The sequence below is a fragment of the Micropterus salmoides genome, unplaced genomic scaffold (genome assembly GCF_014851395.1).
Source record: "Micropterus salmoides isolate LMB-PRFRI ecotype aquatic unplaced genomic scaffold, ASM1485139v1 Ms_hic_scaffold_1, whole genome shotgun sequence".
Taxonomy (NCBI): domain Eukaryota; kingdom Metazoa; phylum Chordata; class Actinopteri; order Centrarchiformes; family Centrarchidae; genus Micropterus; species Micropterus salmoides.
This window is the reverse complement of record NW_024040040.1, coordinates 1,839,443-1,907,083: the sequence shown is the minus strand read 5'-3', so window position 1 is coordinate 1,907,083 and position 67,641 is coordinate 1,839,443. Positions and strand designations below refer to the sequence as shown.

Here is a 67,641-nt window from a genome sequence, read left to right as displayed (position 1 = left end):
GTCACTCTTGAAGGACACACAGCTGGGCTCAGGTTCAGGAGAATTGTGTCTCTGATGGATCCTGATAGAAAACCGAATGAATATCTTCAGTATATGGGCCGGTATGAGACTTCCACAGTATGATAATCTTAAGCAAATATATTAAGGTTTCACGGTATCACTTGCTGCAATTTCAGCTCCAAAATGTAATATTTTTTAAATGTCTGGATAAAAAAAAAAAAAAAAATTCATTAAACACAATACATTTTCTTTTTAAGCAACGACATTACTTATTCTGGAGAAACTGAATATGATCTTATTACATCAGACAAAGGAATTGTCTCTGTACAGATCTTAGTTCATATCCTATTACAGAGACTGGAACACACTTAATTGGCTGGTTTAAAGGTTCTGTGTGTAATATTTCTGAGGATCTCTTGACAGAAATACAAGATCCATAACTATGTTTTCATAGGTGTGTAAAGACCTTATACAATGAACCGTTATGTTTTTTTACCTTAGATCGAGACATTTCTATCTACATACAAAGCAGGTCCTCTGACATTGAAGTCACCATGTCGCACCTCCTTGTTTCTACAGTAGCCTGGGCTACTGTAGAAACATGTCGTAAGCTCAAGTTCAGTGAACGTTTTTGATATGATTGAAGATGCTTGAATATAATCACTTAAACATTTGATCTAACTCTGTATATCTCATTCTCTTTTTAAAAGATCATGTTCTGACCATGTTCTCATCTGTGACACCACGATGGTGGAACGAGCTACCGCACGCCATCAGAGCAGGGGCGTCCCTCTCTGACTTCAAGAAGCTCTTGAAAACTCATCTCTTCTGAGAAACTTCCTCTTATAACCCTCTAACTCCTAACCTCTAACATGCACTTCCTGTGCTCTTCTTCTTCTATCCCCTACAATGATCTTGTATTGATTGCACTTTTTGTTAACCTAGGTATTTACCCCATTGATGTGATATGTGCCGTTAGCGCTTACTAGAATGTATTAGTGCTCTTACTAGTGTGTATTGCTGCTTTTATAATATGTATTGTCAGTCATAGATCTCATGCTGTATTTTATGCTCTGTTAATGATTGTATGTTGTTCCTCAATGTAAGTCGCTTTAGTTAAAAGCGTCTGCCAAATGAGTAAATGTAATGTAATGTAATATAAAAGGCAATTTTTTGTGACTAGCCTAGCCTATGATTGGTGTAGGCTATTTCTTGGGAGTTTCTGAGGGTGCACTCACAGCCATGTTCAAAACTCAGTGTTAATGGTCAGTCCCAAATGCTTGTATTTTGTAATGTGGATAAAATCTATACCTAGTTTGGTACCGTTTCATCAACAATAAGGTTAGTCTACAAGATGAACGGTCCGGTGGTTTGCATGAACAGGTTGTCCTGGGATTGAGTCAAATTTCTGGCCTGAATTACTGGGCCAGTCCGCCCCTGACTGAGAGAGTGTACATGGCTTAGATTTAGCAAAAACCCAAACACCATGGACTGTATCTGCTGCTCTATATGTGGTCCACAACATGCAGGGACAACCAAATTTGCTGAGGCAACGTTCACCTTAATGAAGCACCACAGCAGCTTTAGATACTCAAATGAAACAGCACTGCCACTTCCAGCATTTACATTTGTTTAAGCAACCTTCAGTAAAAATGTGACTATAAACTAAAATAAAACAGCACATTGTAGTTTCTGTGTTTATTATGAAAGCATTTACCAGTAATCCAGTTCAAATGAGGAAAATGTGAAAATTGCGTTGCAGGTGGATTTAAGGTGTGCGCCCCTACATTTTCTGCCTGTGACCCTATGTTCAGTTAGGCGCCACAATGCTCCTAGTAAGAAAAGTTAGTCTGGAGCCCTGCAGGTGTTCCTGGCTCTGGAGTCTGGACCTGTGGGGGGGAACACCCTGGACAGGTCGGCAGTCCATCACAGGGCCACACATAGACAGACAACCACTCACACCTAAGGACAATTTAGGGTCACCAGTTAACTTAGGAGGAAGCCAGAGCACCCGGAGAGAACCCACGCAGACATGGGGAGAACATGCAAACTCCACACAGAAAGCCTGGGACAAACGGGGACACATAAATCAGTCAGAGTTTAATGGGATTAACAGCTGACCTCTCTGCAGCAGACGGTCGGCTCCTTTAAAATCAATGAGGCTTTGCTTTGACTGGTCACTCTTGAAGGACACAGCTGGGCTCAGGTCCAGGTCCATCAGAGGCTGGTCTCCCATAGATCCTGTTAGACAGAGAGGAAGACCACCAGGGATGAAAATGTCATTTTTAGCCTTCAGCCACAGAAGCTTCTGGAGAAACTGGCAGCTCTCAACAAGAAAAGGATCAAAGTTCACTAAAAGCTGAAGCTGAATGATTTCAGTCTGTGTATCATCGTTCATTTCCAGCAAATATTGGACCAAACCAGGACTAAATGTTCTGATCTCTGAGCAGATCTTACTGTTCCTGACAGATACCAAACTTAACTGTGGCTCCATCAGCAGCAGCTCTGTTGGCCTGTATTCTAACGTTTGCATTACTAGACTCACCACAAATATCCTGACTGCTATTTACAGACTTTGGTAGGTGAAGCATTTTAGGACAAAATCCAAAGAGGAACTTTCAGACTAAAGTTGTTGTGTTGTTTAGGGACAGACTGGAAAACATGTGGACCTGTCCTTTAATCCTAATCTGGCTCTGACCTTCATCATCATTCTAGGAGAACATGGACATTAGAAGGACAACTGGTCAGACTGGATTTAATGAGGACAAACATCAGCAGTGAGCAACATGAGGAGGGAGACATGAACATTTAGCTCTGATTGGCCAACGCTGTTTAATACTGACACATACTCACTGTCTGTCAGACACATGTCCTCGCTTAAAATAAATGGGTTGACCCATTGACCGGTCACTCTTGAAGGAGACACAGCTGGGCTCAGGTCCAGGTCCAGGTCCAGGTCCAGGTCCAGCAGAGTCTGGTCCCTGCTGCTGCTCTGGGCTTCAACACAACACACACAGAGCTTTGAGAGTGAATAATGATGGTGGAGTGATTTGAGTCCTGGACAGTTAGAGATCCTCATCTCACCTCTGAGCTTTGGTCTGGCTGTCATGTTCCCCACACAGAGTGCTTTTAGAGGGAGGGACTCCCTCCTCTCTGTCCTCACACTGACTCATGCTGCTCAACTCACATCCACTTTCACCTGGAGAGGAAACACAAATCATTCATCTGCACATCAACTCAAATCCTCCTTTCCATCATTTCTCCTGGAAAAAGATCAGCTGCTCCTCCACTGATTGGCTGCTAGTTTCTGTTTCATATCAGTGGCAGCTGAATGCAGTCAGACAGCAGCGTGAGGCAGAGGAAGCTGCCATCAGCTGCTGGACTTCTACTATCAGTCCACTAGATGGAGGCATGAAGCTGCAGCCCAGCACACACACCTGCATGGAGGAGCGGACACATTCATTGTGAATTTTAATTTTTTTAGTAAGATATTGTGTTAGAGATGCTAAATCTTAACTATTTCTATGTCTGTTTGTTTTTTAATTTGTCCTTAAAATGCCATGTCCATAATTATTCATACCCCCTAACAAAAGTCTCAGTAATCAATCAAGGCTTTCTTTGCCATCACAACGGTTCATATGATTGCAAGGCTTTTTGCATGTCTCCACTGGGATTTTGGACCTCTCCTGTAGTGCGATGATCTTCATGTCTCTGAGGTTGGAAGGCCTCCTCTCCATCACTCGGATCTGTAGATTCGGGATGGGATTCAGGTCTGGACTCTGGCTGGGCCCCTTCAACAGGTTCTTATTGTTGTCTGTTAAACATTTCTTGACCACTCTGGCTGCATGTTTCGAAACATTGTCTTGTTGGAAGATCCAAAGCTGCCCAAGGCCAAGATCTTCTGCAGACTGACGTTTTCCTCCAGAATCTTAATGTAGTGCTCTGTTTTCATGATGCCATTTACTTCAATAAGTTTGTCTGGTACATTGGCTGAAAAACACCCCCAAAGTACTACTCCACCATGCTTGACTGTGGGGACGGTGTTCTTGGGGTTGAATGCTTCTCCTTTCTTTCACCAAACAAAAGCCACATCCCTCTGTCCAAACAACTCAACATTCGTCTCATCCGACCACAGAACTGATGACCAAAAGCTTTCTAATTTGTCCAGGCGAGCTGTTGTGTGCCTGTCTTGGAGAAGTGGAGTCCTCCGTGGTTGGCGTCAATACAGACCAGCCTTGTGCAGTGTACGCTGGGTTGTTTGCCTTTAGATGTTGGTACCAGAGTTGCTCAGATTCATCAGGATGGCCTTGGTGGGGATCCTTGGATTCTTCTTGGCCTCTCGCACTACAATTCTTGCCAGCGCAGACTTCCTACAAAACCCTTTACATTAGATTTATTATTGACACTTTTATACAAAGCGACCTGCACGCCTCTGGAAAAACTGTCTTGCTCAGGGACACAATCAAAGGCAGGCGTTTTATCCACTGAGCCATCACCACCCTCTGTAGGTGATTTATAGGTGATAAGAAACTCTCTCACAGTAGAACTTACAAGACCATTACAGATGGTATAGAAACTTGCATTTTCTCAAAACTTTGCAAAAATATCAAGGGGTATAATTTTGATTACAAATTTTGAAAACATAGAAATAGTTCAGATGTATCATTAACATCTCTAACACATTATCTTACGGTCTATGTCATTTCCAGCTATATGAAACTCATTAGTAAAATTAAAACTCACTATGAATCAAAATTTGGGAATGAATAATTGTTCTGGGTTTTATTTCTCCCTTTAAGTTTAATGCATCTGAATTTACAGGTGAATCTTTAAGTCAAAAATTTAAAAGTTCATACTGTAAAACTTCAATTAATAGCCGCCTACCCTGTTTCGTGGCCTGGTGTGGGAACACATTTTGACAAATAAACGCAGCTCTCCATTAAATGTCTGGTCTGGTTTTTATAGAAGTTCTTTGGATGTATGAAACCTCTAAACCCCGCGGGGTCGCCTGCTATAGCTGCTTCTCAGCTGCTTAGATTGTTAATATAAATATTAATGTTTAAACGTATGATCAATGTGTCAGTATGGACATGCTGCACAGCATTAAATCAGTTAGATTCTCCACAATTCAATCGTTCAGTTCTTTTAACAGAAACAACGAGCCCCTAATTCTTATAGATTTACCGGTGTAACCTACATTGTACAAGAAATAAAAAAAGAAAAGTGCCGACTCCCGTTACCTTTGAAGCGCTCGTTAAGTCCGAATGTGTCCGTTCTTTGATTATTTATCTTCCCTTAGTCTGTAAGGGTCAAAACAGCTTTTCATAAAAATGAATCCAAGTTGTGAATCCTACCAAAAACTATGAAAATCTTTCTCTCTAAACGATTGCATAACTTCTCTTAAGCCTCCCCTTATAGTTTTTCTCAATTGCTGTGACACATTTCTTGAAATTATGCCTCTTTTTCTCAAAACTCTAAAGAGAAATCCACAACTTTTCACCCACTTCCCCAGACATCCTGTTTTCAGGTCAGAATGAAGCTCTCCGGCCCTCAGACATGACACATAAGCCATCAAACACTCACACTACAACACAGCCTGACACACTTTCTGGTTGTATCCATGTGTATTCCAATGTTGAGAGCAGACAGTGGGAAAACATTTTGCTGTTTACATCCTACACTGTAACTAGGATGTTGTCTTCTAGCACCAGAGTTGTGAGGAAGGATGCTGCTGTAGGCCCAGTAGAGACAGAGAGGAGGAGGGGAGTAAGAAGAAAACAGCGACACAAATGTACTTTGGCTTTGTAAGTCTACAGCACACAGACTCTAACCTATAAGAAATTTAACATCGTACATCTACCATGGTATTTTAAATAGTACAATGGTACGTGTACCATGGTATATGTGTGTGTATATATATATATATACATAAATAGGCTGTTAGAGTCCGGCTGATTATTTCACCATCTGTATACAAGTAAGTAGTGATTGCGCCTGTCAGTGTCCACCCCTACACATGGGGAAGACTTCAGACTTAAAGAACTGGTAATGTTTAACAACATTAGGCTATATCATTGCCCCGTCACTCACAATAAGGTTTAGCCTTCAGAAAGCTGGGGGCCCCTCTGGCTCCAGCAGCTGTTCTGCAGCCGCAGTTAGTGGCTCAGACAGCGGGAGAGCAGCGGCTCGTCTGCGCCTCCTCCACACTTCAGGCAGGAAGAGAAAGGAGCTCTGCTGCTGCTCTTATTTCATATCTCCACAACACGGAGGACAAAGTAACGGCGGCTGTTTCTCCTCCTTCGGCCCGAGTTCACAGTAAAACTCAGAGAAAAGAAGCGGAGCTGATCTAAGCGCAGAAAACGATTCGAGCTGGTTACATTAGGCCTACCTTTAGATGGAGGTCAGGTGGAGAAAAGTATGTGCGACACAACTTTCAGAGAAAGTGAAAAACGTCCAGCAGGGAGGAGCCGCGGGGGGGGGGGGGGGTCCTGGAGCGGTGCCGTCTGGTTCACGGCTTCATTATTTCCATTAACGAATCAACAGCAGAAAGTCAGCGGAGGGAGAAAGTAGTCCTCAGTGAACTATCAGGAGGGAACAAGGTGATGTCAGGGGGTGTAGGCAACAACAGCTCTTACCGTCCAGCTGTTCTCCATCAAAAACAGCTGCTTTTTCTTACGACAATAAATATGTGGAAAACTCCCATCAGGGAGAGTCAGGGCCAAGTGAGACACAGGAATATCTCAGAGTGCTCACAAGTGCATGAGGACAACTAAACACACTTGGACTGGAAAAATGCATGAAATGTCTCCAGAATTCAGAAAATTACCCCCCCCCCCCCCCCTCATACTGTGAACAGGAAATGGGCGGGGGATCAAATATTTGTCCAGTTCTCGTGTATCGTCACCTAATCTGAGTCCTTATGTCCCCACCACTTCACCTCAAAGTGACGCCATTGGGTATAATTAACAAAATGAAATTTTCTCCTCTGCTTTCCCTTTTCACAGCAACCACTGCGAGTTGGTTCCAGAACTGAGCAACAATTACGGGCAGGACGCACTGCAAACCCCAAACTGAGGACACGCCTGGACAGCCTGCTGTAGTTTAAAGCCACGTCACTCCAACTCGACTGGGGACATCAAAGAATTCTTGAGTCCAGCCCTCACATTGTCGTAAATATGTGATTATCTCATTTCATGAGGGGCGGCAGGTGGTCCGGTGGATAGTGCCGTCTGACAGACAGACCGGCTCACAGCAAGCTCGTCCCGGCCTTTCTGCTGGAGTTTGCATGTTGTCCCCGGTCCCACCGTCCAAAGACATGCAGCTTAGGTTGACTGGTGACCCTAAATTCCTGCGTTTGAATCAAGTCTCTGTTGATGATGGTGGATCCTTTTATTGAAATCAACAGTCAAAGCTAGAGACAGATAAATGTTGAGATGGACTAACTGAATTAATTTGAGAGAATTCATTTACAGATAAAGAGCAAAGTCTTTATTATCAGTTTCTTTCCAGTGACAGAGCCACACACTTTTCTCTGATGGGTCCAGGTCTTTTTCCAGGATGAGGATTTTTTTTGACCCCCTGCTTGCTCAAAACTCAACAATGTCTATTTTCTGCAAAAACCGCTAAAGCTCAGTCACTATTGTCAATTTTTATATTTCATATGTCCATTTATGGCCAGAGGGAGGATTGTGATGTCAGAAAACAATCATTTTAGGCATGTTCTTCTATTATTACTATTACTGTTTACGTCCTCTCCTTGAATGTTCATTCAAGGCCTGGAAAGATTCTCTGTTCCCCAAAACATAGAAACCTGGACGGGGTAAATGATTATGCAGCCCTTTGCTCTGGGCCAGACGCCGAAGCAGATCTAGGCGGCATTCATTCATTAATTATCAATCCCTCAGCGGCAATATACAATTTCCACGACACAAATCATAAATCAACAAGGGCATCGTTCAACCTGGGGAGATCACTCAGCTGTTTCATCTTCGACTTCAATTGAAGCGTCTCAGGGTTGAAGTGGACACAGAGAGGAGTGTCAGTCGTGTCTGGGTCATCTGTACACTGCAAGTTTTATGATTTTAATAATATTATTATAGTTGGTTTTATAAAAGGTTTCTGGCCACGGGAGACTCCTTTACTTACCCGTTCTCATCTCAGGCGTCATATAAACACACTTTGACAAAGTTCTGGCTATTGTATGCAAAACGTCGATTTTGTGAGTGTATGATACGCCAAGGAGCTACGGGGCAGCTTAGCTCCCCTAAAGAGGACATCAGCTCCCCTAAAAGCATGATTTGTGATATATTGGGGGGTCTCTAAAATACTGACAGCATGCTTTATTGACATTGATCTCGATATTTCTCTGTCATCATGGATCAATGCGTAAATTCAGGAGCGTCAGACTTCATTCAGCCAGAGAGAAGGATCGCAGACCATCTGCAGCGCGCCGGTCTCTCCTGGCCACTCCGTCTCCGGTACTACGGGCTGTATTGCTAGTAGCCTACTGATCAGTTTGCGATCGTTCCCTCTGGCTGGATGAATATTACAGGTGATCCACGCACTACTGCAGCTGGGGGCTCCATGCAAATGTTCAAAACTTTTCCCTCTCACGGAGAAAAGAAAGAACAGGTCACAAACAGCTGTTGTGTGAAGGGAAACTGTAGCAAAATGGCTCCATATGAGAATATTAATTATTCTATTTGTATAATTATAATAATAAGACAAACATGCCTGATACTTTCACAGTCAGCACAGCCCTACATGCTTGCAGCTTTTAATGATTCAGCAGTAACAATCACAGTAAAAGTGAGCTCCCCCATAAACCATGGTATAGTTCACACACTGCCAAGGAGACCAAACCTACAGGCTGCCTTTATTACAATCTCCTACAGCTACAGAGTGGGAATCTCTACTGTCTCTGTCCTCCCTGACTTCATGCCTGTACCCACAAAAATGGCTCTCAATGGCCTCAAGGACTTTCAGAGAAGATGGAATTTTCCCAATTACATAGGAGCCCTGGATAAAAACCCATGTGGTTCTGCAGGCCCTGCCAAACTCCGTATCCACACACTACAATTACAAAGGCACTCACTCTATAGTGCTGATGGCTCTGGTGGATGCCAACTACATGAGAGACTGATGTAGGAGCCTTTGGCAGGAACAGTGACGCTGATACAGTCATCCTCCTGCACTGTTGCAAAATAAAAGAAAACTAACACAAAAAAATATTTCTTTCACAGCGCCTAAAATGATGTTAAGAGTTTTGCTCTGTTACTTCCTAATTCCTGTCGCTCGCCTCGGTAGCCTTCTTGAAGTCCAGCTCAGTACAGTGTTATCAGTCACCTGTTTCTGTCTCCAGCTCGTTCTGCTTTGGTTTCGACCCTGGCTGAACAGCTACACGTTCTCACTCCCGGCTCGGTCACATATTGATGCTCGGTCACATATTGATGCTCGGTCACATATTGATGCTCGGTCACATATTGATGCTCGGTCACATATTGATGCTCGGTCACATATTGATGCTCGGTCACATATTGATGCTCGGTCACATATTGATGCTCGGTCAAGGCCATTCGGCGCTATTTTTTGACGTTAAGGTTCCGTCAAGTTAGCAAATCTTAGCAACAAATATGCAACGTCCGGTACTTTCTCTAGCGTTTAGAAACATCGCCATTTTGAAATGGCACGTTATTAAAGTTTTGAAATGTTGCAGTTTGGTTAGGTTTAGGCACAAAATGTACTTGGTTAAGGTTCGGAAAAGATCATGGTTTGGGTTAAAATAACTACGTACATCAGCTGACTTGTGTCAATTTACGTAACTTAAAATCTAAAAATCTTTAATGTTGACTTTTTGTTTCACATGGACACAAACTCCGCTCTCCTGGTTCAAAGTCGGGGTTCTGTTAATATCATATACCTGCCTTTGACGTCACAAACTGCCGGCGTTGGCTCTTGACCACGTGTCCACGTGTGACGAGTCGGGGAGTGAGAGCGGGTTCACCGGCTCCAAACCTCTCAACACATCAACCCCTGCCTGCCGATGAAACTGTCAAGACTTACTGATCATCTCTCGTCTGCTTCTGGGTTCAGAACACAAACCCTGACATGCTGTCGTTTAATCACCACCGACACACACTTTCTGTCCCATGATCCTCTCAATGACTTCCTGTCTTCTGCTGCTGTTGGACGCAAATGAAAAGGCCTCTTTTGTTCCTGGTTGTTACAATACTGAAGCCTCTGCTCCAACGACACAGATGTCTTTTTATTGTAAGCAAAAAAACATTTTGAGAGCGTATTTCTCTCCCATGCGGTCGATCCAAACCCAGAAATGGAAACTCCTGCCTCAACAACACAGCTGTGCAACAAACTTGATTGCACACCCACCCACGCACACACACACGCACACACACACACGCACACACACACGCACACACGCACACACGCACACACACGCACACACGCACACACACACACGCACGCACGCACACGCACGCACACACACGCACGCACACACACGCGCGCGCGCGCGCACGCACGCACACACACACGCACACGCACACACACACACACACGCACACACACCCACGCACGCACACACACGCACACACACACACACACACACGCACGCACACGCACGCACGCGCACACACGCGCGCGCGCACGCACGCACGCACACACACACGCACGCACACACACACACACACGTCATTCTCAGTATTTGTTCAGTGTGAATGTTCCAACACTGGTGTTTGGGATGTTGGGTGTGTAGTCATGGTGAGATTAAAGTTAGTGATGCTATATTGGAGGGCAGAAGGAAATTGCTGTATTGTCAGAATGTGATCATTCTTCTGAAACAGTCTCTCTGAGGCTCCACGTTCTGCTGCACTTTGTGAAGTTCCTGAGCTGCAGAAACAAGAAGCTTATCTGCTCTATAATTAATGACTTCATTTTTGTTAGCTTTAGCTGTTTTTCAGCGATAGCGAGGCTCTGCAGGAGATAAGCTCTGATTGCTTTCCTTCCTCCTTTCCTGCAGGATGATTTGTTTAATGCACCAGTAAACGGTGTGATGACGGTCAGCCTGCAGGGAACGGACGGCAGCGGCGGGATGTGATGCTGTTTGTGGGCATTCAGCGTTACACTAAAAGTGTTTTAAACTCTTCGTACAGTCACATCAGAGCCTCGTCTCACCTTACAGTCGAGATGAAAACAGTTTTAGCTGCATCGCTGCAGCCATGCTAACTGAGCTAATGTCGCACAAATCATTTCCAGGAGCTCGGTCTTGTTCCAGATGTTGAGGCTGTTTGTCCACATTAACCGTAGTTCAGGTTTACTTTTAGGATCTGAGTAAGCTTCACCAAGAAAACGCCCACCCGACACATCTGCACGTTGCTGATTGGTGGGTCGTAAAATACTAATTTAACATGAGGAATAGTTCTTCAAGGCAAATCACCACCATTTTGTTCTTTTGGTGCATAAATTATTTCAGGTAATCCCCTCTGTGGAGACCTGAATATAAATTCATAGTTTCTTCTGATCAGTCTGAAGGTTTTTTTCTTAGGAGCATCATCTGTGAATAAAAACAGCTCAGTGATTTTCTTTAAGATGGGTTGACTCTTCCCAGCCTACACCAAGAGGAGAGGGAGTGGAAAAGACTCCTGCGTAAGTGAACTGGACTGAGGGGACTTGGTGTCCTGTTTGGACGGTCAGCCCGCGAAACCAACGCTGTCCCCAGAGTAGCAACATGTCCAGAAACAGTCCAGACCAGAAGGATCCTTCAAGGCTGAGTTTGATTGTCCGTCTGCCAGCTGGACATCTGAAGAACGCATCAAGGATGTTCCAGGGACCGTGGACGACAAGAGACGTCACACCAACTGTTCTCATGAACCAGGAGGGACCGCGTTCTGCATCCTGGCCTTGATCTCTGCAGACCCGGGGGTCCATCAGCGCTGGCAGGGCGAGCTGCGGTGGCAGCGTTTCCCTGTTTGGCCTCATGTCGAGAGCCGCTGTGAAACAATGTGAGGGTCAGGGGGGCACTTCCTGTCTGTGGACACACCGGGTTTCACTAAATCTCAGCTCTATTGTCCCAAAAAGGAAACGAGCCATTAAAGAGAAGCCGAGGGGCTGAGAGATACTGCAGCGCTGTCTCTGATGTGTGTTCAGGGAGTGTGTGTCGCTCCGTGTGTTTACGTATCGCTGTGAGGACCTCGGCTCTGCACGACCTGCAGAGACTTCAACCAGAAAACATGAAGCGCTTTCATCAGTGGTATTTACCAAGTCATCAAATGTTCCCTGACACTTCAGTTAGTGTCAGTTTAAATACTAATAAATAAAACTAATGTTTTCTATATTATTTGTTGCCAGCCAGGGTCAGAGCGGCGTCTCGGTGCGGAGGCCACGTGGTGCCGTGTGGACTGATGTGGATCCAGCTGCTGGCTGGAGGCAGACAGTCGGATCATAACGAGCGCATTGTGAAACAGAACAAAGGCAGCTCTCAGGCTGCAGAGCCTCCATTTATCCAGAGAGGAGCTGCAGCGGCCGTTCAGATCGCAGAGGAAACATGTATGACCTCTGTTGATGAAGTTGTCTAACACATTTGACTATATTCACAAATTAATTAATGCCCACCTGTCGCCTCAGTTCCCATCAAGACCTACGTGGCTATTGTGCTGTTTTCATGAGGCTTCCATTCGTAAGAAGAAGAAGTGACTGATCCCAGTAAACAGGACGTCTTTGTTGAGGTGAAGGTTTCCGACATTTAGACTAAATGTTTACAGGACTAAAATAATCACCTGCTTAATTAAAAAATATCCCAGAGACCCCAAAAACAGCCAGGGTTCAGTTTCATCTGACATTTATTTTTATACAGTAGCATCTTTATTTACACGCAGCTCGTCTTTAACACCTGCTGATAATATCCAGATCTGTAAGTTGATTCAAAGCATAATAATCATAATAATAATCATCCGACAACAGCTGATTGAACACAAAGTGATTTTAAACCAAACTCATCAGCAGCTTCTTTCCTCTCCAAATAAAATATATACACACATTTAGTCATTAACTGCAGTTTTCCTGATGACTAATTTTATTTTACTCTAAATTAACTCACAAATCATTTTCTAACCTGTTGATGACTGTGAGTTAAAATAACATCAATAACTGAGCCTTTTTTCTAATCAGTACTTTGAGCCTCACACTCGTGCTGAGCGTCAGGAATGTTGTGTTTTACAGAAAATGTTTGTTTCCAGAAAGTGATTAAACATGTTTGTTCATCAGATAGTTATTGCACAAACAGAACCACTGAAACAGGAAATAGCAGCACATTTAGTCTCTTTGGCCGTAATGATTGAAACTCGAGGGATTTAAATACATTTATGGGCTCAAATAAGATCGAAAGGTTTGTTAAACTTTTGAAGTAACTTCAACATTTGAGGTTTAAACTCTTTAAAATTATTTGAAGTATTCCCAAAGACTCGAGCTGTGCAGCCAAACTTTGTTCAAACACAAAAAACCTCCAAGTTAAACGTTTCTAAAGATACCAAACTGTGAATTTTCAAAAGTAACTAATCTAGAAGAGCTGCAATAAAAATGTGTATTTTCTCAAGGTAGTTCTTAATGACAAAGTTTCACTTTTTATATCAGGAAACTTGTGTCATTAAAAAACTGAGCTGTGCAGCCAAACCTTTCAAAAAACTCTATTTTTAATTGTTTTAAAGATCCCAAAGTTTCCAAACATACAATGTGTCACAAGGAAAGTTTTAATGTTTGACATGAAGAGCTGAAACTGAGGGAAGTAAACACGGAGACAAGATGTGAAGTCGATCTGCATCTTAAAATCATGAATGGAAAATGTATTTGGTTTAATTCTCGTGTGGCGTTTAACAAGATTTTGAGTTTAATATCTAAAATCCAGTTTTTTCCTGTTTGCAGAAGATTTTAAAATAAAAGACTTTGTTTTATTGCAGTTTTGTTCTAACTTTTGGACTTTGGAGCACCATGTTTTTTCCTGAAGAGTTTGTGATTTAAAGTTTGGCTGCAGAGCAAGAGGTTGTTGTCTCTGACCCAGACAGGACAGTTTCTCAGTGCAGTTCTTAATCACAAAGCTTGAGACGTCCGTCCTCCCGTCTGAAACATGTGGTCTGTCCAAACACCTGATTGAGAACTACTGAGAAAAGAAGCCGTTTAACTGCCGTTGGTTTCTCCTGTATTACTTTTGGACACTGACTCTTTACTTAGAAGAGAACAGACGTGTGGCGTCCCTGATGGAACGCAATCTCAGACATACTCGGTTTTGGTCTTGATGTGGGTCCAACTCGGCTGCACAGTCCCCACAGGGATGGGGACAGGTGTGATACAGTTGTCCCTCTGCAGACAAAAACAAGACGCCAGCAGCAGAGTTCCCGCAACCAGGTGAAGAAACCCGGCCGTCCAGCCGCAGAATAGAGCGTCCCCGAACTCCCAGCGCGGCACCATGTCCGGCATCGTTTCATCAAAGAACCGTAAGACCGTGATGTGGGCGATGTACGAGACCGGGACGAGCCCCAGGATGCCAGCCACCAGGCACAGCGTCCCCCCGGCCACCTTCATCCCCCTCTTGCACCTGAGGTCCTCCAGCTGGCCGCGGCAGCTGTTGATGACGTGCATGCCGGGGATTGCCAGCAGGAGTCCGAGCAGCCCGGAGGACAGCGCCAGGCACATGAAGACCCGGGCCAGTGTGATGTCCTGCGGCAGGCCCAGCAGGCCGTCGTAGGGCCGGCACTCCAGTATCCCGAGTTCCTGCACCACGCAGGTCTCCCACAGCCCCAGCTGGTAGCTCTCTGTGGAGAGCAGCTCGGTGGAGAGGGTCAGCCAGGTGGACATCAGGGTGGTGGCCAGCGAGCAGAGCCAGGCCGCCGCCGACAAGAAGACCCCCAACAGCTCCAGAGCGTGAATGCTCGGGTCCATGACGGTGGCGCTCAGAGTCTCAAGATCCCGGGCTCTCCTGTGTGTCCCACTCTTTACCTCCCTGCCTCCCTCGCTGTCAGGAAAGGGAGGGGGTCTCGCCCGGCCATCACTGCTTCCAGGGAATATCCTGAGCGGGCTGCCAGTTCCTGCGGCGACTCGGAGAAGCCCGGCGTACATTCATCACACTGAGAGGAGCTGTGTCCCTGCCTCGGCCCCGACCCCCCCCCTCCCTCCATCAGTCAGACGGGAGAAAGTGATTGGCTGGCGCTGGAAACAACAGCATCATTCAGCTGCCTGTGAGGCCGCATGCACGCAGGACTTGAGTCAAACGTAGACAGGATGTTATCGATGCCCACAGCTCTGACTGAAAGGCGTTTGAAGTTAATGGCATTGCTCGGCTGCTTCCGCCCCCCCAACCGAGAAAGAACAATGTCAGTAAGGCTTGAGTTAGTGAAATGATGTTTGGGAAAAAGTCTGCGGATTGTTTGTGTAGGACATTTGGATTTCGTTGAACATAAAATGTTTTGGTCATTTGTTTCCAGAAAGTGATTAAACATGTGACATTTAGTTTGTGATCAGATAGTTATTGCACAAACAGAACCACTGAAAGAGGAAACAGCAGAACATTTAGTCTCTTTGGCCGTAATGATTGAAACTCGAGGCGTTTAAGTGTATTTATGGGCTCAAGTAAGATCGAAAGGTTTGTTAAACTTGTGAAATAACTCAAACATTTGAGGTTTAAACTCTTTAAAACTGTTTAAACTGTTCCCAAAGACTCGAGCTGTGCAGCCAAACGTTGTTCAAACACAAAAATCTGACCACAGATACCAAACAACCAAACAAAAATGATGCTTCAACAGAAACAAATCCAGTTTTTGTGTTACTGTTGGTGCAAACTCCAAAAGTAATGTTAGAAGAGCTGCAATGAAATGCTTATTTTCTTTCTTATTAAGTTTTTCAGTTTAAATATTTTAAAGGTTTCACTTTTTAGATGTCAGATCAGTAAACTTGTGTCATTAGAAACCTGAGCTGGGCAGCAGAACTGTGTAGTTCTTAGAGCTTCAGATGCAGCATAAAACATTAACCCTAAAACTCAATTTCATTAATGTTTTGTTCAGTTTCAACTTTGAAAACCAAAAATAACCCTGGTGTGTTCAATTGTGTTCTAAATAATTTCAATCCTTTGAAATTATATTTACTGATCATTAAATATTGTTAAATCATAAGAATTGGTATTTTATTTACACGCCTCATACGAGTGAATCCTATCATAGCGCCCCCAACCGGTGGCTATCATAGCGCCCCCAACCGGTGGCTATCATAGCGCCCCCAACCGGTGGCTATCATAGCGCCCCCAACCGGTGGCTATCATAGAGCCCCGGCCGGTGGCTATCATAGAGCCCCGACCGGTGGCTATCATAGCGCCCCCAACCGGTGGCTATCATAGCGCCCCGGCCGGTGGCTATCATAGCGCCCCCAACCGGTGGCTATCATAGCGCCCCCAACCGGTGGCTATCATAGAGCCCCGGCCGGTGGCTATCATAGAGCCCCGACCGGTGGCTATCATAGCGCCCCCAACCGGTGGCTATCATAGAGCCCCGACCGGTGGCTATCATAGCGCCCCCAACCGGTGGCTATCATAGCGCCCCCAACCGGTGGCTATCATAGAGCCCCGACCGGTGGCTATCATAGAGCCCTGACCGGTGGCTATCATAGCGCCCCCAACCGGTGGCTATCATAGCGCCCCCAACCGGTGGCTATCATAGAGCCCCGGCCGGTGGCTATCATAGTGCCCCCGACCGGTGGCGTTTGTCCATGCCTCCCAAAATGGCCATTTTTTAAATCCTTCCTGACCGGACCTACGTTTCGGAGATCACGTGACCTACGTCGCATGACGTAAACACGTGGAGCCCTCGCGGCGGGTGTGTTCAGCTGTAGGGTTCACCGGGCGACATGCATCCAATCACTGACGGTGAGGGGCTGTCAACGCCTTTAAGCTAATATAGTTAGCTAGCTGCTAATGAAGCTAACGCTGAACTTACATAAGTTATGCAGCCTACGTAACTTAGTCCACCAAAGCCCAGCGTGTTTTTTCATTTCAAAACGGCAGCAGCGTGACGAGGCGCCGAATGTCTTTTCAGCGCTGAGCATTTTTCCTGGTCGCCGAGTTTCCAACTTGAAATGCAGTCACTTTTTACCCAGCTGTCTGATCCCAGCGGAGAGAGACCATCACCACGCCGAGCCATCTCAGCTCTTGAACCAAACGATGTTTCCTCGCCCACCACGTTCGTCCCCTCGCTCTTCATGCAGAGCAGCTTCTCTACTTTGTGGTTACATTTTCACATTCAGTACTTGCAACACATCACTTCCACAGATACAAGGTATCATAGCAACCAAAGCGTCTCAGCCAAAATAAACGCTGCGCGTCCAAAGCGTTTCCAGCTTGGCGTTTTCAGAAGTGGACACAGGCCCTTACATTAAAAACACAAGTTACAGAACTTTATTAAAAAACAAATCAGTCTTGATTCACACGGGAATCAAACGCCGGTCTCTTCCATCCAGCCAGGCCACCACCGGGGTTCGTAACACTGACCGTCTTTGTCCTGTGTTTGTGTTGTAAAGCCACCAGAGGTCGCTGCCACAACAGAAACACGGGTCGTAATTCTGTGGCGTCACTTTGTGTTGAAAGAACATTTGAGTCAAAGTCAATGCATTAAACTGGTAATTTCCTGCATTCTGGAGACATTTGTGCTCCAGTTTACAGTGGAAATGATTGATGAAATGAGGGAAATCTACGTTACATTGCACGTTTACTTATTGTGCTAATAAACCTTTTCTTGTTGCTTTTTCAGAACATTTTTAACAAATGCTTTCAAAAAGTGGTGGGGACACCAGCATCCGCAGTGTAAATGACACCTGTGGGCTGAAACAACCTTTGTGGTTCACTAATCATCGAGTTCTGATGTTAAAAACACTGATCTATTAAACTGATTGTTTAATAATAATTAACATCGTCTGTCTCGTCCTAAAACACAAAATGTCTGTATTTCTGAATGGAGTTCACACTGACGCCTCCTGGTGAGTTTCAGTTCATCACATCTGAATGTTTAATAATTCAATAATCAACTGATCGTGTTCTCACACTGAAGGACCTCCCACCAAAGTTCACTTTAAGCCCCGCCTTCAGTGGCACACAGTGATCAGTTAGACCACAACACCGATGCGCCTTCATCGGGTTTATTTTGTGAAACAGCAGCAGGTAAATGTAGAGAACAAACTGAAACGCACAGCTGAAACAAAGCTGTTCACTCAGAAAAAGCAGCTTTCTGCTGTGAGGGCGCCGCCTGCTGGCTTCAGCAGGAACTACACGCGGAGCTGCAGACAAACCATCAGCTATTCTTTTCATTTAAATGAATTATCTTATAACCTTGTATTTAAAGATTTCTTATTGTACTGTTTCTGCCAAATTTACTGATATTTAGTTTGAATAATCTATACGTGTTATTAATTATCCATCCAGCCAATCCCAGCTGACATCAGCTCCACCCTGGACAGGTTGCCAGGGTTATTAATCAGAATAAATAAAGATGTTTAAATCCCTTTACGTTATTAATGTTGCGTAAACACAGTCAATTTGAAAGATGTTTTCTGTGTTCTTTAATTTTGAATAAAAATTATCACTTTATTTAATTTAATACACACATAACATCTTTAGATGCTGTGTAATGTATTTTTTTTATTAGTATTATTTTCTATACATTTCTGATCTGATTACTTTTTATATTTATGGGACATAAACACGCCTGATGTATTAAAATATAATATTATATCTTAATGACTTTGTTTCATCCTCCGCACTTGAAATATTAAATCCTGCGCGTGCGCGACCTCAGCGGAGCTGCACGTCACTGTTCCTGTCGCCTCCGCTCTGACGTCATCACGCCGCGCCCCGCCGCACGCGCACCAGCGTGGAGCGACGGCCGATGAGTTTCCGAGAGTTTCAGCTGAAATGTCGGTTTTTCACGACGAGATCGAGATCGAGGACTTCGAGTACGACGAGGACGCGGAGACGTACTACTTCCCGTGTCCCTGCGGAGACCGGTTCGCCATCACCAAGGTGAGACCGGAAGGCTAACGGCTAACGGCTAACGGTCCCGGACTTCAGGGGGTCAGGAACCCGGTTTAATAAAACTCTTCATTGAAGGTTCTCACACCAAACTCCGTTCAAAATATCATAAATATTATAGAGACTCCTCTGCAGCGGCACGTTGACATGATCAGGACACATTTTAAAGTGTTGGACTAATCTTCAGGGTCTTCTGGTGGATTCGGCTCACGGACCAGACCTCCTTCATCCTCAGTGTTTTATACAAGTGTAATATTTAAAGTCGATGTGTCTGTCACGTGTTTAAGGTCTGTCACAAGAGAAAGACCTATAATCAGTAGTTTTTACACTGGAGTTTGGTTTGATGTTTGCTTTTCTTTTCTCTCTGTCTTCAGGTGAAAACTGTTGTTAGTTTACCTGCATGACGAACCTGCAGCCACGTGACGTTTCCCTGAGCTGGGAATAAATAAATGTGTGCTCGTCTTCTGCAGGACGACCTGGAGAACGGGGAGGAGGTGGCGACGTGTCCGAGCTGCTCGCTCATCGTTAAAGTCATCTACGATAAGGTCCGTGAACGCACCCCGAGCCCGGACAGAGGACAGGAAGTGAACGTGGCCGAGATTAAAATGTTGTTTTTGATTCCTGTTTCAGGAGCTGTTCATGTCCGGAGAGATCATCGAGGCTCCGACAGAAACCAAACTGCAGCTGGTTCCGTCCTGACCCCCTTCTGCCTGACCCGGACTCTTCACCTGCAGAGACGCTTTCTAACTTCTTCTGTGGTTTGTGGGCGTTTTAGCTCATCCCTTAGAAACAACAACAGAAACTCTGATGTTTCTGTGTCAAAGTTTAATTTCTGTTAAATTGGTGGTGATGGAGGGGAGGTGCGTTCAGGTGCTGCTGGGAAAACATCGGATCTGTAAATATGTCTCATATGAAAATATTTTATTGTGTAATCTGAATATTTGTGCAGAATAAAAACCTGTGAAAAAACTGTTCAGAGATTTTATTTAAAACATGAGTTTACTTTCAGCAGCTGATTTAATCCTCCAGCTGTTTCCTCTCTGAGGAGAAACACTTTAATTAAATAAATTCATTAATATAAACTGCAAAATAAGAATATAAATTATAGTTATTAAAATATGGTGCATTCTCATAAATACAAGAAAATAATTTACATGTAAAATAAATAAGGCTGAAACTGAATAATAGTGTGACGTGACGCAGGGAGCTGCTCTGGATGTCGGGTCCCGTTTCTCTACAGCTGAGTTAATCTGACGACACGAAGAAACTTCAGTCGTCTCAGTAACAGGAAGCTTCCTGTGGGACACTGAGGACCTTCATCCAGTCCAGCTGCCCCTGATTCAACTCCACCTGAGGAGAGATCACATGTTCAGGGAGAGAATCTGGGTGACATCAACACTTTAGTGCAGTTTCACATCCAAGAGGAAAACATGAAGTTCACAGTGTGGATCAGTAATCTCGTGTACATGTGGCGTCACGCTGCAACAACACTGTAACACGAGAGAGAGCAGCCTCCGTCTGTCATGTGGTTAAAGAGTTTCGGGAACTGAACGGACTGAGATTCTTTATGTATCTGGTCTAAAGTAGGTCACGTGGCTAGTAGTCTGTGGGGTCAAAACATCAGGGGCGTTCAGGTTTTCCACAGAATGAGATCGAGCCAAGACCAGGAGAGTCAAGACCAGGAGAGCTAAGACCAGGAGAGTCAAGACCAGGAGAGTCAAGACCAGGAGAGCCAAGACCAGGAGAGTCAAGACCAGGATCATTTAGAAATAACCTGTGTTGTTGGGACGGAAGTCATTTCATTTACAAATCACATTTCAAAAACACTAACCGGAGTCCAGGTGCTTAAATACTTTGACAATTTTAATTCCTTTTAAATCAATGAATACACGTAATGCCAAAAAGCACTCTAGCAGTATAAATATGAAATAAAAACGATCAGACGTCTTGCTTTGGTCACAGTTCTGAACTGATCAGCGTGGGTCTTGTCCTCAGTACTTCAGTCCTGCTGGAAGGAACGATCTGTTCTCAGCAGCACACTTTGCTTTTTGAACTCATCAGGTCGAGTGAATCTTTTACACAGACTGAACTTCTGAACGGTTCCTCTCCTGTTTTGGGTTCCACTGTGTTCCTGCAGACTGTGGCCAAAGCTTGTAGCTCTTTCAGAGGAGCTGCGTGATGCAGACCTACTTTTATTTCTTATAATAAGGGGAAAAGAATATCAGCACATCAGAATTTAAAATCCTCAAATATCTAAACTGTACAGGCTTCGTTCTTCCTCAGGCTAACAGAACGTGTGCTGCTGCTGATCAGGGGCAGCAGAGCTGATGGTGTCTGGTGGAGATGCCTGAGCTCGGCCTCCACTTACAGAGAGCTGCAGCTGACATCCTGGCCAAGTCACTCGGTGTCTCGAACAAATCCAGATCTCCCTGAGGACCACGTTCTCCAGGCAAGTGAGGAGGAGTGGGACCTGGTGGAAAATCAGATCAACGCAGACTCCGTGAGCTGGATCCTCGTTAAAACCACCGCCCCCCTCTGACATCACAACCAGGAAACCTGGCTGGAAAAAGAGGCAGAGAAACATCGAGCCGCTCGTCAGGACGGAGAGGGATGTTCAAAGAGCCGTAGGCTGGATGGAGAAGTCCCCAGAAGCAGAGTGGTTGACCCCTGTAAGAGGACACGTTGCAGAGCCAGCAAACAGGGACAGTCTGAGGGTCTGCATGACGAGCAGGACCTTCAGGAGCCCGTTCAAGATCGCAGGTTTCACTCAATGTTTTAAGTGAAATCAAATGAAGTTGGTCTTTTGTGTGTTAAGTTTCTAGAGCGCCGAGCCATCCTCATCATCCTCATCATCCTCATCATCAGGGGACCCCTGCAGTGGTGGAGGCAAAACTCTGGCTGCTTCCAGACTCTGGCTCCATTACCCAGGAGGTTTCTCTCTCCTGTCCCCTGTGAGAGGGTCCCCGGCCCTCTGGGGGCCGTCTGTCAGACAGGAGCGGCTCTGTCAGGTGATGTGCTTCCTGTCCAACAACCGGCCCCTTGTCACCTGGCAGTACTGAGGACCAGGGCCGTGCAGAGACCTCTGGAAGGGCAGGTGCTCAAAGGGGCCCGTGGAACAAGGATTTAAAAAGGTCTGTTCTGAATATATCGATATCTCGTTCTGCATTTCTTGCTGCGTATACTGATGCTTCTGGATCGATACATCAGCAAATGCTGTGACACAGTTTTGAAAAAGAAACATACGCAGCTCTCGCTTTAAAACACTGAGCTGACAGAACGGACAGGGAACAGTTGCTGCTGCTGAAACTCCTGGAGGTGATCTGTGTCTACAGATATTCTAACAAACATAGGAGACATATTAGCTGATGAAACGAACATGTGACCAAGATGTAAAGATTGCTGTCAGAGCGACTGACCTGCCGCAGCCGCTGCCAAGGCTGACCGCTCATGGTCACTTCCATGGTCAAGTAAAACCCTTTACCACATCCAGCCAACTGAAGAACACTCTCCAGGAAGGCATTTCCATATCTAGGTCTACCATAAAGAGAAGACTTCACCACAAAGTGTAAACTATTCATAAGCCTCAAGAATAGAACGGCCAGATTAGATGCCAAAAAACATCTAAAAACCGGCCCAGTTCTGTAACAGCGTCCTTTGGACAGATGAAACTAAGATCAGCCAGAATGATGGGAAGAAAAAAGTATGGAGAAGGCTTGAAACAGCTCATGAGCCAAAGCATCATCTGTAAAACATGGTGGAGGCAGTGTGATGGCTTCCAATGGCGCTGGGTCACTCGTTTATTAACGATGTGAGAGAAAACAGAAGCAGTGCGATGAATTCTGAAATGTATAGGAAGATATTATCTGCTCAGATTCAGACAAATTCAGCAAAGTTGATTAGACGACGCTTCACTTTACCCAAAACATACTGCGAACCCAAAACATACTGCGAAAGAAACCCAGGAGGTTTTTACGGCAAAAAAGTGGAATATTCTGCAATGGCCAAGTCAGTCACCTGATCTCAACCCCACAGAGCATTTATTTCACTTGCTGAAGGACAAAACTTAAGGGCAGAAAGAACCTCGACCCTCGAACATCCAGACGGCTGCAGTAAAGGCCTGGCAAAGCATCAGAAAAGAGGAAGCCCAGCGTTTGGTAATTTCCATGGGTTCCAGACTTCAAGCAGTCATTGCCTGCAAAGGATTCTCAACAAAGTATTAAAAATTAACATTTTATTTATGATTATGTTAATTTGTCCAGTTACATTTGAGCCCCTAAATGAGGGAACTGTGTATAAAAATTGCAATTCTTAAATGTTTCACATGATTTTTTTGTTCAACCCTTTGAATTAAAGCTGAAAGTCTGCACTTCAATTGCATCTCGATTGTTTAATTTCAAATCCATTGTGATGGAGCACAGAGCCAAAATTATGAAAATTGTGTCACTGTCCAAATATTTCTGGAACTAACTGTATATATTTATACATTTTACTTTTTAAATGTTTATTCTCAGTTCATTGACATGGTCTTGTATATGTATATCTATTAAAATTGTTAATATTTACTTTAACTTTAGTATTATTATTGACAGACTTTTCCACTTTGATATCAGCCCCAAAAATCATCAATCTAACTCTCACTTGTACTTTTTACTTAAGTACTTTATTTTCTGGTACATATACTTTAACTCCACTACATTTGACAGTTTTTTAAAGTGTGGCATTTCATATGGACGCTGAAGGGTTCCTTTAGTGTCCAATAATTACGCTGGGTCACGCTGTCTGAAAGCTTCTGACATGAGAACGTGTTGCCTGATGATAAACTGCAGGAGCAAGTGTTTCTTTATGAGCTACACATTAAAAGGTGTTTCTCAAACCAAGAATGGACTTGGAGAATATTCTTGCTCGCTGTTCCTGGATGAGTGATCTTGTAATGTCACAAGCACGCAGAATGCTGCTGACAGTTTGAGATGATGCGTTCTTGCCCTCCAGCACAGTCTGCAGAGCTGCAACATCCAGGCTTCATCACCCAAAACAAAGAGCTAGAAAAGTAGGTTTTAACTTACAAGGAATTTGCTTTGATATATTGGTGCATCAAATAAAAGCAAATAAAAAGTAAGTACTGTGTCAGTACCTGTTTATAATAAAAAGCAGTGACAGGTCCCTTTTATACCACTTGTGTTGTTTAGTTTCACAAGCCAAGAATTTTCAAAACATCACGAGGCAGATTTCTCTCGATACAAGTTCAAATGTTACTGAGAACGTAACAACTACTTGTTTCTTTTTTTTTTTAATCTGGAAAAATAAGACGCACGTTGTGTCACCACTACTGTCGTATCCTACTACATTTGCTGGTAACTTGAATTGGGGGAAAATATCTGGAGTACTGCAGATAAAATAAGGGACCTACACTTTCTTTACAAACTTAAGGGAGACACATGTGTTAGTTGCTCACTCTGTGAAATGTATCCAGAGACAGGCAATTTCTAAAGGAAACATTACATTAATAACATCTGACTCAAAAACTAAGAAAGCTGTCATAATGTTTGTGCCCTTTCTTTAATGTTTTGCTATGAAAACTGCTCTCTTCATGTCTTGTCTGTGTTTGTATTAATGAATATTCTTGTGCTCAACCTTAAACATCTGCAACAGTAAAATTAATCCAGAAACATCAGATATAACAAACTTTTACTGTCATACTGTAAGTACATGTTGCTGATAATACTCACATACTTTTACTGAAGGAAGGTTTGAATGCAGGACTTTTACTCGCAGTGGAGTATTTTCACAGAGTGGTATTAGTACTTTTACTGCAGTAAAGGCAGTTTACAGTGAGAATAAGCAGTAAAGTGTACAAACCTGCTTCAGGCTTGAAAACAGCGTCCAGTAGTTTGCGTTGTCCACAAAGTTCCTCCTCGTTCTCCAATTTAGACATTTTTACTGATTCACAGCAGCTTTTCCTCCTCAGACTACTTCTGATTTAATGACGGATCGCAGAGGTGCATACCGCCACCTACTGACCGGAGAGACACCAGCAGCACCCGGACACAAGTTAGATGTCGAACACAGGATCAGATTTATTGTAAATGGTGCAGGAAAGGGAGCGAAAGGTTTGGGATGAAGCGGGGACCTCCAGACAGTGCGGGGCCTTTAGTTCTGTACAGGGCGGCGAGGCTGGCAGGCTGAGCTCAGGTGATACTGAGGTGGACAAAGAAACTGGACATTAGGCAGAGCTAACAAACAACACTCAAACAACAGAGCTTCAAGGGCTTTTGGCCACATTGTACCGCGAGAGGTAAACTGATGAACTAGCGAAGAGTGGGAGGGGGTAAGGGTCAACCACACACACACACACACACACACACACACACACACACACACACACACACACACACACAGCACATGACAAACGAGACAGCAGGGGAGGGAACCACAGGAGAACAATAGGAAATAGGAGGAGGCCTAATCACAACACTATACAAGCCACAGCTAATGTAAAAATACAACTGAACTACAGTAAGTTTAGTAAAACAGAAGGAGGGGAACGTGTTGCTCTCAGGAGGATAGAAGGAGCTCATACTGGCTTCATCTTTCCACTGCAGAGGCTCCTTCGCACAGCGTGGAGGAGAAACTAGTTTTAATGTGTGTAATATTATAATAGTATAGATAAAAAGTTCAATTTCAATCTAATAGCATACTGTTAGTATGTTAATATATAAATGATTTATTTTTACTATATGTAGGCTATTGTCCTTTTTATGTAATAGTAAACTATACAGCTCACCACTGGTATAAAATTAATTCCTGTTGTAATGCAGGCCGTCTAAAGGTGACAACACGGTGGAATATTTTACTTAATAACCAAGATAGCAGAAAGGCAGATCACTACGTAATGGACAGGTTGTCACATTGAGAATGCTGCTCACCCTCCTGCCCACACACAGGCCTATTTATCACCATGAATCTCAATTGTATGTAAATACAGTGTTTCCCACAGAATGACAGCGTTACTGTGGTGAGAGAGAGAGAGAGAGAGAGAGAGAGAGAGATGCTGAGAGAATATATGCACTGCACGGAGCAATGGATCAATGGAAAATCACCGTTGATAATGTGGCAGGCAATTTGCTGAAGGCTGCAGTCCATAACGTGAGGCTACACGTTATAAGACCAGTAACAGCTCTCATGGGTCTCAGTTACTGTTGACAGTTTAAGATGAATGCATATTAGCAAGTTATGGCATAAGAGAGAAAAGGTTCAGTAGCCAGTGGTAACTTACATGGCGATCAGCCTCCTTTATCGTCTGTGATTTATTTATTTTTATTGTAGAAAACACTGAGACTGAAATACTTCCAGTTCACTTCACTCAGTCAGAACCTTCCTAAGCAAAAAAGACTTTTCGAATGCAGCCGAAGAGCTCTTTAAGATAAGATGGTGCCTGACCATTAAGAGCTTTGTAGGTGAGAAGAAGGATTTTAAATTCTATTCTGGATTTTACTGGAAGCCAATGCAGAGAAGCAAAAACAAGAGAAATGTGATCTCTTTTCCTGGTTCCAGGGGCAACAGGTACTGAAATTAGCATCCTCCTTTTGTAACTAGATAATGAATTTAGAGCTGATGGAATCGCATCCTTAAATTTAGCTACAGCACTATCAGACAGACATCTAGTATAGAAATTTTTGCCCAATGGCGAGTAGTTCAGCAATACAAACTCAAAAGTTATCAAACAGTGGTCGGATAAAGAGGGATTCTGTGGGAACACCACTAAATGTTCAATTTCAATACCATACACCAAAACAAGGTCGAGGGTGTGGTTAAAACAGTGAGTCGGTTCATGAACACTCTGAGAGAAGCCGATGGAATCTAACAGAGAGATAAACGCAGTACTAAAGCTGTCATTCTCAACGTCCACATGAATATTAAAATCTCCTACAATAATAACTTTGTCCGTTTTAAGGACTAAAGTTGACAAAAACTCTGCTTTCTCATCTTTAGTCTGATGAAGGTGAAGTTTCTGCAGGTTCCTCCCTCAGTCTAATCTTCTTACCTCTCTGGTTGATCATCTTCATCAGCGCTGAAGATGATCCAGTAGAGAAGGACGCAGACCGGTGACCAAACCTCGGCTCAGCTTGAGGTTGTAATGGGAATTCCAAACATACTGCATGTAACCCTGGACTCAGGGAGACTCATCTGTGCTGTGTAAACTTAACAGTCAAATATCTCTGTTCTCTGTGGTATCCAGACTTCAGGGACAATGTGTCTCTGTGGGATGATAAGATTGACCCTAAAACTGGATAAATAACAGGCTCACTCAGCTCTCCTCACTCAGTCGAGCACACATGTACACGGCGTATGTGTGTTGCTGTGAATAAAATTCACAGAAAGACAAGTGTTTGCCTGAGCTGTTTATTTAAACACGCAATTCCCACCACAAGGTACATGACAAATCTTCAACCTTCAAACAAAACTTCAAACAACCAATAAAATGAAACTTGTTGCGTTAATTTCTTGTCAGGCATTTCCAGCGTTGTTCATCTGCAGCAGAACCTCAACAGAACAGACAGCAGGTAAGTCCAGGTGGAAGGAGCCAGCTAGCTCAACAGTTTTTTTGTGTCTGGCTACGTGATTTTTATCTACACGAAAGAAGAAAAAAATAGAAATATGGTTTAAAATGATAGATAGAAGATGACTGTTGTTTTGACGGCACCAGAACATCAGACGGTCAATTTCCCACCTGTAGGCGGACTCAGAGATGAGTGTTATCTACACACTGGACACACTGTAAAAAGAAAGAACAGCGATACAGTGTATGAAAAGGAACCACGTGATAAGTCAGATTCTCTTTGACTCACTGCCCTCAGAACAACAAAACCTTCAGCAGTCAGAGAGACAACACAAGAAATATATGCACCACCCACTGAGCCTAAAGTAGAGCAGGACAGGTTGGCAGGTCCCTATAAGTGGTTACATGTCACAGCTTGCCAGACTCAAATAACATGTGACTTGTGCCTTCAGACCAGTCAGACTGCATCCTTTGATGAAGACGATATGATGGTGAGACAGCAGCTGCAGTCACCTGACTGATTATGGGAGGAGCCACCTTAAAATAAATCAGCAGTTCTCTTTTTTCACAGACGGACTTGGACGAGACGCCATCAGGCTGCTGATCTGACGGACATCCACAGGAACAAGCTGAGTGAGTCTGATGTTTTTACCTTTGATAATAGTGATAACGGCTCTTTGGAGGAGCCGGATCTGATGGATCTGTTCCTTTCTGAGAAACGCTCATAAGAACCAGGATCATTTCATTTAATATTTCATTTGTGTGGACTGGGTACCAGTTTCCTTGTATGTGTTCAGCCACCTTCACTGTACAAACAACAACTGAAGAAAAAACTGAAGTTGTGCCAACAAACGTCAGCTGTGGAACGAAGGAAAACAGGTTTTCAGGTCTTTGTTTGCTGCCAGCTGCTGTTAGAGGAGAGAAGGAGGGAAAGAGGGGAGGAGGAGAGAGAGAGTTGTGGGTCCGGTTTTACAGCAATGCTAAACATTTGAACAAATGTTTCTTGTTATTTCAGCTTAAAGTGGCTATATGAAGTTCATCAATGAAATTACTTATTAATAAATAATTTGTTTACGTCCTTTTTGTCAACGGGCTGTAACCTCACTTACAAGAGAACAACACGCCTATTTACTCTGGTGGAACAGCCAATATTCTGCTTCTTATGTGAAGGTATCGGGTGGGTTGTAGCTGCACCTCTCTCAGACTACAGAGACAACACTGCATCTAACGAAATGCAGTCCACTAACACCACAAAACAACCGGGTCCCAGAACAACACAGACTCTCAATACAAACTCCATGTAAGTATAAAAAACAACAAAAAGGTTTTATGTGCTGAAGCCCTTCAGGACTGACGAAAATCAAATCCATGTAGGGTGAAAAACAGTCAACATCAGAAAGGCTTGAGTTACGCTTTGTTTTGAAACTGGCAAAACCGACACAGAGTTGGCTTTCATTCTATTGGAAAGGTAAACTATCCACACTGCAAAGCATGTGAAACATAAAATGATTTAGTGCTTTAGTTGGTTCAAGTTAGATAATGTTAGCTAATTGCCGAGCAGTTGCTAACGCCAAGCAGTTATCCGGTAACGTTATCTGGTGCAAAATACTATAATTAAGTTGTATGGCTTTCCCCATTACTTCAGCAGCTGACATGACCCAAATTCCTCTCATGTGTACCACCAGTATTATGTCAAAGTGTTGATTTTAGCCTGTAAGAAACAGTAATCCCAGCCAGGAAAGCTCTCCGATTGAAGTAGACCTTCCGGGAAATATTATTCCAGAGCACTCCAGAGACAGTAGCAAGGGACTGACCGGCCCAAAGCGCTGCAGCCTCCGCTGTAAAAGAGGCAAAGCAGCAGGTGTGGAGAAGGACTTTTGGTTGGCACAAAGGTGCTTCTGAAAAACCGTCTGCAACCTCAAGAGGAGGAAACGGGAAACCATCCAAGCTGTATACAGTAAGGATAGGATGCTGTTGACCTTTACTCAGGAGGAATTTGGACGATGAAAGGAACACTTTGAGGAACTCCTGAATCCCACTAACATGCCCTCCAAGGCAGCAGCAGAGCGGGAAGCTGATGGGGGATCATCGTCAATTTGCCTGGTGGATTTCACTGAGGTAGTCAAACAGGCTACAGTGGCAAAGCCCCAGGGATTGATGAGAAATGCTAAAAGTTTTGGATGTGGAGTGGATGTCTTAGATGACATGCCTCTTCAACATTGCGTGGAAGTTGGGGACAGTACCTTAAGAGTGGCAAACCTGTGTAGTGGTTCTCTTGTTCAAAAAGGGGGGCCAGAGACTGTGTGCCAATTACAGAGGTATCAAACATCTCAGCTTCCCTGGTAAAATCTGATCCAAGGTGCTGGAGAGGAGGGTTGCCTTTAGTCGAACCTCGGATTCAAGAGAAACAATGCAGATTATTGCATTCCCTCTACCACATTGTTGTGAAGAAAAGAGATCTTAGCCGGAAGGCAAAGTTCTCGATCCACTAGTCAATTTCCGTTCCTACACTCACCATGGTTGCCATGGTTCTGAGCCTGTGAGCTATGGTTCTGCTCGAGGTTTCTACCTCTGAAAGGAAGTTTTTCTTTGCCTCTATCACTTACTGCTTGGATCAGAGTACGGTGTAGATAACTGTTGTTGTGATTTGCCGCTATATAAGTAAAATTGAATTGAACCTATTAACATGAAGGCTGGGTCAATGTAAATGCTCTGTATTTGTATAGCAACTTTCTAGTCTTTTTGACCACTCAAAGCGCTTTTACACTACATCTGCATTCACCAGTCACACACATTCACTGGCAGAAGCCGCCAGGGACCAAGGACACTTCGACACGCAACCAGGGGGAGCCAGGGATTGAACCGCCGACCTTCCGATTAACGGGCATGTCTCCAGACCTAAACCCTACTGAGCATCTGTGGGGCGTCCTCAAATGGAAGGTGGAGGAGTGCAAGGTCTCTAACATCCACCAGCTCCGTGATGTTGTCATGGAGGAGTGGAAGACGACTCCAGTGGCAACTGATAAAGCTCTGAAAATAATGGTGGCCACACAAAATATTGACACTTTAGGCCCAATTGGGACATTTTCACTTAGGGGTGTCCTCACTTTTGTTGCCAGCGGTTTGGACATTAATGGCTGTGTGATATGTTATTTTGAGGGGACAAAAATTTACACCGTTAAGCAAGCTCTACACTCACTACTTTACATTGTAGCAAAGTGTCATTTCTTCAGTGTTGTCACATGAAAAGATATAATTGAATATTTACAAAAATGTGAAGGGTGCACTCACTTTTGTGAGATATCACTGTGTCAGTGAATGTGTCCGCTCCTCCATGCAGGTGTGTGTGCTGGGCTGCAGCTTCATGCCTCCATCTAGTGGACTGATAGTAGAAGTCCAGCAGCTGATGGCAGCTTCCTCTGCCTCACGCTGCTGTCTGACTGCATTCAGCTGCAGCTGATATGAAACAGAAACTAGCAGCCAATCAGTGGAGGAGCAGCTGATCTTTTTCCAGGAGAAATGATGGAAAGGAGGATTTGAGTTGATGTGCAGATGAATGATTTGTGTTTCCTCTCCAGGTGAAAGTGGATGTGAGTTGAGCAGCATGAGTCAGTGTGAGGACAGAGAGGAGGGAGTCCCTCCCTCTAAAAGCACTCTGTGTGGGGAACATGACAGCCAGACCAAAGCTCAGAGGTGAGATGAGGATCTCTAACTGTCCAGGACTCAAATCACTCCACCATCATTATTCACTCTCAAAGCTCTGTGTGTGTTGTGTTGAAGCCCAGAGCAGCAGCAGGGACCAGACTCTGCTGGACCTGGACCTGGACCTGAGCCCAGCTGTGTGTCCTTCAAGAGTGACCACTCAAAGGGTTACCCCGTTAATTTTAAGCGAGGACATGTGTCTGACAGACAGTGAGTATGTGTCAGTATTAAACAGCGTTGGCCAATCAGAGCTAAATGTTCATGTCTCCCTCCTCATGTTGCTCCCTGCTGATGTTTGTCCTCATTAAATCCAGTCTGACCAGTTGTCCTTCTAATGTCCATGTTCTCCTAGAATGATGATGAAGGTCAGAGCCAGATTAGGATTAAAGGACAGGTCCACATGTTTTCCAGTCTGTCCCTAAACAACACTGACATGCCCATATGTCCACTGAAAGAGTTGTTGGTGGCTGGAATTGTTCCTCCTGTGCACACTGGCCCTGAAGAGATCTCTTCCTGATGGGGTTTCAATGGAAGTGATGGAGGACAGAGTCCACAGTCCTGCTTCTGTGGAAAAAGACATTGGAAAGTTGAGCTGAGGACAATATGAGCTTCAGCAGTCTGAGTTCCACAAATCAAGTTCAGCTCTTTTTAGTCTGAAACTTCCTCTTTGGATTTTGTCCTAAAATGCTTCACCTACCAAAGTCTGTAAATAGCAGTCAGGATATTTGTGGTGAGTCTAGTAATGCAAACGTTAGAATACAGGCCAACAGAGCTGCTGCTGATGGAGCCACAGTTAAGTTTGGTATCTGTCAGGAACAGTAAGATCTGCTCAGAGATCAGAACATTTAGTCCTGGTTTGGTCCAATATTTGCTGGAAATGAAGCGATGATACACAGACTGAAATCATTCAGCTTCAGCTTTTAGTGAACTTTGATCCTTTTCTTGTTGAGAGCTGCCAGTTTCTCCAGAAGCTTCTGTGGCTGAAGGCTAAAAATGACATTTTCATCCCTGGTGGTCTTCCTCTCTGTCTAACAGGATCTATGGGAGACCAGCCTCTGCTGGACCTGGACCTGAGCCCAGCTGTGTGTCCTTCAAGAGTGACCAGTCAGTGGGTCACCCCATGAATTTCAAAGGAGACCGGCCGTCTGCTGCAGAGAGGTCAGCTGTCATATTAAAACCAGACTGATTATCATGTTTAACTGTTTTCCAGAGAAGTTTTAATAAACCTGTGCTTTTATTTTCAGCATCGTTCTTCTTCACAGACATATACATTCTCACAACCAGTAGAAGCAGTAGAAGCAGTAGAACCAGTATAACCAGTAGATCAGTCTTCAGCTCTTGGCTTCAGTTGAACATTTTCTCCACACACACGTTCTGACTGTTGAGCAGCTCCAAAGCGACTGCCTTTACCTTGTGTCTGTCTCTGTGTGGACAGACATAATGTGAGCTAACTCTTCATGATTCCTCCACAGAGTCCACCAGGAGAGCTCAGAGGTTCCCAGTGGTCAGTCTGCCCAGCAGCATCAAACACACCTGGACTCCATATTTATGGTCTGTACATGTACAACAACTACTTTTCCATCTATTCTGTTCACAATAATCTCCACGCTGCACTTTTTAGACCAGTGGATTGTCAGTCTGTCCAACATGGATCTGATGTTTGGTTCCATGATTTGACTTTGTGTCCTTCATATAATATTCTGTTCCAGCTGCTGGAGGACAACATTGTCACTTTTGTGAAGAACGAGCTGAAGAAGATCCAGAAGGGTCTGAGTTCAGATTACCCAGAATGCTTAGAGAGTCAGAGGGAGGATGAGGAGGTGTTGGACGGTGAGGAGGAAGAGCAGAGGAGGAGCAGCAGAGAGGCATTTCTGAAGATCACACTGCACTTCCTGAGGAGAATGAAGCAGGAGGAGCTGGCTGAGCGTCTGCAGAGCGGTAAGAGGATTTCTCTAAAGATTTAAGCTGCTGGATAAACGGGACATTTACTGATGGCTCAACAGATGGAGGGAAGCATGGTTAGATATGTATTAAATTGTGATAATTTTTCATAAATAATTAATAATATATTAAATATTAATTAATCTAATGTGTTTTATGTTCTTTCAGAACCGCCTTTTGCAGTCTGTAAGCGTAAACTTAAATCTAAGCTGAAGGAGAAGTTCCAGTGTGTGTTTGAGGGGATTGCTAAAGCAGGAAACCCAACCCTTCTGAACCAGATCTACACAGAGCTCTACATCACAGAGGGAGGGACTGCAGAGGTCAATGATGAACATGAGGTCAGACAGATTGAAACAGCATCCAGGAAACCAGACAGACCAGAAACAACCATCAGACAAGAAGACATCTTTAAAGCCTCACCTGGAAGAGATGAACCAATCAGAACAGTGATGACAAAGGGAGTGGCTGGCATTGGGAAAACAGTCTTAACACAGAAGTTCACTCTGGACTGGGCTGAAGACAAAGCCAACCAGGACATACAGTTCACATTTCCATTCACTTTCAGAGAGCTGAATGTGCTGAAAGAGAAAAAGTACAGCTTGGTGGAACTTGTTCATCACTTCTTTACTGAAACCAAAGAAGCAGGAATCTGCAGGTTTGAAGAGTTCCAGGTTGTCTTCATCTTTGACGGTCTGGATGAGTGTCGACTTCCTCTGGACTTCCACAACAATGAGGTCCTGACTGATGTTACAGAGTCCACCTCAGTGGATGTGCTGCTGACAAACCTCATCAGGGGGAACCTGCTTCCCTCTGCTCGCCTCTGGATAACCACACGACCTGCAGCAGCCAATCAGATCCCTCCTGAATGTGTTGACATGGTGACAGAGGTCAGAGGGTTCACTGACCCACAGAAGGAGGAGTACTTCAGGAAGAGGTTCACAGAGAAGAAGCAGGCAAGTAGAATCATCTCCCACATCAAGACATCACGAAGCCTCCACATCATGTGCCACATCCCAGTCTTCTGCTGGATCACTGCTACAGTTCTGGAGGAGGTGTTGAAGACCAGAGAGGGAGGAGAGCTGCCCAAGACCCTGACTGAGATGTACATCCACTTCCTGGTGGTTCAGTCCAAACTGAAGAACATCAAGTATGATGGAGGAGCTGAGACAGATCCACACTGGACTCCAGAGAGCAGGAAGATGATTGAGTCTCTGGGAAAACTGGCTTTTGAGCAGCTGCAGAAAGGCAACCTGATCTTCTATGAATCAGACCTGACAGAGTGTGGCATCGATATCAGAGCAGCCTCAGTGTACTCAGGAGTGTTCACACAGATCTTTAAAGAGGAGAGAGGGCTGTACCAGGACAAGGTGTTCTGCTTCGTCCATCTGAGTGTTCAGGAGTTTCTGGCTGCTCTTCATGTCCATCTGACCTTCATCAGTTCTGGTGTCAACCTGCTGGCAAAAGAACAATCAACCTGCCAGAAGCCTGAAACAAGTGAAGATGAATCTGCATTGACACAGTTCTACCAGAGTGCTGTGGACAAGGCCTTACAGAGTCCAAATGGACACCTGGACTTGTTCCTCCGGTTCCTCCTGGGACTTTCACTGCAGACCAATCAGACTCTCCTACGAGGCCTGCTGACAGAGACAGGAATTGGCTCAGAAACCAATCAGGTAGCGGTTGAATACATCCAGAAGAAGATCGAAGAGACTCACTCTGCAGAGAAGAGCATCAATCTGTTCCACTGTCTGAATGAACTGAATGATCGTTCTCTAGTTGAGAAGATCCAACAGTCCCTGAGTTCAGGAAGTCTCTCCACAGATGAACTCTCTCCTGCTCAGTGGTCAGCTCTGGGCTTCATCTTACTGTCATCAGAAACAGATCTGGATGTGTTTGACCTGAAGAAATACTCTGCTTCAGAGGAGGCTCTTCTGAGGCTGCTGCCAGTGGTCAAAGCCTCCAGAAAGCTCTGTAAGTGGGATTAATTCATTAATAAATTCAACATTTTTGGCCTGTATTTTTTTCCAATTCCAATTCGCATGGTTTTCAGTATGAAATATTACCTTTAGCAGAGATGGAGAAACATAGTGATCTTTTGATAGTGATCATTTGCCTACTACTCTGGAAGAAAGGATCTCAAGAAAGTAAAAAAGTCTTGTTTCTGGGAATTTTGTCTTAATTCTGTCTAAAATGAACATTCAAGCAAGTAAAATAAAATCAATCTTGTTTTAAGAATATATAATCTAATGTTTTCTTAATAAGATATTACAGCTAATATTGAGTAACAAGTTACAGCAATTGTTTGCATGATGTCGCAGCACAGGAAAAGAATATTTTCCTTATTTTGAGAGTAACATTTCAAAAACAGCCCTCCTAGAAAAAAGGCCAAACATTCATACATTAATATTGTTAAATATTGTTACATTCAGTTAAGCCAAATTTGCTAGGACAGATTTCTTGAAACTAGCCACTGAAAGGCTGAAATGGACCTTAACACTGGAAAATGTGATACAATGAATGTGTATCTCAATATAAAACTATTAAGTAACAAAAGGGGATCAAATCCATGATCTTCCAATCAGCAGGAGATCAGATATATGGGCCAAAATGAAAGAAACAAAGTTAGGCCTTCACTGAAAGTAATGAAGTCATGCGGTTTCTGTTGAATGGATTCATCCCAGTGGCCATATATATGGGATAAGTCAGTAATTGTGTGTGTTGTTAAGCCTGATAATTTACCAGAATTTGGACTTGTGAGGAATAACTAATTCATAAATTCATCTTTGTATTGAGGTACACTTTATAGTTTGATCCTCTGTCTCACCAAGAAATTTGTTATTAGATGGGCTGTTTTTGTTTCAGTGTGGTTGTCTGTCTCTTTCAGTCATGATTAGGTTCCACACTTAAAAAATGTAGAAAATAAGCAAAAATGTATATACATTGTTGTGTATAACCAAAATATCAGTCTCAACATTTTCAAACAAATGTTATCTCTTTTCTTGTTAATTATTCCCTGTCCAGACTGAGTGGCTGTAACCTCTCAGAAAGAAGCTGTGAAGCTCTGTCCTCAGTTCTCAGCTCCCAGTCCTCTAGTCTGAGAGAGCTGGACCTGAGTAACAACAACCTGCAGGATTCAGGAGTGAAGCTGCTTTCTGCTGGACTGGAGAGTCCACACTGTGAACTGGAAACTCTTGGGTCAGGATCCTCAACACATTTAATGAATGACCACTTAAAATTACAATTACATCAGTAGATAAACAGCTAACCTGTATAGGATTATGTCTTATAACATGATTTGAATAAGACCATTAACTTGTTCTTGTTCTCAGGGGATTCCTGTGTGTGTTGGTTTGTGTGATTGCAGGCTATCAGGCTGTCTGATCACAGAGGAAGGCTGTGCTTCTTTGGCCTCAGCTCTGAGCTCCAACCCAACCCATCTGAAAGAGCTGGACCTGAGCTACAATCATCCAGGAGACTCAGGAGTGAAGCTGCTGTCTGCTGGACTGGAGGATCCACACTGGAGCCTGGACACTCTCAGGTATGAAGAGGCCTGCTGCAGCCACAGTCAGACTGTTTTTTGGTTAATGGTGGAAATTATGGAATGGTGCTAAGAACAGAAACACTGGTTGAACATAAAAAGGACATCTTTGTGTAGGAGGTCTACTAGCAGAACATTTCCAAGATCAAACATGATAATTGCCTATTGGTAATAATTGAATCAGTTTGGACAGATCTCTGCATGTTAAAGGAACTGTCTGTCAGTCTCAGAAATAACCTTCTTCCAAAGTTACTAGCCTAGGGTCATCAAAAGAAAAAAGATTTACAAAGAAAAGTCATGACGACGTCTCTCAGATATTTGGTCATTATTTACAATATTCACACTCATAACAAGCACACAGAGAGAATAAAATGTAATGGAAAGTCACAAATGCGATATGACGACGATACCTTGGTTAATAATAAATTATTAAAGGTACTTGGTTTGTTTAGTCAACATTCTGTCAGACTGATTGTCAGTAATCACAGGTGGTTCACTCCTGTTATGCAGCAATATTTTTGCCTTATTTAGAAACAAATGTTTTCAAGGAAATAATAATTATGATGAACCACTTTGAGTTTTTGGGAAGACTAATCATGTTGTTTTTGCTCTTCAAATAATAAATCAAATTTTTTTTATTGATGAGTAGAATGTGTCTTGTTTATAAGCTTTTTGAGGTTTTTTGCTTTTCTATGACTAAACAGGCATACAGCAGTAGTTTCCTGCACATGCTCGGATGGACAGGACGTTTTAACATTTGGGCAAGCCATGTATGGGGGAATTGGCTATGATCACCCGTCTGACTATCTTTGTGGTATCACTGGTTTTTGAATACTCTCTTGTTAGATTATTTTGGCATTAAGCTTCTTGTCTTTTCCCAAAACACAGTAAACATAAGAGACAACATAGTTTATGTGGAATTATGTGTTGTTCTACGTGGAACAATGCAATTTCCTGTCAGCTGTTATCCACATCTTATTCCTACTACACACTTGTCCTGACCTGGTTTCCAGTTCAGGAGGGGGTGTGGCTGTCCAGGCCCTTTTCTTTGACTTTCGCCACTTAGTAATAAAAACCGATACTAATGAAGAGCGACAGAGACACTCCTCAAATGGTGCATGTGGAGAGGGAGATACTCTGAGCAGCATGCAGGGGAATAAATTAGCTGACAATATAACTGACTTTTGTATATTTCTCACTTTTCCCCTGATGGTCTGAATAACTTACTAGAACTGACGAAATAAAGTCTCTGTGGTTCTAAAAAAGGTAGGTAGTGGACCAAACCACTGTGAGGCAGATAAGGGTCGATGCTCAAATTGTGTATATATATATATATATATATATATGAGAGAAATGTAATGTCCATGTTTGATGCTGACAGAGGATGTACTGGTCTAACCCCCCTCCTCCTTTCAGGGTGGAGCATGGTGGAGTCCGATGGTTGAGACCAGGTCTGAGGAAGTGTAAGTGTGCTTTTCACTTACTTCATGTAAACAAATTTTCCTTTATTTAGTAGCACAAAGACAAATAAAAATATTTAAAATTACATTGTATGAATTATGCAGGAGAGGCAAGAAACCTGCAGGGGCTTATAGTGAAACCTCCCCTCTGGATTTTCAGTTTATATTACAAAATTATTATAAAAAATAATGAGAATAATGATAAACCATTAAATAAAACATACAAAACAGCCATACTGAAATTTTTACCATGACATAAGTATTTTTACATGCTTGACTTAAATACTGACAATAATGGACTAGTTTTGATAGAAAGGGGAATAGTATTCCAAAATAATGGTCTTCTGAAATATTGTCGAAGAGTTGTATGATAATAAGGGAGATGAATATTCTTAGCTTGTCGGATTTGATATGAAGGGTCATCACAGTTAGTTGTGAAATACTTTTGGTTGGCTATGATTTTGAACCATACATTTATACATAAAGATACATGTTTGATAGATATTTACAGGAGGAGCTGATTTGTATTAATGCAGTTGCCAACCTTAAAAACCTTTTTCGGATTAAAATGATATTTTGAAGAGAAGAAGGGTTATTACTGGCTCAAACAATGTGACAGTATGATGTACAGATATAAACTATAGTAAAGACTTAAAAGGTAGAATTCATTTACCAATGAATAAACTTTTCTAATAATGCCAAGTCACTTCATGATTTTTAATCTACTAATACACCAAAAAATTTTGCTCACATAACTTGGTTGATTTTAATATTGTTAATAAACAATTTAGCATCTTCTTTTACATAACTTTTATTTTTATTACTGAAAATTATAAAATTAGATTTTTCTATATTTAATGAAAGGCTCACTAATTGTAAATGGCTCACTTCTTTTAAAAGCTTTGCTTTAATTTCATTATGACCTGCTTCAACGTCATTAAAGTTGACTATAATGTCAAACACTTCTCTGGATGTAGGGGGATCAAAATTACACAATGTGGGAAAGCAGCCAATAATGGAATCAATTGGACGATCATTGGCAAAGTAGTCATTAAATACATTGGCTTTATCAGAAGGGTTGGAAAGAGAAATACCATCATTAGTAAAATTAGATGGAATTTTAATAGTACCATTTTTTTGTTGAATAATTCATTGATGCGTTTCCATGTGGATTTTATATTGCTAAGAGACTCTTTAAATTTATATGAATAGTAATTTTTCTTTGTTATACAAAGTAGGTGTGCACCATCATTGTCTTCAGAGATATCAGAGTTATGTGGAGTTGGATTTTGCAGAAAGTTTCTATATAGTTTGTTTGTCTTTATTGAGGACTTCAATACTCCTGAAGAGAACCATGGTTTATTTTTGTCCGACTTGCCTTTATACTTAACTAGTGGAAAACACTCAAGAAAAATAGAATTAAATATTTGTTAAAGTGATTGACACTCTGATTCAGCATCATGTTGAATATAAATATTATCCCATGTGACATGCTCAATCATGGATTTAAAGTGGTCTATATTCTCTTCACTAAACCTACGATTGCTTGGTTTATTCGTAGACATTCTTGGAATACCACTAATTCCTGAATTCAAATTAAATATGGGGAACTCGTCTGAAAATATCTGTACACAGTATTCCTGAATTGGATACATAAAACTTTTTTTTTTAATATTATCGATTAGGGTGGTGGTTTTGTTTGTCACTCATGTTGGTTTGCATATAAGAGGATGAAAATAGGATGAATACAATGCATGTAAGAAATCAGCTCTTGGAGCATGTCTTTCACTTTGAAAAAGATTGATGTTAAAATCACCAAATAGAAAACACAGTTTACATTCCATACAGTTTTTCTCAATTGCTTGAACACTATAACGAGGCTATTGAGCAAAAATTTCTAATGGTTTCTAATACCCATTTCTCTAAACTCGACACACAAATCCCTTTTGTTTCTCATTGCCTACACCATGTGGTCATGGTGTAGACACTAACATTCAATATTTTTCACTCAATCAGCAGAGGTTGAGCTCAATGGACCCTTTGCTAAGCCCCGTCCCCCTTAGTTACTGTTGCTAAGTCCAACAAACTGTTTGCGCTGCCACTGTCTATTACTGCACTCCCCGGAGAAATATTGTCAAATTTGTAGGAAAAAGCGATCTCAGAAAGAAGCAGACAGATTTGCAGTTGCATTATACATTTGAAGGTTGTATTCAGGCTGTCAAACTGACTCAAATTGATTCAAACGGATGTGGAAAAAAAATTAAAAGATAGACGCTAAAGCCTACCACTCACACAGTAGAAGTGAACCACCGCATCCCCAGACAATTGAGACAAAAGTCAATGATAGGAACGACAACAACACTGTTCCTGTACAGCTGGGTAGGCCTCTATTCATTATTACATTCTTTATTACGTTACATTCAGTTGGAAGTTACCTAGCGTTAGCTAACTAACATTACATTAGGAACAATCCACAGCCAACATTTTTCTGGATTTATTTCAGGTTTTGGAAAGAGAATAAATCAACCTCTGTGGGTGGCGACTTTAATTATTACAAATGCCCTAGGAATGGCGTTTACTGTTTGCAAAGAGTCAATATTGCCAATGTACTTACATTCATTTAGCTGGTATGGATTGAAAACAGAATAATTAGATTCAACATCTGCATCACTTTCATATAAAACAAAACAAATCAGAACACATTCAACCATCCTCAGACTGTGACATCACTCATTCAAAGTGCCAATCAATGAACAGATGATAGATCAATAACTGCAGCTGGATTGTGTCTCGTTCTCTCATCAGATTCCTGTGAACTCACAATTGACACAAACACAGTACACAAATGGATCATACTATCTGACAACAACAGGAAGGCGTCACGTGAGGAGGAGGAGGATCAGCCATATCCTGATCATCCAGACAGGTTTGACCGCTGGAGGCAGCTGCTGTGTAGAGATGGTCTGACTGGTCGCTGTTACTGGGAGGTCGAGTGGAGAGGAAGAGTTGATATATCAGTGAGTTACAGAGGAATCAGAAGGAAAGGAGACAGAGAAGACTGTGGGTTTGGAAGGAATGATCAGTCCTGGAGTATTGACTGCTCTGATGGAGGTGGTTCTTCTGCCTGGCACAATAATAAAGGAATATCCATCTCCTCGACTTCCTCTGGTAGAGTAGCAGTGTATGTGGACTGTCCTGCTGGCTCTCTGTCCTTCTACAGAGTCTCCTCTGACACACTGATCCACCTCCACACCTTCAACACCACATTCACTGAACCTCTTTATCCTGGATTTAGGTTCTGGAAGGCTGGTTCCTCAGTGTCTATTTGTTCTCTGGATGAGGGAGTCTCCTCCTGTTAAAGAACAGATCAGTTGAGTCTGTACAGGATCACAGAAATCTTTCAGCTTCTTGTAATAAATCCATCAATGAACTTTGTACAAAGTGATTCAAAGTGATTGAACAGATTCCTCATTTCCATGTAAACTTCTTCCACTTCCAGTCCTTTAAAGATGGAAGCTCTGATCATTAAATGGTGGAAATGCCGTTGACTTGGACCTTCTGTCATGTGTTGCTTTGAATTCTGGCTCTTGTTCCAATAAAAGCAGAATGTTACTGGAGTGTGTTTGTTGTCTTTCTCAGCTCAGGACTACTGACACCATTCAGATGAAGATACATTATTTGGCCAAAAGTCTGTGGATGCCACAAGATCAGGAAGTGATTCCAACTTGGTTCAGGAAACAAATATTATTTATAGTACTTTAACGCACCACAAAACCAGCTACTGATCATTCAGCCAAAGGGATGGTGTGACATTGCAGGTTCCCCAAGTACCGTTTCTTTGTCAGCGTTGTAATGTCTTCTGGCGACAGGTGTGCAGGAAGCTGCAGTGATGTTAACAGTTACTCGTCCATAGTCCAAGTCTGAAAGGACGCTGTAAACTCCCCACTTGAAGCACCAAATTTTCACATATTTATTGTCAGTAAGTACAATAAAACGGCACAACTTCACCAGTACACCTGCTCAACAAGCGTAAATCTGTAGAAAGCAGAAATAGTATATATAGAGCATATTGTTCCTTGGTGCTCTAGAAACTTTTTGTTATATTTAAAGATGCTACTATGCTTTTTGGTTTTTCCCTCTCTTTATTGAGTTTTAAACCTTTTTTATGCATGTAATAGGTTTGCAAAGTGAAAAAGCCAAAAGTCCAGCCCAAATCGGTTTCGCATCTCCCACAGAAAACTCTGCTCTGAACTGCCTGAAAACAGCTTGTTTGTAGTTTAGCTTTTAATTCCGTTATCTGCCGATGTCACAAGACAACACGGGTCGTAATGTTCGCCTAGCAGCTAGTCCGACACGCCCTTAAAAAACAATGGTGGAAAAACAAAGTCTAATTTGATCTGGACTCTTGGATTGGAAAATGATATCTACTAAACAAGAAGTGCTTGAATGTGTTAAACATGTTTGTTTGTTTATTTGTTTGTTAGTTAGTGATTCAAAAGCCTGGGTATGTTTTGAATTCACTGTTATAGGCTGGAGTCACCATCCCCTGCGATGACTCGTATGCCCACTCCCACAACTTTCCATCAAAAGGAAAACTGGGGGTAAGGCCAACCAACAGAGCACAGAGTGGTAGAGAGTATTCTAGACCAACTAGCAGTAAATGGTGCGGTGCATCGTGAGCACTAGGTCTCACTTAGCAGCTGTTCAGGGACAGAGATGGAAGGTAAACTGTGTTATTGGACACGCTGTTATTCATCACTTTGAGCTCCAAGATGAATACCCATACAGAGAGGGTGAGACCGGTTTAGAACATGCTACTGTCTAGCCAGAGCTCTCTCAGAGAGATTGTGGAGCAAAACAACTGCGAACCAACTCAAAATCTCTTCTTTCCTACAGGTCCAGACAGGATCTTATGGTGGATTGTACCAACACCATGCGAAAAAATTAAATGCTGTCTTGTAATTGTTGGCAAAGTTTTCCATGAACAGGAGGCCTGAATGGTGGCCAAAGCCCTTAGAAGCCTAATAACTGAAATTCATCTCTGTTTTCCTTCCTGAGTGATGGCATCAGCAACAAAGTGCTGGTGCTGTAAAATGGTAACAGTATGACAAAATGTTTGGTGAAGCAATACTTTGTTTTTCCCATATGCGCAAGTGACATTGCCTTCACAGCTGCCCTTTGAAGCCATGGCTACTCTCCCTCATTTAGAGCCAGTGAGTTGTGTACTCATCAAGGGCCACAGGTTCTCCTTTAATTGGTTTTTGAGGTCCTTTCCAAGTGCCTTTAACCACTGAGACCGCTGTGAAAGTCATGGGATGGGATACCTGGGTCCACGCCAGCCACTGTAAGTCTATCCCAGAACCCTGCGACGATGTTGAGCCTCCATCCACATCCAACTCAATCGGCTCGAGCTCAGCAGACCAGAGGTGCTAAGGACAGCACTCCAGAAGTAACCAGAAGTCACTATATTCTTGGTATTTTGAATTGACCGAACATATAGCCATAGGTCATAACATTCACTGTGGACATGAGTGAGGGGGGGAAGAAGAAAGAAGCAGATAGCCAAACACTACACTACACGTATTTGAACTACAGAGTGACCAACGAGGAATTGATGATGGAATCCACCCTTTCCAGTTGCCAGGATGGGAGCGGTTCGGTCTCAGAGATGTTGTGTTTGACTGGTATTTCTGTGATTATGGTGTTTCCTATTCTGTACACATCTGACAAACATCCACCTACATCCAACTCGACCACACTAATACCGCATAGTCTCAATAGATCAAAGCGCGCAGTAGCACACTGAGCTTCCCACCGGATGGGAACGCTTAGTACAGAGTGCTGAATAGCGCACCACTGTAAATTCTAGTTGCTTCAGGTAGTTGCCTCTGCCTTACACAGCCTGCATGGAATGCTCACATATAGTTTCCAAATTTAAACCTTTCCCACTCTCCAACGCCAACTCCAGTGCTCACACGTGGCTACAAAGTCGACACGGCCCTGTTAGAAACTTATGTGAGATGTCCACTCCTTGCCCACGCAAGCACCGCCATCCCAACTCCTCAAAACAACACAGTAGCAACAGACATCATATTTTGATGTTTTCACCTAGGTGAGGCTCATTCCAAGGTTCAAACAGCTGGTCAGTCGGTGGGGCATTTCCCTGTTGTGTGCTCACACACCTGGCACTGCACAGTAGACAACAACGCAGACTGCCACACTGCATACAAGCCTAGCGCTGACATGCTATTACACCAAATCCGTGTAATCCCTGACCTGTACTGGTCCTGTGGGAGTGGCCGGCTGTACCAAACTCTGCCGGAAGGATGGAGAGGTACATGCGCGAGAGTAGTATTAGCATGGGTTGTCCTTATTATGCCATACGAAGCCTCACAGCCTCACAGCCTCAATGGCAGAAATGCTCCAGTCCAGATTTTCTCCATTGATACTAATGTTTTGATAGAGGTCATCGGGGTGCCCTGAGGGGTCCCAAATGAGTTTAAAGAAAGAAATCAAAACGCAACCGGGTTTGAATCAAGTCTCTGTTGATGTGGGTGTACAATTAAAAAAATGGAGAAAGGTGGATACTTTTATTACAATCAAGCGTTAAAGCTTGTGACTGTTGAACCAGGCAACAATTTTTCAAAACAAAGGTCTCAGACACAAAAGTAGTCCTGCAAAGAAACATTCACACTTGTAGCTTTTAATCTAGGAGACATTGCAGATACCACACTATAGGTCAGTTATGAATATGTGATACATGATATAGCCGAGCTTCTCATCCAGGATGAGTACAAATACAAATGTTTGATCCCCTGCTTGTTCATAACTTAACAATGTCTGTATTCTGCAAAATTGGCCAAGACTAATTTTCTATTGTCAATTTTCTGTTCTCTGATGGCCATATATGGCCAGAGGGAGGATTTTTATGGCAGAAAATTGGGTCCTTAAACATCTGCAGCAGTAAAATGCAACATTACTGCAGCAGGAATATTAATCCAGAAACATCAGATATAATAGAGAAACGTTGACAGGAAGATTTTACTGCATTATGAGTACTTTTGCTGTCATACTGTAAGTACATGTTGCTGATACTTTGAAGGTTTAAATGCAGGACTTTTACTTGCAGTGGAGTATTTTCACAGAGTGGTATTAGTACTTTTACTGCAGTAAAGGCTGTTTAAAGTGAGAATAAGCAGTAAAGTGTACAAACCTGCTCTGTATAACAGGACTTCAGGCTTGAAAACAGCATCTGGTAGTTTGCGTTTTCAACAAAGTTCCTCCTTGCTCTCGACTTTTGACATTTTTACTAATTAACAGCCGCTTTTCCTCCTCAGTCTACTTCTCTGATTTAATGACGGACTGCAGAGGTGCATACCGCCACCTACTGACCGGAGAGAGTAACATCAAGGGCTTTACAGAAAGGTAAATAAAAAAAATATCTAAAACAAAACTAACTTTATCTTTTGATCTAATCCTGTAGATTTCCCCTCATTTATCTTGTCACATAAGATGTTTCTCTCTGAATCGTTCCTTTTTCTTGACCTCATAGTGACACCCTCAGCATTTTAGGAACATAACAAACATCACATTCATCAGATTCACACTTTGCAGTTAAATAAAGAGTTGATTTTAATCCAGTTTGTAATCCAGTATAAGCGGCCATCAATTCAAAAAAAATTTTGACTCCATTTTCCCGTAATAACGGGATAATTTTCTTTGTGATCTCGAGATTACAAAACAGTAGTTTACCACAGTGGTTTAATGGTAATTTTAGTCACCCAATCAGTGTCACTGGCTAGCTCAGTTACAGTGGGGGGAAAAAGTATTTGACCCCTTGCTGATTTTGCAGGTTTGCCCACTTACAAAGAATGCAACAATCTACAATTTTAATCATATGTACATTCTAACAGTGAAAGACAGAATCCCAAAGAAAATTCCAGAAAATCACATCATATGAATTTATAAAAATTGATAACCATCTGATGAGGAAAAACAAGTATCTGACCCTCTACCAAACAGCAAGTATTCTGGCTCCTACAAGCCAGTTAGTCTTTCTTTAAGACACAGCCCCAATCCCAACCAATTATCTACATCAAATACACCTGCCTCACCTCGTTACCTGTATAAAAGACACCTGTCAACACCCAAACAACCAGCATCCAACATCACCACCATGGGCAAGACCAAAGAGCTTTCTACGGACATCAGGGACAAGATTGTTGATCTGCACAAGGCTGGGATGGGCTACAAGAGAATCGGAAAGCAACTTGGAGAGAAAAGAGCAACTGTCGGTGCAGTTATCAGGAAATGGAAGAAGCACCACACCACCGCCAACCTCCCTCGGTCTGGGCCTCCACACAAGATCTCGCCTCGTGGGGTGTCCCTGATCATGCGAACGGTGAGGAATCATCCCAAAACCACAAGGGGGGAACTGATGAATCAACTGAAGGCAGCTGGGACCACAGTTACAAAAGAAACGGTTGGTAACACACTACGCCGTCATGGATTGAAATCCTGCAGCGCACGCAAGGTCCCCCTGCTCAAGAAGAAACCTGTACAGGCCCGCATGAAGTTCGCCATTCACCACCTGGACGACTCAGAAGAGGCCTGGAAGAAGGTGATGTGGTCAGATGAGACCAAAATAGAACTTTTTGGCCTCAACTCAACTCGTCGTGTTTGGAGGGCAAAGAACACCGAGTACAACCCAAAGAACACCATCCCCACCGTCAAGCATGGTGGTGGCAACATCATGCTTTGGGGGTGCTTTTCAGCCAAGGGGACGGGACAACTCCATCGTATTGAGGGGAGGATGGACGGGGCCATGTATCGTGGAATTCTGGACCAACATCTCCTTCCCTCAGTGAGAGAGCTGAAGATGGGTCGAGGATGGGTGTTTCAGCACGACAACGACCCTAAGCACACCGCCAAAGCAACAAAAGAGTGGCTGAAGAAGAAGCACATCAAGGTTCTGGAGTGGCCTAGCCAGTCTCCAGACCTGAATCCAATTGAAAATCTTTGGAGGGAGCTTAAAATTCGAGTTGCCAGGCGACAACCTCGGAACCTGAATGATTTGGAGGCTGTCTGCAGGGAGGAGTGGGCCAACATCCCTGCCGAAATGTGCACAAACCTTGTCACCAACTATAAAAACCGTTTGACATCTGTGCTGGCCAATAATGGCTTTTCTACAAAATATTAACATGCTGTTTGTCCAGGGGGTCAAATACTTGTTTTTCCTCATCAGATGGTTATCAATTTTAATAAATTCATATGATGTGATTTTCTGGAATTTTCTTTGGGATTCTGTCTTTCACTGTTAGAATGTACATATGATTAAAATTGTAGATTGTTGCATTCTTTGTAAGTGGGCAAACCTGCAAAATCAGCAAGGGGTCAAATACTTATTTCCCCCACTGTACAGCTCTCATAGACTTGGGTTGTGGCTTTAATCCTTGTTGGACACCAACTATTTCTTCAACCATGTTCTTATGAAGATACTGTTTCACATGCTCACAATCCTGACCATTGGTCCACATGCATCACCCTATGTACTTTTTATTCCCCCATCATTCCCAGGCAGGGGAAATTCCTGCGCTTCTCATTCAGGGGAATCCATTCAACGTTACACATTTCCTGAGGAATATTTCGGAAAATGTGTGATTGGATTCCTCTGAATCTCTTCATAACAAATTTGTTAAAGAGGATAATGAAAAACACACAAAAGAAGAAAAAAAATGTTGGAAGCTGAAGTCAAACTGATAATCCTTGGTTTATGAGACCTACATTCTACCTGAGCTAGCCAGTCACTCTGAACAGGGTTCTGAAAGTATCCTACAGAAAAGCACAGGCCAACCCCTGTATTCAGCTATAAAAAGAAACATTAAAATCTATATTCCAATTGAAATCTGGCTTAAAATTTTAAATAACATTTTCCAATTTTCCAAACTTTTCCAAAGTTTAGTTTTGGTATTTTTATTAAAATATTTTTACCGTGCAAAAAACACTCCTAAGGTACACTTGTACTGTCCACGTCAACCCATTTAGTTTGCAACAACTTCCAGTCTGTTTTCCACCCCCACTTTGGACTCTAGTGTTACTTGCAGTAAGAGTTCCAGCTTGTTGTTGGCCCATGCAAAAAACACCGGTTCTTCATCTGTAACATGTTATTCTTTCAAAGCTTTCAAAGCCTATGAACATACTGAATTTGCCACATGCACACAACCTCCACCACACATTAAGTAAACAAGATAAGCGAACAATATTCATTATTAACAACTTCAGTAAAACAGAGCATCCTGGCTCAGACTAAATCTACATCTGTCCACTGCAGAGGCACGTTCCATAACCTGGAGGAGGAACTAGTATAAATGACTATAGTGTTATATAAAAATAACATAACAGCCCTTATGGTAGGTTTTAGACTTTACTCACCCACTATGCTTATAAATCATTTAAGGGCGTACGCATATCATGATCTGAATATCTGAGTGACAGACTCTTTTCTGGTGATGGAGGAAGGAGTGGTGTGCTGCTTGTCCTGACAGTCCAGCATTTATATGAGCAATGAGTGGTGGTGGGTGACTGGGGCCAGCCTTGCTACTATCATCAGTCCTCAAACCTGCACAGGTTCAGATCCTCCAGGTCATGGGAAGAGTACAAGGGAGAAAAACTGAGTGACTGAGTTTTATTTTACCTTACACAGCTACGAACAGTGCAGAACACTTTTTCTGGTGGTTCATCGAATTAAATAGAAATACAGAAAAGACCTGGAAGAAGAACAAACAACGTCCTGGAGGTCTAAACTGTTCAGAGGCAAATCAACACAGTTACCAGAGTGAAGTGGACAAGGCCTTACAGAGTCCAAAAGGACACCTGGACTTGTTCCTCCGCTTCCTTTTGTAACTTTCACTGCAGACCAATCAGAATCTCCTACGAGAACTGCAGACACAGATAGGAAGTTGCCCAAAAAATCAGGTAGCAGTCGAGTACATCAAGAAGAAGATCGAAGAGACTCCCTCTGTAGAGAAAAGCATCAATCTGTTCCACTGTCTGAATGAACTGAATGATCGTTCTCTAGTGGATCAGATCCAACAGTCCCTGAGTTCAGAAAAACTGAAAAAACTCTCTCCTGCTCAGTGGTCAGCTCTGGTCTTCATCTTACTGTCATCAGAAAAAGATCTGGATGTGTTTGACCTGAAGAAATATTCTGCTTCAGAGGAGGCTCTTCTGAGGCTGCTGCCAGTGGTCAAAGCCTCCAAGAAAGCTCTGCAAGTGGAATTTCTTTATCAATGAATACTTTGCTAGGGGACAGCCCTACCGTACATTGTATCACCAAAATAGCACAAAAGCACAAATGTCATTTATCTTTTTTTTTTATCACTGTCTATATGTCAGACTCATTGGCTGTGACCTCTCAGAGAGAAGCTGTGAAGCTCTGTCCTCAGTTCTCAGCACCCAGTCTAGTCTGAGAGAGCTGGACCTCAGTAACAACAACTTGCAGGATTCAGGAGTTCACACTGTACACTGGAAACCCTGAGGTCAGATTAAGTTACACTTTGTTGTAAAACTCTTGACACATTTCTTTAACTCAGCTGTCTATTTGGTTTAAACAGATTATCTGTAATTGCACAATATTTCCATCCAAATTCTATTTTTTTTTATCTTTTAATCATTTAGCATCATATACTGTAAAGGATGAAATATGAGTTCTGGCTTAGATGGAGAACCTCATTTATGTTTTGATATCTGGTGATTTTACTTACTTGATATCTGTGTATGCCGGATTCAGTGATCATTTATTGTCACATCTGCACCAGTTTAGGATAAAAAAAATCAAGTATTTTATACTGTAATGAGATTACATGATATCATCAAAATATCCAGCCTCAAAATTTTAACACAAATGTCCTATTTTTCATTATTTTACCTCTAGACTGAGTTGGTGTAACCTCTCAGAGAGAAGCTGTGAAGCTATGTCCTCAGTTTTAAGCTCTCAGTACTCAAGATTGAGAGAACTGGACCTAGGCAACAACAATCTGCAGGATTTGGGAATGTCACTTCTCGCCGCTGGACTGGACAGTCCACACTGTACACTGGAATGTCTCAGGTCAGATCTAGTTACAGTTTATCGTAGTTTATTTGAGATATTTTTCTAAATGTTGATGTCTATTACATTTTAACAGCTCATCTCATGTCAGGAACTCATTTGACAGGATTATTTGTTCTTCTTGTTCATTATTTACTCTCCAGACTGAGTCTGTGTAACCTCTCAGAGAGTAGCTGTGAAGCTCTGTCCTCAGTTCTCAGCTCCAAGTCCTCTAGTCTGAGAAAGCTGGACCTGAGTAACAACAACCTGCAGGATTCAGGAGTGAAGCTGCTGTGTGCTGGGCTGAAAATTCCACCCTGCACACTAGCAACTCTGAGGTCAGGATTTATTAAACCACTAGTGCAGTTCCCCACCAAAACGGATTGGAACTATCCAATTGTGTGTCCTATTGCTGATTATATTGAAATATCATTGAAATATCAATGCTGATGATTGAGTGATTGAATGAATGATTTGAGGCGTGAATACACCAACCACATGAAATCAATTAACACCCTATTTTACACAGATAACTACAGTAATATTTACAGTTAATATTTTCTAATTTCAAGTATAATGGGGGCTGCATTTAAAATAAAATTCACAAGAGACAGCGTTTCATAAAGATGCATATGGGAAAGGCTGCCGTGCAAGCTGTCAACTGCTCGTAAGTTGAAAAAGAGAATGGGTCTTTGTTATCTGACCATCACGCACGTCATTTAGTGTCAGGATTCCAATCAGTGCACACAGGAGGGAGCCCAAACGCAAGACACTAGAGACCCAACGTTAGTTAAGGATTTTAATCCAAATCCAAAAAACAAGCAATAAGGCTTACAAGTAGCTGAGACAGGTACATCCAAAATGATTGAACGGGTAGTTCCAAGAACAGATGGAACACACATCACACTACACATGACAATGACCAGACGGGGAGTGAAGAGAAACACCAAACATATATACACAGGGGCTAACGAGCAGGGCAGGAGCAACACAGGTGACAGGTATCAGGACTAACAAGGCAGCTAGTCACTCTGATAGAGAAGGTGTTTTTGGTTAATGAAGTCTATTTCGCAGAAAAACTGGTCAAATATTTCTGTGTAGGTGGTCTCCAAGGAGAACATCTCAGGAACAAACATAATAATTGCTTGTTGGTAATAACTGATGCAGTTTAGACCAATATCTGCATGTTAAATGAACTTTCTGTAAGTCTGAGAAATTTCCTTTTTCCTCTCACCCAGATTCAAAATCGGTTTCACCTCTGTACGGAGAAAGGTCAAGGACATTTAGCCTAGCTTAGCACCAAGTCTAAAAGCAGAGGGAATTGCTAGCCTAGCTGCATAAAAACATAACAAATAAACCAATAACTCAAAAGCAGTTACATTTAGTCAAGAATGTGCCGTAAAGTGACAACCACAGGTCAAGACTTTTGGGCCCGATGTTTTGGTGGATGCAACTTTTAATGCGGGTATTTAGCAAACAGCGCATGTTCTTGAAGTAATGTTGGCAATCCCATGTGGAGCAGGTGGTGACACAGGAGAATGGAGAGAGACTCTGGGTCTTTGCTGGAGTTCCTTCAGGGCTGAAGAAGTTATAGCAAATCGTTGCTGTGTTATCCCACCACCAACACTAATGTTCCAGCTCCTTTTACAGATATTCTTGGACTAGAATTATCATATCACAGCAGGATATGAATTTGAGAGTAATTATCCCCAAACCTGCAGAAAAGATCCCATGAAATGATACTGTCTCTATCAGAAAAAGGTTTGTGTTCGTTATCAGATATTTTGCTCCTCTTTTACACACCACAACATCTTATGGGTCACTCTCAGTGTACGAGGAGAGTGGCAAAGGTGAAGATGACCAGGGAGAAGCAGCCCAGATGGACATATTGTGTATATGTGAGGATATATAAAGAGGAATGTAATGTCCATGTTTGATGCTGAAAGAGGATGTGCTGGTCTGACCCCCCATCCACCTTTCAGGCTGGAGCCTGCTGGAGTCTGATGGTTGAGACCCGGTCTGAGGAAGTGTAAGTGTGTTTTTCATTTGATTCATGAAAACAAAGCAGCACACATTCAACCATCTTCAGACTGTGACATCACTCATTCAAAGCTCTGATGTCACCATCAAAGTGTCAATCAATGAACAGATGATAGATCAATAACTGCAGCTGGATTGTGTCTCGTTCTCTCCATCAGATTCCTGTGAACTCACACTCGACACAAACACAGTAAACAGAGAGATCAAACTGTCTGACAACAACAGGAAGGCAACACATGTGTGGAAGGAGCAGACATATCCTGATCATCCAGACAGGTTTGACTGCTGGCAGCTGCTGTGTAGAGATGGTCTGACTGGTCGCTGTTACTGGGAGGTTGAGAGGAGAGGAGGAGTTAAAATATCATTGAGTTACAGAGGAATCAGAAGGAGAGGAGAGAGTAAAGACTGTGTGTTTGGAATGAATGATCGGTCCTGGACTCTGGACTGCTCTGATGATGGTTACTCTGTCTGGCATAATAAGAGAAGAACATCCATCTCCTCCTCCTCCTTCTCCTCTGGTAGAGTAGCAGTGTATGTGGACTGTCCTGCTGGCTCTCTGTCCTTCTACAGAGTCTCCTCTGACACACTGATCCACCTCCACACCTTCAACACCACATTCACTGAACCTCTTTATCCTGGCTTTAGGTTCTGGTTGTTTGGTTCCTCAGTGTGTCTGAGTTCTGTGCAGGAGGGAGAGTCTCCTCCTGGTAGAGAACAGATCAGTTGAGTCTGTACAGGATCACAGAAATCTTTCAGCTTCTTGTAATAAATCCATCAATGAACTTTGTACAAAGTGATTCAAAGTGATTGAACAGATTCCTCATTTCCATGTAAACTTCTTCCACTTCCAGTCCTTTAAAGATGGAAGCTCTGATCATTAAATGGTGGAAATGCCGTTGACTTATACTTTCTGTCATGTGTTGCTTTGAATTCTTGCTCTTGTTTAGGGCTGCAACTAATGATTATTTTCATAGTAGACTGATCTGTTAATTATTTATTTGATTAGTTGACTCGTCCCGATTATTTTTGTCACCCCCTAACCCTAATTAAACTGTTTAACTCATTAAATATCTTTCAAGTGAATTACTGATCTCTAACACACAGCCTAACTAGCTAACATGAACACTTGTATCAACACCAGCGTTCTCTTAGCCAGCATCATCTCTGAGACGTCAAAATCAAGAATGCAAAGAACTATAGAGGCCAGGCTTCATCACCCAAAACATTAACCTCACAATCTGATTTATTGCCAAGTAGGTTTTAACTTTAAACTTTTAAACAAAGATTTTTGCTTTGTTTTGGAACTATATAAAATGAAAGCACATTAAAAGCAATTGCTATAACCACAACTGTCAATGTAATGTCTATTTACAATAATAAAGCAACAGTTCAGTTTCATACTATTTCTATAGTTTAGTTTTCCAAAGTGCAAAGTTTTATAAATTGAGAATGTTCTGGAGCCGACTGCACCAACAGGGCTTATGCCTGGTCTGAAGGTAAGTAGGTCTTATCCCAGCATTATAACCACCATCTAGGCTTAAGTCTTCTCATACTGCCCACCTTACCTTACACACTAGCATCTGCTAACCCCCCATTTTACCCTCCCTCGGCCAGGCGCCCCTCACCAGTCTCGCCTTCACTCAGGCATTTGATTCTATCAGTTGCTTTCATTGACCATAATCTCTTCCTGCCTCCACAGGTCCTGCCACTGGGCCGAGGGAGCTCTGTTCACCGCTAGGTTCCGCTCAGCTCGTACAGCTTCTTCTTGCTCCAGAGAACTTACAGCTGTCGAGTTTGCAATTGCTTTTTCCCTCTGTCGTGACATAATTGTTCATTTTTCCCCATCGCAGGGCGGATGACTATCTTTCAATCATCTCAGACTCGGCTTGCGGTCTGGCGGCACCAGGTTCTTTACATATCATGTCCATCTTGCTTCCCAGCAACCGCAGCACAACCCGTCCACGATCACATGGTACCCAACGGCATTGGTTAAACAAGCGATCGCGACGCGACTTCCTTCTTCTCGGAAGGCATCCCTTTCTTTACGAAAACCACTTAGCCTGACTGGAAGACATCACACTACACATAGGCAGAACCCTCACCACCGCTGTCACCGCGGAGGCGATGTCCGCATCCGAGCAACCACCAGAACAGTCATCACCCTCCTCCTTCCTCCACCCTTTCGAACCACTGCTATTCTTTGGGGGCAGTGGAGGTCCAGCCATCCTGGTACACACAGACAACTTCACACTACATTACCAGACCGCTCTGCAATGCCCACTTCACCACTGAATCAGGCAGAGCTGTCTCACACTCCTGGTCGCCATCTCTGCCTATCCCATAATTCAAGATTCTTCGGACCCGTACCCCGGTCACTCATTCCGTATCAGGCACTAGACCACACTGCCGAATTCTCATTCGTCTCTCTTCCCATGCCTACCATTGTCACGGATTTGTATGGTGAAGCAGGTAGTAGGTTGGAGGACCCAAATGCAGGACACGAAAGCCAGCAGGAACAGTTCAGAAGGGTTTTAATACACAAACAAAAGATGAGCACACTTACAAACAGAGTGGCTGATTGACTGAGTCCAAAAACAAAGGCTGTCCAACGAAAATCCAAAAGGGTGAAAACCAGAATCCAAAAATGAGCAGGGTAACAGGGAGACACGGCGAGTAGGGCTGAAGACACGAGAACAACTGCTACACAGGGTGACCATAAACAATGACCCGACAAAGACAAGACAGAAACACCAGGTAAATATACACACACGGACTAACGAGCAGGGCGGGAGCAACACAGGTGAAAGACATGAGGCTAATGAGGCACAGGCAGGGAGAGAGAGCAGGGGAAAACAGAGACAGACATGCAGAGGGATCACTGGGGTAACAGACATGACAAGGGTTACCAAACACTAGACGACAGACAAGACAGACCCCCACAACCCAACATACTATAAGGAAGATACTAACTAAAAGTGCAACACAAAGAATGGCTGTCCGGCAGAGTGTGACAACCGCAACAGCCACACAGACGTTCTTCGAACCAATTTCCATTCGATCCGTTATTCTTTTGGGGGTTCATAAGACCAAGCCATTTATTGAGACAAGCCCCCACCCTGAATCTCAACTCCTCAGGTTCCGGCCACCAAACCCTAAACAACCTCCTCGATCCCTTCATCCCTCTTCTCTCGACCTCTTCATCACTCCCCTCTTCACACCTTCATCCATAACTATTCATCATAATAAACCACTATAAAATCTAACATTGGCGTGGTCCTTGTTAGTGAAATGGAGTTATGTAAACTGAGGTTCAGGAACAGGACCATGCCTCCCTCACTTATTCTTGTCACACTCTGCATTTCTGTCTCTGTTTTCCCCTACACTCGCTCTCTCTCTCCCTGCCTGTGTCTCATTAGCCTCATGTCTTTCACCTGTGTTGCTCCCGCCCTGCTCGTTAGTCCCTGTGTGTATATATACCTGGTGTTTCTGTCTTGTCTTTGTCGGGTCATTGCGTGCTGTCTCCTGTTGTTGCTGTGAGGTCGCCTGTTGTTTGTCGTGTCTCCCGGTCGTGTTACCCTGCTTCCTTTGGATATCTGTTTGGACTACCTTTGTTTTGGGACTCAGTCATCAGCTATTCTGTTTGTAAGTGTGCTCGCCTTTTGTTTGCTTATTAAAACCACTGAACCATACCTGCTCCGCTCTGTGTCCTGCGTTTGGGTCCTCCAACCTGCCTCACCCATACCAGACCGTGACAGAATGACCCGACCAAGACAAGGACCCAGCAGACGCTAAAATGGAGAGGGAGAGGTTTCTGGACGTCTTGGCTGAATTGTGGACTATCTGGCAGTTTGCCTCAAGCCGCAAATCCCGGCAAGCCGCTCTCACCAGGGCCCACCAGGAGGCGGCCACAAAGCCATGGTTGCGGCGTCGGTTGCCAAGGTGGGCAAAAAGTTTTTTGAGCACCAGCACCCCTGCGGCTAGCCCCCAGCCTACTGCTGTTCCTCGTGCTCCGTCGGTGGTCCGACCGGCACCTGCTTCGCCGGTGGCCCAGCCGACTCCTGTTCCTCGTGCTTCGTCGGTGGTCCGACCGGCACCTGCTTCGCCGGTGGCCCAGCCGACTCCTGTTCCCTCGTCGGTGGTCCGACCGGCACCTGCTTCGCCGGTGGCCCAGCCGACTCCTGTTCCCTCGTCGGTGGTCCGACCGGCACCTGCTTCACCGGTGGCCCAGCCGACTCCTGTTCCCTCGTCGGTGGTCCGACCGGCACCAGCTGTCCAGTCGGTGTTCAGACCGACTCCAGCACCTCGTGTCCGGTCCATGGTCCCCAGCCCAGCTGTCCAGTCGGTGTTCAGACCGACTCCAGCACCTCGTGTCCGGCCCATGGTCCTCAGCCCAGCTGCTCAGTCCGTGGACCTCAGCTCAGCTGTCCAGTCGGTGGTCAGACCGACTCCAGCTCCTCGTGTCCGGTCCATGGTCCCCAGCCCAGCTGCTCAGTCGGTGTTCAGACCGACTCCAGCTCCTCGTGTCCGGTCCATGGTCCCCAGCCCAGCTGCTCAGTCGGTGTTCAGACCGACTCCAGCACCTCGTGTCCGGCCCATGGTCCTCAGCCCAGCTGCTCAGTCCGTGGACCTCAGCTCAGCTGTCCAGTCGGTGGTCAGACCGACTCCAGCTCCTCGTGTCCGGTCCATGGTCCCCAGCCCAGCTGCTCAGTCGGTGTTCAGACCGACTCCAGCTCCTCGTGTCCGGTCCATGGTCCCCAGCCCAGCTGCTCAGTCGGTGTTCAGACCGACTCCAGCTCCTCGTGTCCGGTCCATGGTCCCCAGCCCAGCTGCTCAGTCGGTGTTCAGACCGACTCCAGCTCCTCGAGTCCGGCCCATGGTCCCCAGCCCAGCTGCTCAGTCGGTGTTCAGACCGACTCCAGCTCCTCGTGTCCGGTCCATGGTCCCCAGCCCAGCTGCTCAGTCGGTGTTCAGACCGACTCCAGCTCCTCGTGTCCGGTCCATGGTCCCCAGCCCAGCTGCTCAGTCGGTGTTCAGACCGACTCCAGCTCCTCGTGTCCGGTCCATGGTCCCCAGCCCAGCTGCTCAGTCGGTGTTCAGACCGACTCCAGCTCCTCGTGTCCGGTCCATGGTCCCCAGCCCAGCTGCTCAGTCGGTGTTCAGACCGACTCCAGCTCCTCGTGTCCGGTCCATGGTCCTCAGCCCAGCTGTCTCGCCGGTGGTCCTCAGCCCAGCTGTCTCGCCGGTGGTCCTCAGCCCTGCTGCAGCTCCAGAGCACCAGAGCTTTGGGTGCCGACCTCCGGAGAGGTCTTCCCGTCGGCCTCCAGTGGGTTTCCAGCCTCTTTGTTGGCCTTCCTGTCGTCCCCCTGAACAGTCCGGCCTCCAGGGCCGTACTCCGGGACGGCCACCTGAACTCTGTGGTCCCTCTGGTCCTCCCACCCAGTTGGGTCGTCCTCCCAGGCGACCTCCCAAATTCTGTGGACCCCCTGTTCTGCCCAGCCTGTTGGGTCGTCCTCCGGGACGGCCTCCCGAACTCTGTTCTCCCCTGATTTGCCCGGCCTCACGGGTCACCCTCCGGGACGACCCCCTGAACTCTGTTGCCCACCTGGTCCGTTGGGTTATCCTCCAGGACGACCCCCTGAACTTTTGTTCCCCTCTGGCCGCCTTGGACGACCTCCGGAACTGCCTTGCCCTGCCGGTAGTTGGCCCTTTGGGACTTTTTGTTTTGTTTTTCTGGCCCTCCACCTGGCCTCCCTCCGCCCACCCTGGGCCGGCTTGACCTGTTTGTGTTTTTTTTTGTTTGTGATGTTTCATTTTAGGACGTCAGGGGCCGTCCTTTTGAGGGAGGGGTACTGTCACACTCTGCATTTCTGTCTCTGTTTTCCCCTACACTCGCTCTCTCTCTCCCTGCCTGTGTCTCATTAGCCTCATGTCTTTCACCTGTGTTGCTCCCGCCCTGCTCGTTAGTCCCTGTGTGTATATATACCTGGTGTTTCTGTCTTGTCTTTGTCGGGTCATTGCGTGCTGTCTCCTGTTGTTGCTGTGAGGTCTCCTGTTGTTTGTCGTGTCTCCCGGTCGTGTTACCCTGCTTCCTTTGGATATCTGTTTGGACTACCTTTGTTTTGGGACTCAGTCATCAGCTATTCTGTTTGTAAGTGTGCTCGCCTTTTGTTTGCTTATTAAAACCACTGAACCATACCTGCTCCGCTCTGTGTCCTGCGTTTGGGTCCTCCAACCTGCCTCACCCATACCAGACCGTGACAATTCTACCACCTGCGCTTCATTCAATTCCTCCAATCAACCACCTGTACTTCACTCATTCCATCCACCTAAGCTTCTCAAATCCAGTCACATGCACTCACGTATATAAGCTGTCTAACCCGTTTTCTTTCCCATTTCTCACATCCCTCCCATCCAAACACTGCTTGTTCACCTCTTTTAATGGGCAGCACGGTGGACCAGTGGCCAGCACTGTGGCCTCACAGCAGAAGGTTCTGAGTTTAAACCTCGCTCAGACCAGGCTGTTCTGCACAGAGTTTGCATGTTCTCCCTGCTTTTGAGTGGGTGTCCTCCGGGCGCTCCGGCTTCCTCCCACCATGAAAGACATGAACGCTAAAATCCGAAATTCTGACTAGTAATCATTTTGTCTTCTTACACAACAGTAACCACAGGGGGGCTCATAAGACCAAGCCGCTTATCGAGACGAGCCCCCACCCTGAATCTCGACCCTTCGGGTTCCTAGCCACTCCGGCCACCAAACCCCAAACAACCTCCTCGACCCCTTCATCCCTGTTCTCTCGACCCCTTCGTCCATAACTATTCATCATAATAAACCACTATAAAATCTAACATTGGCGTGGTCCTTGTTAGTGAACTGCAAGTAGCTGCTGCCATTATTGTGTCACAGTCTAAGATGCAAAGAACATTGTCGTCTGTTGTAAACACTGTGCGACCAGCAAAATGCTTACAGCTGCACACATTTCTACATCTGATTTACTAAAACAGCTGCTGAAGCAGCACTGCAACGTGAAACTTACAGAAAGAAACTCTGGCGGCTGCTGTCACTGATGCTTGGACTCGTCGGGAGAGAGTGGCGTTAATGTAACGTTTTGTAACTACTGAATATTGCTCTTATAAACAGGATACAAGTGCAGAAAAACAGATGTTCAAAAGTCGGGATTTACTTGTTTTATTTTTATTTCAGCCATTGGTGTTAAGAAACATTAGGCCTAGGCTATATGCTTTGTAAAAACCATACTGCTTGCTGCTGTTATGAATATGATATTAGTTAAAAAGTCGGGAGAGACTGCTTTGTTTGGGGTGAAGGGGGGTGGTAATGAAAGCAGTGTTTAGTAGAATAATTTTTATTTTATTGGGCGTATAAGGCGAATGATAGACGTGGCTTCAACTCCCCAGTGTGACACATCTGGATAAAAGCATCAGCTAAATTAATAAATGTAATGTAAATGTTATAAATGTTAACTATTCGCTCACTTAAAATAATTCTGCTAATTGTCTGCTGGTTGTAAACCATAACAAATAGGCCACAAAGAAATTCCATTATAATAAATATTTTATTTACATGGATTTGTCATTGATTCATTGCACACAATATTCAATTAGGCTTAATTACAGAATTACAAAGGACCGCCTATCAACTTCAGAAATAGGTGAAGGCCTGTTTAGAACTGTTTGTCCAAAGAAATGCTTTTCCAATTTTGGTGTGGGCTCTGTACATGACAGGCTTGCACAGACCCAGACCTGAACCCCATCCAACATGCTCCCCTGTCAGCAGTCCACATACTTAAACTACATATAGTGTAACATCCTGAGACAAAGCTGCTGTCTTTACAGTTGGTGAATGTGTCAGCAGAGTCCAAATCTCACAAGAGGAAACACATGAATGTTCTGAGTAGTGACAACAAAAAAAGGTTTCTAAAGATCTCAAATGTTTCCTTTCAGTCAGTCTTATTTTATATTATATCAACACTTTAAAAACTCATCTTAACTTTGTTCCTCCAAATATTTCAAATTTACCCTCAAAATTTCAAATTTTCTCACTGCACAGCGGCTGCAGTGTTCTACAACTGTGTGTTTTTACATGTTGGTGTGCATTGTGATGTCAAAATATGACCACATCTTTTAATATGACTTTTACCTCCAAACATTGTGATATATATAACATTTAAAGTGTTATATATCCAAATCACTTTACTTCTTTAATTACGACTTTATCTCAAATTTAACTTCAAAACATAACAACTTCTTTCTCTACTGTTCTGATTTGTTTTCACCAGAGTGTGCTACAGTGTGTAGTTGAGTGTTTCTGTGTGTAGTTGTTGTTGTCATGAGAACGGTCGTCATGTGATCAGCTGATTGTCTCAGTTTAAACTCAGCCAGACGTTTCATCAGTTTCAGCCTGAACACACAGAAACACACGGTGAGTCTTTATTCTTCTCTTTAATTTCATTTATTACATCAGATTAACATTTATTAAATCTCAATACATCTCATTACATCACTGTACAGCGCATTAAAACTTCATTGGAAACTGATTTAATTCAGTCAGTAGCTTAAAGTTTCTGTAAATATCGAACAAAAATGCATTTAAATCTTTATATTCACACATTTGTTCATTAATTAATGTTCAATCTGTAAAATGTCAGATTTCATCAAAAAACCTCCCACATCATTTGAACAGAAGAAATTCCAACAAACGGTCTGCTTCTTTTAAAGGTTTTAATCAGCTGTTTAGTTTTAAAATCCAGTCCATGTTAAAGAAGATATTTATGTAATAAACATGTTCCTTTGTTTTTAAAGTAAGGGCATCAGTTATTGATGGCATCAGTTGTGTAACATGTTTTAGGGTGTGGTGACAAAGTGTAGCTTAAAAGCAGATCTCACACTGTTTTATATTACAGCAGCATTAATGCTCTGGCCTCAGGTCTGCTACATTATAAGAGACAGTTTGAATTTAGTTTTTAAAAAGTATTTTAAGGCTCCAACCTGAAGGTGGAGGTACTACTTTATTCTTCTTTATTACTGGATCCTTTCATTTGTCAGGACTGAACTATGAGTCAAATAAAACCGGTAAAAGAATCAGTCTTTAGTTGAGCTGGTCTGAACTGGTGGAGCTTTGAAACCAGTAATGAGGGCATGTTTCTTTAATGGATCAGAAGTGAAAAAGGAAACACTGATGTTTAAAATAAGATTTATTAAGATTTAAGGAATTTTATAAAAACAGCATGACGTTTCAAAGTGAGTCATTTTTCTAACAGAATAAATTCAGTCTTAATACAAAAGAAAAGCTTCGTGAAACATAAAACGCAGCTTTGTTTGTTTCAGCTCGCATGTTTTCTGTCTGACGTAGTCTGGTATGACCAGGAGCTAATGGTGGCTAACGTTAGCATACCAAGTAGAAACTGTTTCTGACACATCACTGACTTGTTTTCTAATTCTGCTGCTGTTCCAGATAAAATGATCAACGTTTTGTTGGTTTCACCATAAATGTAAAGCCATAATTCATCTATTCAGTAAATGTTTTGTTTTCAAAATGTTTTTACTGTTTTTTTAATAAATTTTTTTCATGAAGAATTTTAGCTGTAAACATTTTTTTTTACAAAATTTTGAAATCTTCCTCTTAACATAACATTTCGCCACTTAACACAATTGTTAGATTAAAGCACTAGTTTGCTGTCTTGTTTCAGTGGACGTCATGGAGCGTAAACTGGATCTGTCCCGTCTGACAGACGAAGAGGCCAAACACGTCTGGGAGGTGATTCAACGAGACTTTAACCTCCGAAAGAAAGAAGAGGAAAGACTCGGGTAAGCTTGTCTGTCTGTCTGACTGCCCTGTAGAGGTTTGCCTTCTGCTTGTTTATCAGGATATTTGATATACCTTATTATTTGTATCCCAGCATGCATTTCACGTGAGCCAGCGGTGATGGTGGAGGACTTGAGTCAGACTCAAAATGTTCATCCGTGAACTGTTCTGTCACTTTGTTCAGTTCTAACATGTTGAAATTGTCCTCCTGGAAATTTCACTCACATGTTTTGGGAGCTGCTAGCCAGGTGAGAGCTTCCAGTCACTGTCAATGTGATGACGGACCATCCTGAGCATAAAGCCAATGTTTAGTGTCATTAGACAGTTTAACAACAGAGTTGCTCTGTGAGGCAAATGTACAGATATCAGCACAGATACATAATCAATAAACAGATATATGTATATATATATTAAACATGTTGCTATGTCAGTGTTGCTCAGTCCCACAGTGACGTAAGTGTTTGTGACTGTTTCTGTAAATCGACTGCTTCATGTGAGTTTTGCAGGAATGTAAGCGTGAAAGACGTCGTTGTTGTTTCAGTCGATCACGACTCGGTCACACGCACCAGAGTCTGCAGCAGGAAACAAAACGCTCTGTGTTCCTCACTAAACACTGCAAGTCCCATCAGCCCCGGGGGCAATACACACCCAGAGAAACAGAGGAAACAGCTGGAGAGACAGCTTACAATTAAACTAAAGGAGTGAAATCAAGACGAGTTTTCCTGTGAGAGAGGTCTGAATCAGTGTGAGCTAACCGATAACTGATGATCAATAACGACATGACTCAGATGCAAAAAGCAGCTTCTGTCTTCAGTCTGAATGAATGAACTGTTCCTCTGTGACTGCTGGAAGCTGCTGATAATCTGATTATAACTGTGAAAATCACATTTCTCCTGAAGAAACACATGAACTCACAGACTGTAGTTTGATGGCTTATTATTTCCAGATAAACACATTTTATAAAGATGAATAGTAAACTAAGCTCTTTGATACAGAAACATTTCAATAACAGACACGTTTGACACAGACACAACTTCCAACTGCATACTAAAAAATCTAAACATAAATACAAATATCATAATGATCCTGAACAGAAAAGTCACAGTGGATGGAGTGAAAGAAAAAACTGACTCCAGAGTCATAGACTGATTTTCATAAATGTAAATATATAAATATTCCACAAGAAGGTTCAACAACAAAATTAATGGAAACAGAACTAACTGGTTTCATAGATACAAATATTTCCCAAATGTGTAGATTTACAGCTTTTCTCTGTTTTACAGTCACTTTGTCACTTTGATACTGATAGCAGGTAGCATTTAGGGGCAAAGAGCTGGGTACTCTCAACTCAGGCAGCCTGGGGGCAGTACAGATGGGCAGAGCTCCTCAGGAGATCAGGCAGGACACCGGCAACATGACTGAAGACCAAGACCAGAGACTGATGGCTGGAGTATGGGACCAGAGGACGGCAACAGAGCAACAGGACAGGACACCGGCAACTGAGAGTTGCTGCAGCTCAGCAGGAGTTGGCCAGACCAACAATAGAGAGTCAGACAGGACTTGTGGTACTTTAGTGGAACAGAGCAACTGATTTTTTGGTGCGCCTCTCTGTGGAGGTTCCCAGCAAAGTTTCTGTGGAGCTGGGCTGCAGGACCTCGGCAGCACTAGGTAATGTGGAGGACAGAGAGACACAACAACGGTGAGAGACACTTTTCCTTCTATAAGGAAACTGGAGCCACCTTCCTCGCCAAAGGTAGCTCCAGTCAAGCTGGAGGTGGCTTGAAATGCGATTGCAATTGGGTTTCTACAGATGCGTCTCAGTCTGGCCGCTCACATCATATTTCAAAGTGTCTTTTGAGTCACTTTCAACAACGACGTCAAATCCAAAGTGCATCAGAGTGGCTGATTAAAGTCCCGCTGCTGCTAGCAGAGCGGTATGGAGAACAATCCAGAGAAATAGGCTACTTCTAATAAGTCGTTATCACAGCAACCTATGCAGAGAGGTTGGAGCTGTCTGATCTGATCACTAGCAACAGTGCAGACAGTCAGTCTCTAAGATCTGATCTGAGAAACGAATCTTGTTAATTGAACTCATTCAATGCTTCTTGAGAGCTTCTTTTTTGCCATTTCATTTTAAATTCAGGTCCATCCAGGATCCTAAAATATCTTTAATGTGTTGATTAAACTTTCAGCATCACGAGTGAACCAGAAGTGAAGTCAGTGAGTTTGAAGCTTCTATCTTTTATTCTTAGAAGAAGCATCTTTAATGAGGAATGTGATTTGTTCTTCCAGCAGTATGATGTCAGCATGATGTGAATGTATGTGACAGTGAATTACAGCAGATCCACTGAGTTTAGTTCTGTATGTGTGGATGTTTTCAAACTGTGGTTCAGTTCCCTAGAGGTGGACGTTCAGGTTTAATGATTCAGTCACATGAAACACTAAACAAACTGTTCTTTCACAAGATGTTCAGCTGCTGCACCATCTGTTCCCTGAGACTCTGTCAGCTGTTCATTTATAACTTTAAATAATTCATAGTTTTATTGGAAAGTTTGACAGTGGAGAGGCTGACTGGAAACAGGGGTTATAACATGATGATGTTCAGTTCTGCAGCCTCTGTCTCTGGTTTTTAAGCTGGTTACTAGACGTTTGTTCTGGATGGACATCAGAGATCATGAAATCCTCAGGAAGTGGAAGTCACACTGAATAAATCAACATGTGTAATGACTGTCTGTTCAGATCAGACTGAGTTATGACTCTGAGAAAGAATATCACAAATGGTAGCCTAAGAAAACAGATCAGATAGATTCAGATAGGGCCTCAGTTTTAAGAGAATATATCAACTTTATTGACACAAAGAGGGCCACAAAATGTATTAACAGCAAACAATATTTCCTCCGCAGATACAGAAGTGGTTGGAAGATTATGGTCACAGCCTCGTTTCCTCTCTTGTTGTCTCTTGCAGTGATCTGAAGACTAAAATCGAGAAGGAGGATACAAAGCGAGAGCTGCTGGGTACTCAGAGTAAACTGTCTGACTCGCACTGCATCCGCTGCCTGCAGCCCTTTAAGTTCCTGGTCAACAGTAAACGTCAGTGTCTGGACTGCCGCATGTACACCTGCAAGGCCTGCAGCCGCTACAACAAGAAGGAGCACGGCTGGGTGTGTGACAACTGCCGCATGACCAGGTGAGACACCCACAGGTAGGTGTGGGTACTGACAGCACAGGTAAGGAACACATCTGTCTCAGATACACGATACACCAACACATCTAAGAATTCAGACACCAAAAAGAGATCTGTGGTGAGATTGTTGTCATTTTGTTTCCGATAATGATAAACTTTACCCAAAATGGAGCCTGCTCTCACTAGTTATTGTATATTAATGTGTTAGCACTAGCTAGCTACCCAGACAACTGTTAATTAACACTGTGCGCTAAAGTATTAGCAATTAAGAGCAAGGAGCCTACTAGTTATTTAAATTAATGTTTCACTATTGTGCTGCAATTTTAGCGTGGAACGTCAGCTAACAGTGTTTGCTAATATGTTAGCAAGAAGCCAGATATAAACGCCTACATGACCTAAACACATTGCTGTCATTTAATGTAATGTAGTTTGATATGCTAAATTGTTAGCCAGTAGCTTCGTAAAATATAATCTACTTGTTGCTTCAGTGCTCCACCTGTTCAGGTAAAGAGTGGAGTGTTTTTTGTGTTTATACCTGCTGCAGGGTGTTGAAGATCGGCACTGTGGGTTGGTACCATGACAACGTTAGAAACCGCTTCAAACGCTTCGGCAGCGCCAAGGTGATGAGGTCACTGTACAAGAGGCTGAACGGAGACGGTGAGTCTGCCTTGACATCACTGTTACCTGCAGGACCTGTGTCTGTGGAGGGGCCACATGTGGTCATCAAACCGTCAGCTGAGAAAAACGTGATGTATTTACTGAGTCACACTGAGGCTGTTGAACACCAGCAGACTGTGTTATTGTATTTTAATTAACTTGATTTGTTGTTTGCGAAGGCTCAAATAGATGTCACAGAACATGTTAGTTTTTATAATTCAGTAGGGAACAAATAATGATCATTAAATTAAGATTTATAAACAGAGAAAGATCTATCTGATAATCTGATCCAATCAGATGACCATTCTTCTGTCATCATGTTTATCTTGTAAACATGAACTATTTCTCTGTAGAAAAATATTATTGCTAGTATTACTGCTTATTATAATATGTAGGTCCCGGATACACTCAAGCTGAAACAGTCTGTGTGTTTATCTGAACATATGAACAAATTCAGATGCCAAATGCTACATGCTAATAACACTTCTTGTGTTTCTTCTTTAGGTGGTCGTGATGATGACACTCAGAGTATGCCGGATGTCCGCAGCCGTGAGTCGATGCTGAAACACTTTTTCATCAACAAATAAAGAGTTTGATTCAAGCTACGCACAGAAATTTTCAGTTAACAAAAGACTGGGAGGAAATTAGACTTTAAAGCTTCTTTAAAGCTTAAATCTGTTATCTGCTTTGACTTTGATGTTCAATTATTAAAAATTCTAAGCTTGAACTATATATTGTTTCTATAGATTATAAACACATTTGATATTCATGTTTGCAGCAGTCTTCTGTCTCCAGAAAATCTCAACATTTTGAATTTTTTAAATTCAATGACATGAAGACATGTTAAAAGTCAGTATTTCTACCTGTAGATGTGCATAATGGTAACGAGGATGACCATGGAGAGGCCGATGCTCAGCGCTACAAAGTGGTAACATAAAAATAATAAACTAAATCTTAGGAAAATGAATCAGATGAATCCTGCAGCTTTTAAACTCTTCTTCTTCTTTTCTTTAAGATGAGGAAAAGTAAACGTCTGCTGTCAGTTCATCCTATGGACTTTGACGCTGAGGAATATTTCCCTCATTCGAGACGACCGTCGGTACAGGTACGACAACACCTGAGACGGTTTCGCTGCAGCTCTCTTAATACTGGATAAAATAAAATAAATTGTCCCCATTAGTCACAAAGACACAAAACATGGGGAAATAGGGCTGAAAAATACCAAAGCCACCATAATGTATCTATGACTAACTGTTTGTATTTAACATGTTTTATGCAGCAGATGCAGGAGGATCGAAGCTACAGGAATGAGGACTGCGACATGTCCAACCACCGAGTAAACCGCAGAAGGAGTCTGGACCGATATGCCATGAGATCTGGTACATACACTCACCTAAAGGATTATTAGGAACACCTGTTCAATTTCTCATTAATGCAATTATCTAATCAACCAATCACATGGCAGTTGCTTCAATGCATTTAGGGGTGTGGTCCTGGTCAAGACAATCTCCTGAACTCCAAACTGAATGTCAGAATGGGAAAGAAAGGAGATTTAAGCAATTTTGAGCGTGGCATTGGTTGGTGC

The 67,641-nt window shown here is 43.3% G+C and overlaps 4 protein-coding genes and 1 pseudogene across 5 annotated transcripts in view; 4 read left to right on the top strand and 1 right to left on the bottom strand.

The window, feature by feature from the left end:
* Positions 1-12,836: 12,836 nt before the first annotated feature.
* On the bottom strand, positions 12,837-15,605 carry LOC119911014 (putative claudin-24). The gene has a single exon (XM_038729947.1). The coding sequence runs from the start codon at positions 15,121-15,123 to the stop codon at positions 14,278-14,280; it is 846 nt and encodes a 281-aa protein (XP_038585875.1). The 5' UTR covers positions 15,124-15,605; the 3' UTR covers positions 12,837-14,277.
* Positions 15,606-18,869: 3,264 nt separating this feature from the next.
* dph3 (diphthamide biosynthesis 3) lies at positions 18,870-20,042 on the top strand. Its single transcript, XM_038735621.1, has 3 exons — positions 18,870-19,063; positions 19,543-19,617; positions 19,703-20,042. The coding sequence occupies exons 1-3, from the start codon at positions 18,956-18,958 to the stop codon at positions 19,769-19,771; spliced, it is 252 nt and encodes an 83-aa protein (XP_038591549.1). The 5' UTR covers positions 18,870-18,955; the 3' UTR covers positions 19,772-20,042.
* An 11,191-nt stretch (positions 20,043-31,233) lies between these two features.
* On the top strand, positions 31,234-41,885 carry LOC119890317 (NLR family CARD domain-containing protein 3-like). The gene is made up of 11 exons (XM_038701908.1): positions 31,234-31,322; positions 31,410-31,541; positions 32,367-32,489; positions 32,804-32,882; positions 33,041-33,269; positions 33,441-34,717; positions 34,757-35,247; positions 36,300-36,467; positions 36,637-36,810; positions 38,227-38,273; positions 41,076-41,885. Exons 1-11 carry the CDS (start codon positions 31,234-31,236, stop codon positions 41,627-41,629), a joined length of 3,363 nt encoding a protein of 1,120 aa, XP_038557836.1. The 3' UTR covers positions 41,630-41,885.
* A 9,499-nt stretch (positions 41,886-51,384) lies between these two features.
* LOC119912274 lies at positions 51,385-53,298 on the top strand (annotated as a pseudogene).
* A 7,444-nt stretch (positions 53,299-60,742) lies between these two features.
* Positions 60,743-67,641, top strand: part of mlpha (melanophilin a) — a 20,776-nt gene continuing 13,877 nt past the window's right edge. For both annotated transcript variants that reach the window (XM_038719067.1, XM_038719000.1), the window contains exons 1-8: positions 60,743-60,832; positions 62,100-62,217; positions 65,181-65,402; positions 65,944-66,056; positions 66,561-66,605; positions 66,926-66,984; positions 67,072-67,161; positions 67,336-67,435. In XM_038719067.1, the coding sequence (XP_038574995.1) occupies positions 62,108-62,217; positions 65,181-65,402; positions 65,944-66,056; positions 66,561-66,605; positions 66,926-66,984; positions 67,072-67,161; positions 67,336-67,435 (739 nt within the window). In that variant the 5' untranslated portion in view covers positions 60,743-60,832; positions 62,100-62,107. The remainder of the gene's footprint in view (positions 60,833-62,099; positions 62,218-65,180; positions 65,403-65,943; positions 66,057-66,560; positions 66,606-66,925; positions 66,985-67,071; positions 67,162-67,335; positions 67,436-67,641) is intronic.

What these genes read in the sequence shown, in the direction of transcription:
- LOC119911014 (XM_038729947.1), bottom strand. Translation starts at nt 15,123, where the DNA reads ATGTACGCCGGGCTTCTCCGAGTCGCCGCAGGAACTGGCAGCCCGCTC.
- dph3 (XM_038735621.1), top strand. Translation starts at nt 18,956, where the DNA reads ATGTCGGTTTTTCACGACGAGATCGAGATCGAGGACTTCGAGTACGAC. An exon ending in ACCGGTTCGCCATCACCAAG is followed by an intron (nt 19,064 to 19,542) that starts GTGAGACCGGAA and finishes CGTCTTCTGCAG; the next exon opens with GACGACCTGGAGAACGGGGA. An exon ending in TTAAAGTCATCTACGATAAG is followed by an intron (nt 19,618 to 19,702) that starts GTCCGTGAACGC and finishes TTCCTGTTTCAG; the next exon opens with GAGCTGTTCATGTCCGGAGA.
- LOC119890317 (XM_038701908.1), top strand. Translation starts at nt 31,234, where the DNA reads ATGAGTCAGTGTGAGGACAGAGAGGAGGGAGTCCCTCCCTCTAAAAGC. An exon ending in GGACATGTGTCTGACAGACA is followed by an intron (nt 31,542 to 32,366) that starts GTGAGTATGTGT and finishes TCTGTCTAACAG; the next exon opens with GATCTATGGGAGACCAGCCT. An exon ending in ACCTGGACTCCATATTTATG is followed by an intron (nt 32,883 to 33,040) that starts GTCTGTACATGT and finishes ATTCTGTTCCAG; the next exon opens with CTGCTGGAGGACAACATTGT.